This window comes from Lissotriton vulgaris, chromosome 4_1, assembly GCF_964263255.1.
Source record: "Lissotriton vulgaris chromosome 4_1, aLisVul1.2, whole genome shotgun sequence".
NCBI classification, from domain to species: Eukaryota; Metazoa; Chordata; class Amphibia; order Caudata; family Salamandridae; genus Lissotriton; species Lissotriton vulgaris.
In genome coordinates, this window is record NC_141691.1 from 1,627,328,040 (window position 1) to 1,627,400,128 (window position 72,089).

General features: G+C 43.4%; 1 protein-coding gene across 1 annotated transcript; it reads left to right on the top strand.

Annotated features, from left to right (window-relative positions):
* The first annotated feature begins 3,975 nt into the window (after positions 1-3,975).
* Positions 3,976-59,467, top strand: PI15 (peptidase inhibitor 15). Its single transcript, XM_086965900.1, has 7 exons — positions 3,976-4,110; positions 4,662-4,967; positions 32,925-33,043; positions 40,240-40,372; positions 40,495-40,610; positions 56,371-57,698; positions 57,903-59,467. Exons 2-6 carry the CDS (start codon positions 4,701-4,703, stop codon positions 56,504-56,506), a joined length of 771 nt encoding a protein of 256 aa, XP_086822026.1. The 5' UTR covers positions 3,976-4,110; positions 4,662-4,700; the 3' UTR covers positions 56,507-57,698; positions 57,903-59,467.
* The last annotated feature ends 12,622 nt before the right edge of the window (positions 59,468-72,089 follow it).

Below are 72,089 nucleotides of genomic sequence, written 5' to 3' on the forward strand. Positions count from 1 at the left end.
CAATTTATGCAAGTGCTACATGTCTTGTGCGGGTTATCATATTCTATGGGGTATTTTGGACATCATTTGGTGGAATGTTCTGAGTGAGGTAGTGATAGTGGTGATAGTTGAAGGGGGAGGATTACCTGTTCTGGCTATAGCCATCCCAAATGGGGGAGCTCTTACTGAGAAACCTATTAATAAAGGCATCTTTATTCATCCAAGAAGTACCCAAGTGCCTTTAGCCTCACTTGTTACTCTGGAGATGATCTTTTGATGAACAACAGGAGCTCTGGATCATGAGTGGTGACAGAATCACAGACTGTCAGTAACCACTCTTGCAGGCAGTAGGCAGTGAGCATGGATTTGAACACTGCTAATGTAACATCTTCTGTCTAGACTATGACGCTACCACATGCTTGATGAGTGGCCAATTTGAATTGTCTTTTATGTGTAGATTATGATTTTCACAGAATACGCCTGAAGAAGGGTTTATAAAGACCCGAAATGCATTGGGATTGAAGCAAAACTGGGTTTGAAGCAAAATGGTCATCTTTGAATGTTTGGAACTCACAGACATTGTACTTAGTGGAATGATCATTACAGATTTATGTTGGAAAGCTACACAAAGGTGTGGCAATACAAAAGTTTCATGTTCATTTTTGTGAAAAATAAGGTGAATACAAGGTTATCAAATATAACCAAAATTACATTGTGTTGGAATTTAAGTGCACACTGTGTAAAACGTTTGCCTAGGAATGGTTAAATATTAATAAGACCTGAAGGTCACTAGCTGTGCATCACGCAGGCTTGGGGGTATCCCCAAACCTCAATTGAGTCTATTTTTAAATGGCCAGAAGTAAAAAATTGTTGGTGAATTTACTTCAGAAAATATTGCAAAAGGGTTAGATGAGTTGTTCTGCAGAGATGGTATTGCAGAGGTCATTGTGTCAGACAATGGCCCACAGTACTCTGAAAGTCCCCAGAGAGAGAGCATTGTGCACCTACCTGATCCTGTGGATTCCCGCTTTCAGTTGGATCTCCATGACTCTTATCTCATTACGACCCTGAGTTTGCCACAGCACACAGGGCCTTTTAATCCCATAAAAAGAAAAGAAAAAAGGGAAAACATGCAAGGTAGTGCTATGTCGTAAGAAGCATTACCCCATGCTGTGGAAAAAGAACAATACAGCGAAAGGTTAGTGCAAGAAACAATCTTTGCAAATCTATTAACTTCTTTTGAACTACGTATTTAAGAATTAATAAGACTTTAAGATCGGGGTACAAATATAAAAAGGGTTTGCCTTGACCATAGAACAATTCTGGCTAATAGAAAATAATCTTCTAGAGCCTCCTTGTTGGTGCATTGCATGCATGATCCAAAAGGTGAGTAGAACAAGGTATTGTTACAACCCCTTAAGAAGAGAGTGTGTAGGTGTTTAATGATTGTGTTGGAAGCCCTTAAGTGTTCAACCTTATACTTGAGGCAATCTTGGTTGAGATCCGTTGGAAGCAGAAAAGGTGAACAATCTCACATAAGAGACAAAAGATATAGAAATATATTTGTGATTTTGAGAAGTCTAAAGATCTGCAATATTTTTGGAAGCATTCATAACTCTTGCATCTTATTTGAAGGCCTCACTGAGGGAATCTCGGGCAGAAACAAATCAAGGCCCAGAGTAGCGCAGAAAACTGAATACATAAGAAGACTCCTTGTCTTATTTTCGCTCACTCTTTCCCAACTCCCCTTCCTCTAAAAGCTACTTCTCTCTGCACAGTTGTCATCCAGTGAGGAGAAATTAACTTTTGGGTGAGTGGGTGACATATCTTCGCTTCATTTGAGTGGATTGGACTTCACGTGAGTGGATTGGCCTACCTGACAGTTTGGACTCAAAATAAGGATTCACTGCGCAGTGGAAATGTGTATGACCCACATATACCGCTTTGCAAGGAAGAGTTCAATGATGGTAAAACTGATGGCAAAGTGTTGTTATGTCTTTCTGCATTGGAAGTTCAATTTGAGTATTCTGCTACAGGGGGATTTTCCAATGTGAACACAGAGAACATTGTGCCTAAATTATCATGGTGACATATAAAGGGTTTGGAACTCTTTGTTGAGATGCAGAATGTAAAGAAGATTTTTAATATCCAAAAATGCCCATTCAAGTTCAATGATGAAGTTTTGAGATTTTTTTAAAATCTATTTACAATCTTAAATTCAGTATCAGATTTTTGACTCTGTTGTTTTCCTACTTTTGTAAATTGTTGTGCATTCACTAACCCTGGGCGTAGGACTACGCTAAGCTCGTGAACCGTGCGTAGTTTGTGCAACTACGCGCTATGCGAATTGCACGTAGCACAGTGCAAAAACGCATAGCGTAGCAGGCATTTTTTGCTTGCTCGCGGTCCTCAACGTCAAGTTACCGACCGCATGTGAGCAAACTAACACCCCGCGAGACTTTTTCCTCATTTGCATTCAGCATTATCAAGTTGCCGATCGCGAGCATGGAAAATAAACCTCCCGTCGAGATTTTCAACACGGGGCGGTCAGGTTTCTCATTGCGAGTGGTCCAGAATGCTCGCAACCGCTCGCGATGAGAAACTACCAGTCCGCATTGAGAAAGCAGCTGCTCCAGTACAAATCACCCCGAGCGGCAGAAAACGACAGCTTGCACTGTGCAAGATGTGGTTTGCAATGATTGCACAGTGCGGACAAGCATCCAGCACTGTGCAATCAGTGCGAACAGCATTTTCCCTACAGTACTACGCAGTTCGCGTAGCTTGCGTAGTGCGAAGTACACTTCACGCAGCTACACGTAGCACTACTACGTGAACTACGCCTAGGGTTAGCATTCATACCAGCCAGGTATCTTTGTTTCTTTTAAGGAGGTAGGTGTTTGGTCACTTATGTGGGTTGTGATATTCAATGGTATGTTAGGGACTTAAATAAGTAAATTGCTCTGAGGTGGTGACAGTGATGACAGTTGGAGTGAGGGGATCTACTGTCCTGGTCATCACCATCTCAGAGAGGGGAGATCCTGTTGTGTAACCATCTAAACTTGGATAAACGCATCTTTATTCATACAAGAATCACCAGATACCTTTATCTTCATTCGTTAAACTCCCTCCCTCCTGCAGTGACCTCAAGCTGTCCATCCCAAAAGGAGCCTCTCTAAGCACAGCGTCAGGAAATTAAAGGTGGCAGGGGCTAAACTGTGGAATATCATCCATAAAAAAAGAAACCTATACCCACTTATGGAATCTGGTCAACAAAAGAGTTGTTCTATATCTGCACCTAGTGCTGACCCTCGTAGCTCATATTATTTTGTCGTTATGATATTCACTAACAGAGGAATACCCTACCCATTGCTTATTTTTCATGCATATTGTTTCAGGTTTTCACTTTGGTGGACCGTTTCAAAAGATGTTTTTTTATTTATGTTTCTATTTTCAGTTTATTGTTATTCTTTTGTTACGCCTAGAAGTCGGACACCCTGTCATTTGTTCAGCACATTGTGAGAATAAACATAAACTTAAAGATAATCGTTGACATCTATTTACAACAATACATAAATAAATATATTCACATGCACTTTAATGTCTCTAATGTAATCTCTTTGCTCGCTTTATTGTTTTATCACTTTGGGTGCCAGCAGCCATTGTGCAACTTATTGCATGCAATATAAATAGATAGCATGTAAGGGGCGCCTAATGTGGTGTAACTCAAAGGAGCATTTGATGTGTGCAGAAAAAAATCTAAAACAGGAGAGAAGAGAGGGAAGACCGCGGGCAGTTGCGTTCTCTCCTGTAGTACAGGATTCACGGCCAATGTCCCTTTTTTCTGTGCGAGGCTGCTGGACCCGCAATGAACAGATGCCACCCAATCATCTCATGCTGTGTGACAAAGCTCCTCCCCCTTCTTTTGGCATGAGAGGGGCTCCTAGAAAGTCAGCCTAGTCTATATAAGGTGAGCGTTTACAAGCAGGGAGCACTTACGGCTGTTTGGCCAGCAGACTCGGACCTCGCCTCTTGCAGAGCCAGGATACACCCCTCCCCGGTTCATTCCGAAGTCTGCCCCTCACTTCTCAGCACACCACTCCGAGAACAGTGACTTCCCTCAGTCCAGACAAGGTAAGGCCGTTCTCTGAGATGCCGGTCTCGGTCTAGTATTTATAAGCGCCAGCATGCTTGGGACTCGGCTGGGAACAGCATCATGTGCAGCACGCGCTAGATTGAGCCAGCGCGTGTGTGTGTACAACAGAAGGGCACAGGCGCTCTGCAGCCAGTCTACGCACAGTCTGGGCTCTCTTCAAGTTGTGATTTCTGCTGTGCGCACTACATTTTCACTGGCAATAGAACAACTGAAAGTTCACATTATGCCTTATGGCAAAACGTCTCTGGTAGGAAGATGATGGGTTTTTATAGGTTCATTTGTGACGTTTGCTTGTATTTTATCTGTGCAAAGTTTGGCCAAACCTACATAAGGACTTGTGCGTGCACCTGCACTTGTCTAAATTCTTTTTTGTATTTTTTAAACATTTAAATCATTTATCTGCCCACACGTAGAAATGTGTGCACTGATGTATAATGCTCGCAGTTTCCCAGACTTTAGAAGTACAATGTTACAGCTGCGACCTGTTCCTTCCCGCTAATCCGATCATTTTATGTCTTGGCTGCTGAAGGCACATCGAGTTGGCGGCTGGCCTCCCCAAAACATTCAAATGATGTCCACTGTCCGCTGCGCGCTGCTGCTCGCCTTCTTCTGGGAAACAAGTGCCATGGCGCTGCTCAACTCCACGGGCCCCTTCCCGCCAGACAGTAACGTGACATTAATGAACTCAGCTGAGAGGGCTCGTCTGGACTCCGCAAACATCCCGAGGGCCAGGAGGAGGCGCTACATCTCCCAGACGGACATGATCGCCATTCTCGACTATCACAACCAGGTCCGAGGCAAGGTCTTCCCACCTGCTGCAAACATGGAGTACATGGTGAGAGGCTTCTGGGTTCGAGGCGTTCGTTATTTAGGAATAGGAATGTGGGCAGTGTTGCTGATTGGCCAGCCTGTGCTCTGTTTCTGACATCAAGGCTGCCAGTGAGATGCGTTGTCTTGTCACTGAATACGAAGTAATGTTTTCAGTTAAGCACGTGCTGACCCTGGAAGTGTGAACCCGTGACGTTAGCAGTGCTGGCGAAGGTACTAAGGGGCATGCCATACTTTGAGGCATTCTGCGGCTGCAACTGTTCTTTTGTTTATTTCCGTTGTATCACACGAACACACCTTTCCCCTAGACTAAAGAGTTGGACGTCGCATCATCAATACGTTTGCTTTAAGTGCCACACTCACTCTGACCTCGATACAGTTACACTTACTTGAACACTCAATACAGTTGCAGCTCCAGTGTTGCTTGTGCTTATCACCACCACCTGATGATATGTCGCTCCACTTCCCCTGTCTCTTTTCCTACCCTTCCACTTTCCTCCCAATTTCACTTTCCTTTCCTTTCCTTTCCTTTCCTTTCCTTTCCTTTCCTTTCCTTTCCTTTCCTTTCCTTTCCTTTCCTTTCCTTTCCTTTCCTTTGCTTTGCTTTGCTTTGCTTTGCTTTGCTTTGCTTTCCTTTCCTTTCCTTTCCTTTCCTTTGCTTTCCTTTGTTTTCTCCCTTCCAATTAACCCTTCCCCTTAACCCTTCCTCTTAACCTTTCCCCGTAACCCTTCCCTTCACCCTTCCCTTAACGCTTCCCTTCACCCTGCCCTTAACCATTCCCTTCACCCTTCCCTTAACCCTTCCCTTTCCTCTTTCCCTTCACCCTTCCCTTCACCTTTCCCTTAACCCTTCACTTAACCCTTCCCTTTCCTCTTTCCCTACACCCTTGCCGTAACCCTTCCCTTTCCTCTTTCCCTTCCCCTTAACCCTTTCCTCTTTCCCTTCACCCTTCCCTTTCCTCTTTCCCTTCCCTTAACCCTTCCGTTAGCCCTTCCCTTAACCCTTCCCTTAACCCTCTCTTAACCCTTCCCTTTCCTCTTTCATTTCCCTTAACCCTTCCCTTCCCTTCCCTTCCTCTTTCCCTTTCCCATTCCACTACTTCTTCCCTCCCTTTGCCTTCCCATCTCTGCTCCACTCTACTCCTCGCCACCCTTCCCACACTTACTGTTCACACTTCCACTTCTCTTGGTCTATTATTGTGAGCTTTGCCATGCCAGTGTCCATCTCCGCTCTCTTCCCACCCCCTCCTTCTCAGCTCAGCTCTACCCCCCCCTCCCCTTTCACCCTCCTCCCCTCTCCTCTCCTCTCGAAGGTGTAGGCTGTGAGAAAGTCTTGTTTTGCATACGGCACCGTATCCATGCCTGTGTATATGATGGACGCATACATTATGGTTTCCAAGCATAGTGATGACACCCACGGCAACTGTCTATACATTACTCAGGGAAATGCAGTACAATCCAGGTGTCCACCCACAAAACAGTAACATTAAAGATATTCAGCAAATGCTGGAAAGCACTAATGAAACCTATTTTCAAAATTAACTTGCACCACTAACTTTCAGGCATAAGTTGTGTGCAATGTGCCTGACGTTCACTACTCTCATAGGCTAGCAGAAGTTATGAATGGGGTTGTTTTAATTTAGAAATGTTTAACTTTGTGAATGAGCCAGTTCAATACTACTATAGGATCATATTGCTACTGTTTCATCACAGCAGAGCTTTGTGCTAAAGAACATTGTATTATCTCAGAAACATTAATACGCTAGAAATACATTTGTTTTTATAAGCAGGACGTTTCCTAAAGAGCCATTTTCATACCTACTCTTCTGAAATGCATTAGTAGTGTTGTACCTTATTTTTGGCAAGTTTATTCAATACAATAATATTCTGAGAACCATACAGTACTCCATGAAACTCCAGCTCTATGCTATTCCCCAGGGAACAGTTTACTTCATAGTTTCTGACTACGGTGGGCCTGCCTCTCTTTTTCTAGGTACAGAATCATGCTATAAGCTTCAGCTTTCAAATGTTGCAACAATATTGAATGGGTTTTGCTTAGATTGAGCCGCACATCTTAGATTGTTACGCCAGATATAATCGTGATAGTAGGTCATTAAACAATTGCAACTGCGGCGAGGGTGCTGGAGATATATGACACCTACCCACCAAGGTGTCGTTTGCTCCCAAGATCAAAAAGAACTTGGGTCATACATACAAAGAAAAGGAATATCTCAGCACACCCTTCTCAATATTTCTGAAAGCGGTAGTGTCCGTGTTATTTGACACAGTCTTGGTAATCTCAATGCCCTATGTGATTCAGTCCAATACAAGAAAAATATAGTCTCAGGAGGTAATGATAGAATAGTCCAAACAGGTCTCCTTGAATCGAAGTTTGTTTATTCTCATATACCACAGGAAGAAAACAGCCGACGCGCGTTTCGCCCACAGGGCTTTTTCAAGGCTTGTAGTAATTTTTCTTCTAGTGACTAAAGTCCACAGATTATCTTGTTGCATCCAATTGAAACGGGAAGAAAGGATATTCCCAATATGTATACTAATGAATCCAGTCAATCACAAGATACGAATTCGGTCTGCTTTTGTCATTCACTCCATGTTGGAGTGAGAGTATGTCCAATTTGAGGGGATGTATTAGTTTCCTTTTCAAATGATAATCCACAACCCAAAATCAGTGACTTCCAAACCCAAGGAGTGGGTTTATTCCATGAATCTTGATAAATCCAAGGATAGATCTATTCCAAAGTAGCGAGGGCAGTGTATCACGCCCAAGTGAATCCAGTACAAACACTTTCAAATGTTGTTCAATGACTCTTTGTATTGGTTAGTTACCTATTTCTAAGGTGCACCTTTTGAGTGGTCGATTGCTTGGGATGATATTTATTTGTCCAACACAATACAACACACTGAATTTATTGGGTACGGTAAATAACTAAACAGCCATAAGCAAGCGTGACCAGTCTTATAAAATAAATAAAGAACTTATTGGGAGTTACCTATTGTTAGGAGTCCTTTGTTGTTTAGTATTGCATCTCCTAATATGTGTTGGATCATGGAGTTCCCAAAAAGTGAAATGTGTGGCCTCACAAATCTCCCTGGGTGTCATGCTTCATCACTGGCAGCACCTCATTCACCAGAGAAAATTCTAGTCATGAATGAACTTCTCATTATTGTAAGAAGTAATTTTAAGGGGGTGAGTAAATGTGAAATCAGGATCTAGAGAATCTAATAGTACTTGTTCCCTAACCCAAAGACTTCTTTTTAATGAGGGTAGGCCTAAGGGATGATAACAACTTGGGCGGGTGCATGGGACTATCTATTATCTCAACATCTGAATTGGTCATCATGTTTCAGCCTGTGTAATGGCCATCAAAGGATATTAGGCTTTCTTCAGGACATTGATCCTTTTTTTCTACCTCCTCTGCTAAAACCAGTAGATCCAGTAATCAACAGGCACTCTATGCTATGAATACAGTTCTGTGGAACCGTGTTTGCCGGAATTGCGATGTTTATGTTTCCTTCCTAACTTAAACTATTGAGGACCTCATGAAGAAGTTTGAGGGCAGAACCCTTGTAGTCACACATTCATCCAGGGTATTTTCCCTATGGATTACCTAAATATTCGGATCAAACCCTCCAAATTATTTTTGTCAATTCAATTTTATGTTAATTCCTTGGTCCGATACATATCAGAAGGCTCAAAACGGAACAACAAAGGACTCCTAACAAATAGGTAATTCCCAAGAAGCAAGTTTTTATTTCTTAATGACTGGTCACGTTTGCTGATGGTAGCTATTTTTTTATAGATAGAGAAGGTGCAAAAAAGTGACCGCCCTCTTCCTCTCATTCCTTAGGACCCTCTTCCACAAGAGGAAAATTAGGTCCTCCTGTCTATAGATGTGGCAATTAACTCCCAATTAGAAATTTGTCCCACAAAAAAGGCAAATAACACACAGATGTTGGTGCTTATTACACCAAAATTCACACTTCTTGATAATTATTAGTAATTTTTTGCCTGATAACTTTAAACAGAATCTACTTTCCGAAATGTATCCTGGCACAACTGTGGTAGAGCTGTGTTAGCCACCAAACACCTAATTGTGCTATGTGTGGTAACAGGAGATACTGCATATGTCGCAATTAACAAAGCCACTCGTAATTAAGGCCAACGTATGTGGGTAACCCAGCATTAAAAATCATGTCTCTTACACCCACAGATGAACAATGAGGGACTTGAAGGCCATGTGTGCTAAGAAGGTGAGCCTAAGTGCAGCATTAAGCATATACAAAGTTGTGCTTTTGCTCTCATTCCATTTTCCTTAGTTCTGGATTAAGACATTGAGTGTTGAGCAACCAGGGCCATTACAAATAATCACATCTACTCCACCTCATTATTGCTCATGAGGCAGACATATGATGTGTAACTCTATAAGCATGGCTGCTCTGGTGGACTTAGCCCTTCATTCATTCTGTAATGCAATAACGTTATGACCTTTGTCTTTTAAAGTGAGAGGCTGAAAATGGCTTTGGAGGGTTTATTTGTAGGTTGAACATCTGGTACAGGGGCAGTTGCTGTTTTCTCTCCTGCTGCTAAGCATCTGTTTTAGTGAACACACTCGATATGATTCTGCATGGATGATTTACCTTTTGTCCTGTACACTCGACAAACATATGGTACAATCCAATGTGGCCCTTTGGCATGTGTAAAACACTCTTATTTTGCAACAATTCAGAATTCAACATGAATTGCAATTTTCAAGGTAATTACTGAATCAGTCGCTTTTGTGTTGGGATGGGGTACGGTGACTCTCTACCCAGCATTTCTTTTCCCGGTCCTGCCAGGTTCTGTCAACAAATGCCCCCACAGAATAACTGAACAGGTACTTACAATGGAAAAGAAAGAAATAAAGACACACTGATAATGCTGAAAGTAATATTTGCCTCAAGTAGCATTAAAACATTTGAATGGTCTTTCTGAATGTAGAAGTGTGTCTATAGCTAAAACACTTAGGCCCTAATTAGGATGCCTGTCAGTACAGCTCGTCGGATGCTTACCGAACCATATTCTTTGTTTGGATTCCAACCACCGTATAACGATTACTCCTGTCGGAATCCAAACCTGCCGGTTAATCGGCTGGTTTTCGTTGAGCTCAAGGAACCCATTGGTTAGTCGGAAACCAAACATAATCCCTTAGGGATGTCGTTTCCGCCGCCGGGATTATGATGTTGGTTTCCGACAGACGTTCCATGTCGGGCTTTCCAACATGGAAAGCCTGTTGGAAAGTGACTTTGGGGGCCCCTATCTGGGCCCTCTTCTCTCCGCGGCTTATGGTTGTGGGCCGTGGCGGCATCTATGGTGCCTCCCTGAATATCCCTGCACCATGTGGCAGGTACCTTGAGGTGGCCATCACGTGGTGTAGGGATTTACAGTAACTCCCATTTCTCTATGGAAGCCCTTGTGCTGCGGCCAGTTCCAAACCACCTCACAAGCTTTCATAGGGAAATGGGAGTTTGCCATTGCACCACGTGCAGTCTCATCGTAATTGTGGTTCCGGACCGCCAACAGGACGTGGGTCGGTTTCCAAACTGCAGGGATTTCGATCGGAGGCAATTCTGACCAACATCCTAATTAGGGCCTTAGTTATGGGCTCCTTACTATGGTAAGGGATCCTTGTGAAAATGTCATCTAGCAGTATGACCAAATCGGACATTCTGTACACCTTTATTAGCACCCAGGTTCCATTAGGCACCTTCGTTTTCCTCTGTGGCATGTGGTAATATTATTCCACTGTCAGATGTCTATTTAAAATGCACACCCAAGGAGTTGGAGGGCAAGTTTGCATCCTCTTCTGAAGCTAATCCCACACAAAAGGGGACTGCAGGATTTGTGCTGATACTTACTTCAATGGGCAGGTGCAATCTGACATGACACCTTGTGTTGCCCTACTGAAGTTGACAAGCATTAATTTGGATTGTGCTAGGTTACTTGTAAAGGGAAAGTGTTTCTCCACTACAACCACAGGCCACACCTATTTTCATAACCCTCCCCAATGATAGAGAGAGAGAGAGGGGTAGAGTTTAAAACCTTGCTTGAAAACTCACTAATTCAGGAAACTTTGCAGGCAAAGTTTCTTAATTTTTTTTTTTACCCAAGTTCTGTTTATTGATTTTTCAAAAACATTACCATATGATTTCAATTGATTAAAAACCATTACTATACAATTGTCCAAGACTCCTGGAAGAGAGGGATTTTAAGGTATACGTATTTACTCCAATTGAGAAGCCTAAGGGAGCCTGGAAGATGTCCTGCAAAAGTCTGCTCTCACCCGTAACTCAATCTGGGAAGGATTCCCGTGGGAGAGCAGGAGAGAAGTCGGGGTTACGTGCAATTGGAGTGTTTGGGAATATGAATGCGGTCAGCCACTTTCTGATAGCCAGTCTATCTCATATCTCCACCACTGTGCATGTCAGGGTGGCAAAGTAGGCACTGTGAGGGCAGGGTTGCTTAAGCAGTCAAGTGAGGTCCCAGAGCTTCCAACAAGCGACTGCTCTGTCCATGAGTTACCAGTTTTTCTCACTCTCTTGCACCACCCACTCACAAATGCAGTGTAGCTGAGCAGCCCAGTAATAATCCTGGTTTTTGGGAGAGGCGAGTCCTCTCGGCTTCTTGGGAGCATAAGAAGCGTGGCACAGATGCAGGGGCACTCCCCTTTCCATAAGAAGGAGCTATGGTCTACCTGTAATTGTTTAATGTCTTCAGAGGGGCATGAGTGAAATAGGTATAGAAGCCCGGGAAGGACATTAATTTTTACCACATAGATGCGGCCCAACCAGGAGATGTGATGCTGTCTCCACTGCTGGAAGTTCTCTAGCATTATCTTCCGGTAGCGTGACAAATTAGCTCACGTCCAGGTGGTTACGGAGTTTGTGATTGTGAGGCCTAGGTACTGTATGGAGTCGGCGGTCCACTGAAAGTGGTAGAGTGTCTGTAAGTGATGGAGGCGCTGTGGTGGGAAAGTGAGGTTGAGTGCTTGCAATTTGACTAGGTTGATCTTGTACCCTGATATCTGCTCATAATCCTGCAGGGCTTGGACTACCACAGGGAGGGAGGTGTCTGGCTCTGTTAGGGAAATAGAAGTGCGTCTGCATATAATAAAACTTTATGGTCCTGTCCCCCAAAGTGAATGCCCTTAATGTCTGCCGACTGTCATAGGTGGATGGCAAGCGGCTCCACTACAAGGATGAATAGATGGGGGGTTAGGAGGCAGCCCTGTTGGGTGCCCGAGACAGGGGAAAAGAGTTAGTAGTCTGGGCATTGATGCAGATGGAGGTGGTGGGTGCCAAGTATGAGGCCATGATCTTGCTAACCATGACAGGGCCAAATCCTATTTTCTGAAGAAACGCTTTGAAGAAGGCCCGCTCACCTGGTCAGAAGCCTTTTTGGCATTGACGTAAAGGAGGAGAGTGGGGATGGAGTGCTGTTGGACCTTTTTGACTAGGTGTGCAAGGCATCGAAAATTGTCAGATCGCTGTCGATATTGTATAAAGCCCAACTGATCTGTGTCTATTAGACCAGGGAGAATGTTTTCCAGACGGTTGTCCAACATCTTCGAGTAAAGTTTCACATCAGCTTTCAAAAGAGTGATTGGTCTGTGAGATAAGGAGAGCATTGGGTCTTTTTCCTGGTTTTGGGACCACCGTGATTTCGGAATTAGGCATGGTCGGTGTAAGGACTGTGGCATGGGTGAATGAAATATAGAGTGCAAGCCAGTGGTCTTGCAGGTGAGGCAGGAAAAACATGTCAAAGGCAGGAGTAAGGCCATCTGGGCGAGGGGATTTACCCTTGGGGAGTTCTTGAAGAGCACTGCAAAGCTCCGCAATCGAGAAGGTTTCTTCCAGGACCAAGGACAGCTATGGAGGTGCAGAGTTATCTCAGTTGGATCCTCATCCCTGGAGGTGTAGCGGTTCTAATAGTAGGCTTCAGAAGCTTCTTGTTTGTCTGGTTCCCTGACAGCCTAACCAGAGTTGCTCATCTGAGTCTTAGAGTTATGAGACCTAGCATGTTGGTGTCACAGTCTACATGTAAGGAGAGAACCTATCGTATCCTCTACCCCTTAATATTTTAGTTTGAGAGTGAGAAGGGAGCGCTCGGCTTTGTTGAACCAATATGCTCAGACTTGGCCACGTAGGATAGCCAGTTGTTGCTTGACCCGTAGCGTAGGATACTGTCCTGGCTGTAGAAATGGAGGTTATCATCCCGTGTATGGTGGCTTTAAACCCATCCCAGAGGGCATGGGGAGGGGTATCAGGTAGATAGTTAATTGCAAAGTATTCGGTGGTGGCATCTTGTATAGCTGTCTTGTCAACAGGGTCTCTCAAGAGTTGAGGGTGGAGGTGCCAGTGAAGGGGCATGTGCAATAAGTCAGCACGTGGTGCTCATGTGAGCTCAACATACACATGATCTGAGATTGAAATATTTTAAATCGGCACAGAGGTGAGGGTGTTCAGTAAGGAGGAAGTGACAAACAAGTAGTCAATGCAGGAGTAAGTGCATGTGTGAATAAAAAGAATAATCTTTTGTGTCTGGATGAAAATACTGCCAGGCGTCAACTAGGCCTGCATCTCAGAGTTCTTCTTAAGTATCCCTGGCATTGCTCCTGTGTCCTGTGTGCGTGTTGTATTCCTATCGAGATTGGGGTCCCAAAAGAAGTTATATTCCCCCTCCACTATAATATCACCCTTAACAGGCCTAAGTTGTTCGGAGAAGGTTTGACATATGAATGCATATTGTTCCAGGTTCGAAGTGTAAAGGTTGAGGAGCATTGGGGTATCTCTACCTCTCTAAACAGTCAGAGTGAGGAATTTCCCACCTGGATCCCTGGTCAATTTAATATATTTTGTGTAGAAGCTCCTCTTGACCGAGTCAGTGGATGCCCAGTGTTGGTGTGGATACTAAAGTTGATCCATGTCGTGGCAATCTGTGTAAAGCAAATGGGTCTACTGCAAGAAGAGAATGTTGGTGTCATGCTGCATGAGGTAATGCCAGACCTGACGCCAATTCCTAGGGGAGTTAAGCCCACGGATGTTAAGGGAGAACAGCTTCCATGTCATGTGGTGGTCATGTAAGAGTTTAAACACTTGGCACGCCTACCAGTAATTGGAGAGCTATCCCCAGAATAGGGGTTGGTCGAGAAAAGCTCCTCTGTACTGTCAAAATATATTAATTGCCACAGCAGTAATGTAGAGACCTAGTGGGAAGAGTGTAAAGACATATGGGGGGAAACTAGAGGAGCCAACAGGGATAACCTTGTGAACCACTCCATGGTAGATATGGGGAGAATTGCCAGATTCTATTGAGGTGTCACCCTCAACAGAGGAGAGCTCATGGTGGGTTCGGGAGGCAAGAAGTAACCCCAGTAAGCGATGTGCTTGGTAAGCTGATATTATGATAGGAAAGACAAAAAATGTAACAGACAGCCAATAAACAACCGGAGTCCGAACTCCGCGCCCTGAGCCCTGCTTGGTGAGCTGTTGTTCTGTGGAACGGAGTGTAGCAGAAACAGTTCCAGAAGAGGGTTTAGATATGTTTGGCGTAGGTTAATTTTCTTCAGCTGAGTAATGAGCATGTACCGTCTTCATCTTTTGGAGGTGTGCAATAATGTCCACTTTTGTTGAGTCCGAGTCTTGTGCTGCCTTTTTGTTGCACCCAAATCCACTTCACTGGACTGTGTGCCGCTTGGGTCACCAGGCGTTTGGGCGCATAGAAGGGAGCAGCAATATGTTTCTACTAGAAGAGTTGCTTGGAAGGCTGAGGATTGATTTGGCCTCCGCAAGAGAGTGGTCCAATAACTGTTTCCCGTTACAGGCAAATAAGGCCAAAGGGGTGGACCCATGGATATTTAATTCTCTGAGCATGTAAGTGTTCTGTTCACAGGTTTAAACTCTCATCGCTTCTTCAGGGTCAGTGGGGAGAGGTCCTGATAAATCTGAACAGTGTGGCCTCAGAATACTATGTCTGCTTTACCACTCACTGATCGGAGCACTGTTTCTTTGTCTTGAAAGAAGTGGAACTTAATGAGGATGTTTGAGGTATATTTGGTTGACCTGGAACAGCTCAAACTCAATGTGCCCTGTCAAGATCCAGGGGAGCCCTTCCAGCTCTCCCCAGAAGAACATCAGAAGGTCTCTGGTGAAAGACATAATGTCCTCCCCCTCTGCCCCGTGGTGGATGCCTCTGATGCGCCGATTGTTGTGTCACCCTCGATTTTTCAGGTCTTCTTGTCTGGCCTGTAGCTTGATCTGTTGTGTTTCCAATGCATTGACCCTCCTCCAAAGGGCCTGCTAGTCCTCTGCACAGGAGTTGACGGTACGTTCCATGTTGTCCACCCGTTCTCCCATCGTGGTGATATCCTTACGTAAGTCATTGAGGCAGCTTTTAAAGTTTGTCTTAAAGGAGCCTTTCTCTTGGTTAATATTCACTAAAAATTTCTCCAGATAGTCCTGCATGATGGAGAGAGCTGGGGAGGCCACAGAAGACTGCAGGGATAGACATCTCCTGTTGCTCATGTCATATGAAGTTGTTTTAGCCCAAAGGGAAACAACCGAACTGTCCCTGGCTGACTTGCCTCTGGGCATAGTAGGATAGGCTGCAGTGTGGCGCACTGGAGTATTCCCCACTTGAAGTGAGCACAGGCAGGTAGAGGAGGAAGCTAGGGACCACGCAGCTTAGGGATCAGTGTCACTGAGAGAGCACCATGATGCTGGAGCAGAGCAAGATAAGGAGGCCAACAGCGGGTGCAGGCGGGGCAAGCACTTTGAATGTAATAATACAAAAGGCAAGTAGTCCCGGCCTAGACTTTGATTTAAAGGGACTCAAGTCATGCAGTCAGTGTCCCCTGCGCACGGCGTGGCCTCAGGAGATGTTTCAACAGTGTGACAGGGCTGCAAGAGCTACTTCGTAGAGCTCACATCTCCCAGGAACATACTGGTGGTGGGGGCCCTTGCAGGTCTTCCAAGGGACAAAGGTTCTCAATGGGCAGCAGATCCCAACCACAAGACCTACGAGAGTACGCTGGTTCTCCTTGAGGGAAGAGAGAGCTGGGAAGAGTGCTTACCAGATGCTCCAGTGAGACAAGCACCAGTCCCTCAGGGACATCGCACATCTGATTGAAGGGGCCTGGGGCTCCGCATGATGTGGATGGTCCGCCAAGGTCAGTACCATGGGGGCGTTCACCTGTCTCGCGTCAGCCAAGAAAGTGTTGTGTGCCGCAGATCACTGGACTGTGCTGTTGCTCAACCCCATGCAGGATCTATGAAGGCCTGGCATGCATGGCAAGGGCTGCGCTGATATGAAGCGGGAGAACTGCCTGGTGCATGGGGGTGCTGTTTAAGGTACCATACCTAACCAACACACCTATCAGCCATACCTGCCATACCTATCATATCTCAAGTATCTCCAGCTCTGCAGTGAGTATCCCGAATACATGCCCAAGGTCATGGCTTTGAGAAAAAGGGGTAAGTTATACCTATGGAATAGCCACTAAAGATTTATGGAATGGCATCATACTACAGAAAGCACTTATGCTAAAATTGGGAGCCATCAAGTAGTTGCCTAAGATACTGCAGCTTGCTTGATTAAAGTGTCAATTGCAGCTCTTGAAGGGTATGAAAAATTGAATATTATTATTCCTTTAAAAATAACCTGACCTGTTTGCTTAGCTAATGCTTCTTAAAGTGAAACGCAAGTGCTGCTCTTCATGAAGTTTGTGAAGTTAAAAAATAAACTAAAGTTCTGAATTGGGCATCCTTAAAAATTCACATTTCCCTAGCATAGGCACACCATGCACTCGGGGAGTGGGACATTTTCCCAGAGATTTATTTGAAAGGCTGCAAAATTGATGCCTTCTCTGCGTTGCTACAACTCAACCCCTTAGTAGTTCGGATCTCCTCGAAATATTCATATCTGTTGGTCTACAGCATTAGCTATCACAGTTTCAATATTATTTCCTTGAGGGAAACTCTACATCTGGCCCATACAAAAGGACAATGAGCAGAACTGTGCTTGCAAGAAGCATGTCTTTCTTTAACCAGGCCTGGGTGGAGTTTGCGGAGTTTTGCTATACGGAACTCCGCAAAGTGACAAAACACTCCACTGCGCTACGCGTTCAGCGAGCGGCTTAGTGACTTAGGGTGATGCTGTTTGCAGTGATTTTGAGGGCCGGGTATTTGTCCCGCTCTGTAAAATCATTGCAAACAGCACCATGCACAGCGCAAGAAGGAGCAGTTTCCTTTCTGCTGCTCGAGTAGATTTTCTACTTGAGCTGCAGCTTTCTCAACGCAAACTGAAGTTTTCTTAACATGAGTGGTCGCGACCTGCAGAGGCCACTCGCATTGAGACATCCGACCACCCGCGTTGAGAAATCTCACCAAGACTTGATTTCCCTTGCTTGCCAATTAGACCTTGGCAAGAGCGAGCAAGTAAAAATCTCGCCAGGAAGTGGATTTTCCTCACTCGAGCTTGTCAAAATGAGCAAAGAAAACATCTGCAAAATCCACGAATCGAGACGAGATCACCGCCCAGGGTTATCTTTAACATTTCTCAGTTAGAGTGTACTACACAAAATATATTATTGTAAGGCAAGCGTAGAAATTACATCTCTACACATACAAAACCATCTTGTTTTCTCTGACAAATTTCATTATTAGTCAGTACTTGATGACTTTCTTGTCAGTCTCATTTCCATGCTCTTTGTTTGGGTGGCTTTCTTCACTATTCTGTGTTTGTCATCACCCTGAAGCATAGCTTGTCTACCTTAATTTTGATTAAGCAAGGTGTATCCTTCTTCTGCTGACTTCATGGAACTGCTTTTTTAGGTTTTGTCTGCACAGCGCTGTGCTTGCGAAATCTCTTGTAAATAAAAACAAAAGTCTTAAAAGGGACTACAGCCCACACATGACTTACCATTACTTGGCTTTGACATCACTTTTATTATCTTGCTTTTAATTGGTCAGCAGCATCATGTTTCACTTCCTATTCCTGGAGTTTGTCTGTTTTCTAAAAGCATGGACCATCCTCTTCCTGGTATTAGTATGTTCAATGGATCATGGACCTACAATAGTTTATGTACGGCGTCCAGTGTCCTGTCACTAGCTGCATTCTCCTGGAGGTACTTGATTCTAGTTAATTTCTGGCACTCCATAGGAGTACATGTTTTTTCATACTGTTTCCCCTTCTCCCCCGCACCCCTCCAGCATCGTTGCTTGTAGCCAGAGTCCCCTTCCCCACATCATTGCTTGCACCTTCTGCCGGTCCCTGTTGTTGCTAGTTACACTTTTTAATGTCTATTTGCTCTATGCGCGCTATGCTACCCTGGTGCCCTAGCTGCTGTGTCTGCAAATACATCCCAAATACAGCAGCCAAAACCGAACCAGGGCACCTGGAATAAAAAAACAAACATGCAGAGTGCTTACCACAATTCTAATGTGGTATTAAAGCTTGAAAAAACATCAACTCTTCATGATGTGGCCACACTTTTTTGCTTCTACTTTGCACATACCAAGCTAGAAACACAATCATTAAAAGGATTTCTAATTGCAGGGTGCATATTGTTCCATGAAAACATCCATCCAGCTCACGATTGCCCATCCCAACCAATTCAAGCCTAAAACCTGCTAAGAGACCTCAGACATGTTTTTACAAGTACTATAGAACTAAACCACTGCCAATACTGTTACATCAGTTACTTTTATATTAACACCATCACATTGGAATTCAACACAACTTGGGTCTAAGGCTTATAGTTCAGTCTTAATAACTCTTTTTGTTTTATTTATATTTCTCAACACATTACTTTGATTTAATTTCACCAAATTTTCATTTTAGGCATCTACTTCACAATACAAAAAATTCTTACATTTAATAAAAACAATCAGCATAATCAATCCATTCACACTGTCACTCACCCTGATCAAACATTCAAACCCATCATTCTCACAATCACAGCACCCAATATTTATTTACAAGTCTTTTCTAGTTTCACTTTTTACAATCTTTACAAAAACCATAGCAAACAATTTAGACAATTGTATTCTCTGTTTCAATAATTTGGAGCAATATTTTTTGGGATTTCACGTTTCTATGGTTCAACACAGAATAGTCTACACGTTTCGAACTCCTACTTGCTGTGGAGTTCTCATCAGGACCCAAAAGCTCTTACAATGAGAGCCTGACGTTATATGCCTGACATTGAGCATTCAAACACACCCATACACGCTCTCCAGAATTTTCAAATGATGCAGGTGACTTGTTTTATTTCAGAAGTCTCCTTTCAATAATCAGTAGACGCGAACGCTCGGGGACTGATTAGAACGGCGGGTCTCTTTCGGAGAGGTGCTGGGCATAGTGGGGGACTGGCGGAGGGATTATCTTGACATCTCTTGTAGCAAAACCTTGCTCATAGTTTGCTCTCACTTGAAGCCTATTTACCAACAAAGAAGCCATGGCGAGGAACACTGGTCTGCTAGTGTCCATCAGGCTCTGCCTTGGGTCTGCACAGGTAAAAACACAGGCCTCAGCTCTTTCAAGGGCGCAAGAGAAGGGAGGATGTATTTCACACAGAATTGGGGTATCGGTATTTATGTGTGTGGCAATATTTGGTATGTATACACCTTTGGATGTATTTGGGTATCAGCGTACAAGTTTATGGAGCATGTGTATATTATTTATATCTGTATACATGTGTAAGGGGTGGGTGAGATCCGTATACTGTCTGTATACATATGTGCATATTTGGAAGCATATGCATGATGCACATATACCTGGGCCACTGAAATAATACAAAAGGAGAGGACCAAATTATGCAGCAGGGTTGACTTAATTACAGGGGCCCACAATATGGTAGACCACAATCTTTAGCCGCCTGTTCTCAAGAGGTTGTACATCAGCAGTCATCTCCACATAAAGTTCTAAATCTGTCTCACTCAGGTTTCACCCTGTCGTCTGTTCTTTCAGTGCTGGTGATTTCTTCTAGTGCCTGCTTGAGAACAGTCTCCATTCAGGTCTCCTTTAGATGTGGTATTTTTGTGCCTGTGGTTTGAGTCTCATTAGTCCATGTTCATAGGCGGAGTTTTGATTCACACTTTGGACTACTTCCTGTGTTGTCTTGGTCAGCGCTGTGATACCCTCAGTAGTCTCTTCTCTCTGCTAGTATATGGTCAAGGTCTGTCTATCTTCACTGACCTCTCTCATCTCCTCCCGCTTGCCTTTTCTGAGGCAGATTAGTGTTTTTGAGAAGATGACCAGTGAGGGTGTGTAAGCAACTGTAAGGATCTGTAAGGATCTGAATCTTAGGATTGCGTATTTGAGTCTTTGTACAGTCAAGAGGTTTACGCAGGCAGAGTGCAGGGAGCATAGTGAGAGGTGCCATGCTTGGGAGCGGGGTTTCCATTATTCCTCCTGTGCTGTGGTGTCACCGGGTTCCTTGCCTCTGGCACATGGGTTAGATTTACCAAGCGTATACATTTGGTGAGCACGGGCCCAAGGGCTCCATAAACTGGTCCTAAGGTGTCATGTATAGATAGGGAAGAGCTGAGCCATGACAGCTTTGCACTCAATCCAGCATCTTGTACTGTGCCCACATATAATTAGCCTTTAAGCTTTAACCTTTCTTTTTAGGTTTCGCCTATGGCGTGCATGTGTTGTCAGCAAGAGCTATTGTTGACAAAAAAAGCTTTAAAATGGGTGAGAGCCTTACTAATACCTACCAATAATTACCATTGGTTGGCTTCCACGTCATTCTTGTTTCCTTTATGTTCCCCTTTTTTTAGTGTTGCCCTCCCCTGTTGGCATTTGCCCAATCCAATCCAAGGTGGTGGCTGCTATTGGCGTTGCCAGAGCAGGTTGCTTTTTAAATGCACTGACATTGAAAACGCCCTTAGTTTTGATCGGCCACGGTCAAAATTTTCAAAGCGTTGTAGCGGTATAGAAAAGAGTGTTTTCTGTACTTTCCAGAAGGCCACTGAGCGGCCTCACACAATGATAAAGTGATAGTAAAAAAAGAAATATTATTTTCTGGACTTTCAAAATGGCTGCCACGTTACATGACAGAGCGTAAAGATGCTACACGCGTTTATCACACAACGTGTGATCATCTTCAAAGTAGAGAAAATTATATTTTCTATTCTTTTAACTCGGCCAGTCACCGGAATTGGATTTGGCAGTGCGGGCTACATTACCAAAGCTATACCGACTTGCTTGGACAATGAGTGTTATGTGCCCAGTCTCCTCCACAGTGGTATTCCCCCCTCTCTTTTTCTCTCTCTTCCTTCTCTTTCTTCCCCACCTAAAACCAAACAGCCAAGTAAATGTTTCAAACTGTATTGTATTGTATATGCAAAAATTGTATTTTCAATAAAATACTTTGAAATGTAAAGGTGCCCTATAGGTTTCAGAAGCCCACCAATAGCACACTACCTACGAAAAAGGCTCACACGTCAGCTCCCGAATGAAGCACTCACTCTGTGGATACGATTCTGTCACTTTGCATTTGTTTTTTGAGGACGTCTCGCTGTGAAGTTGATGAAAAAGTGAAGGCGCAGGAGCTGAAGAAAAATACACAGGTCAAGGGTCAAATCGTAGGCCTGCTGTAATTACTAAATGCGTTGCCTGACACCTACTTGTGTTCTAGTCCAAATAAACAGCGACATCTGCGTGGAAGGCCCGGGCCTGGCTTTACGGCATCTTCAGCAGCTGACATCTGGAAATCTGCCGCTCGGTGGGGTTTTAATGCATAGCTGAGGACTTTAAGGAAGCCGTGCGTTGTTTCTGCGCTGAACAGGAATGTCTGGTTTCAAACGGCTTCTGTTCAAGTGGAATTTACTGCAAATTGCCATCACAATTGACTGGTGAACAAGTGTTTGTGAGGGGCCTTGAGGTTTCAGAAACACAGACATATATTTTATAGCAGTTGTTGTACCTTAATTGGAATGTATCCTATTTTAAAAGTGTATAATAACTGAATCGATTACTCTCTCAAAGCTGCATGCTTACCGTTATGACTGGTTTATTTAGTTTATAAAATGACGTGTAAAGCAAATTGAACCCCAAATAGTACTAGCATTTTTTTCTGGAATACAGCAGGACAGCATGTGGATTCCGATCGAACCTCTTTGCTGGCACATACTTTATGAAGGCCCGCCAAACCACCCATCACCAAGCTTTGGCAGCACTTGTCAAGAATCACAAAAACAAAGCGCTATTCAGTTACATTAAATAGAAAGGGATTGGATATCGTTTTAGAGAAAGTCAGACAGAGAGTGATGGTGAAAGAGAGCAAGAACGAGGGAGAGGACGAGAGAGCTAGACAGAGGTTAATTGAGAAGAGACAAAAATATACACAGGCAAAGCAACAGAAACATACAGACAGACAAAAAAGAGTACACAGAGAGAGAAAAGAGAGATAGAGGTGCAATAGATAGACAAACAGATAAACAGATGGATGTGAGGATGATTGAATTGTGGCAGGCCGACAAACTGAAAGACTAAATGGCAGATTAAGTAATAGCGAGATGGAGGAATAATTAGCCAGATTCAAATATATAGACGAGAAACAGAGAGAGAGAGCAGGAGAGACAAAAAGAGAAAGACTGAAAGAAACAGAGTGATTGGGAGAGAGAGAGAGAGAAAGAGAAACAGAGAGAGAGAGCTGGAGTGAGAGGTGGGAAAAACAAGTTATGGATGTGTATTAAAATAAATACAAGCAACTTGGCTCCCTTTTGGAAGCTAGAACTAAGCTTCCAGCCAAAATACAAAAATATACTGAATACATGAAAAGATTCTTGTGATAGTTTCTATTCAAACAAACTTTTTCTTCTTTGGTGCTTTCTTGTTGGGGACCCCTTCAAATTGTGTCCCAGGGGTCGAACAATCATGATTTCCGTAAAAGTCAAACTAATTGTGTGGCGGCTTAGACTTTTGCTGAACTCTGCATAATGCAAATCCCTACATATGAAGTAAATTGTTTTTGTAACATGTATCTATGTACGAATGATATACAGTTATACATATGTCGGCTGTGGTCATGAATAGACCAAATAGTTGAATTGGCTGAACGCTGTGTGCCTTTTTATTGTGTGTACAATGTGCTCCAAGCTATGAAACCAAATGCCCGTTCCTCCAAGAAACAATATGAACATCTGTGTCTTCCTCTCAGAAAAAAGAAAAAAAACATTTTGGATGCGAATAATTCCAAGCATCCCTTTTGAGTTAATGTGATTTTCAGTAATACTGTTATTTGTCATTTATTTTACTGCACGTTACATTCTATTAATGAGCTGTTTGAACGCTACAGATTTTTTTGTGAGCATCCTGTCTGCAATTCACAAAGTATTTGCAGAGCACACTTTACTGTCCTCATAAACAAACCTACATCAAAATTCCTTCAGCGTGAGAAACAGAGCTGTTCATTGCAAGCCTTGTGAATACATAGCTGTTTATTTGATAGTTTTTAGGTCTCGCCTGTCGATGCGCATGCGCATCGAGCAAGCGAGACTATAGGGGCTCATCAACTCTTTATCTAACTGCAAGGAATCGTGGCGATTCCTTGCAGTGCCCGTGACTTTTAAGGTCAATGCGCATGCGCATTAAGCTTATGCGCATGCGCATTGACCTTAAAAGTCACGGGCGCGTGCACGTCCGTGTTTGTTTACCCGCTCCGCCCCCTCCCGCCGTGTCGCCTTGCCTACTCTCTCTCTCCCCTCTCCGCCCCCTCCCCTTCGTGTCGCATTTCTCCTCCCCCCTCCCCTCTCTTCCCTCCGGCTTCTTTTTTTTTGTTTATTTTACTATCTACTACCACGTAAGAGTGTGAAACGTATTTTAAAAATGGTGAAAAAATTCCGTTTGCCTTAATTGGATGGAGGTTTCAGTGAGCTCATTGGCTATCGGGCTATGAATGCTTACGATTGGTTGGATAACCGCTTCTTCTTTTAAAGACTAAAGTTTAAACATCAAACCCAGTTGTTCATTGGTTGTGATGCTCGGAGAGTTCACGTGACCGGAACAAAATTAGCCTTTTGCAACAGACTCTCCTCCCCTTCTGTCAATGAACCATGAGATAGTGAACTGGGACACAACTACCTTAAAGACCCCTTTGATCGTCGTAAACGGGAAGGTCGCTGATGACTGGACATTTCGCCAGGCAGCCAACCTAGCTCTGATACGACTGTGACATCAACTTGTAAGACAACAGACCTTTGCCGGGAGCCACCCGGGCTCTAATATCGTCACAGGTCGTGCGCCTCCTCCATACTAACCCAGCACCCTACCTCGTTTACGCCACACCTGCCCGCCGTCATTAGAAAGTCTAACTTTAGGAGGTCTGCTGTCCTGCTTTTGCCACTCGGCAGGTGAGTGTGCAACGTTCTGATTGCGCCCTTTGCGAGAGTACACTATGTAGTGGCAGATTGAAGCCGAAGCCGGTGTTCAGTCGTTTGGCAGGGCTCTCCGAACTCTCTTCTACCATGTGTAGGTGCCTTCCCAAACACGTATTTAATACTCGTTGATTTAAAATATTGCAGGTCGTTTTACTGTGATAGCGATACTGAAAGTTATCTTCTGTAATCTAATTTGTGCATAGTTTCAAAGTTCCAGCAAAATAAAACTTGCCGCAGCAAGATTAGCATTTTGATCAATACGTTTAATTTAAGTTTTTGTTATAGCGTGTCAAGGCCCAGGACCGCTAAGGGCTTTTCCGAGACACATCAAATAATAATAGGCAAAGAGCATGTACGCAGACATGAAATCTGTGTCTTCTGATATCCTGCTAAACATAAAGTTCCAAAAACGAATAGTGATTTGGTACAATAGGTACTCCAGTTTCCTAAGAGCCTCTATTGGACTTCTCTTCGTAGTCTGTTCTTCGTCTCTCTCCCCTCTCCGCCCCCGTTCCGCCCCCTCCCCTTCGTGTCGCATTTCTCCTCCCCCCTCCCCTCTCTTCCCTCCGGCTTCTTTTTTTTGGTTTATTTTACTCGCACCTCTCCCCTCTCCGCCCCCTCCCCCGTTCCGCCCCCTCCCGCCGTGTCGCCTTGCCTACTCTCTCTCCCTTCTCCGCCCCCGTTCCGCCCCCTCCCCTTCCCGCCGTGTCGCATTTCTCCTCCCCCCTCCCCTCTCTTCCCTCCGGCTTCTTTTTTTTTGTTTATTTTACTCGCACCTCTCCCCTCTCCGCCCCCTCCCCTTCCCGCCGTGTTACTTCTATGGGGTCTCAAACGTGTGCCTCAGACGTTCAGCTAAAACAATATGCAAATAAGTGTGCACATCACTGTTCCAGTGCGCTGCATTAAATACTGCAAACTTTTGCTTTCAAAATGGCTGTGCGCTTTGACGTCATGCATGCACCCCGTCCGGAACACAGCGCTCCTTTGGCACTCCGACACACTGGCATGCTGCTTGGAATCTCCTGATTGTTATGCACGCAAAAAGAAACTCCCACGCGGCAGCGCTGACAGAGATGCGTGTTAGCCGATGAGGTACTATACAGTTTGCGTGGATTTACCCATGTAAACCCGGGGTCTGGGGTATAGATTGAGCAGACGTCCGATAATTTGAGTACTGCTGATGTCTGCCTCGTATCGCTGTTCCCCTTTTGTTTTCCTGTTGTTGAAGGCTTCGCCTCCCCTACTCCTCCTACTCTCCTCCCACTCTCCTCCCGTCTGTTCCCGCACTCCTCCCCGGCTCCCCGGCCGCCTCACACGCCTGCTGGCTTCACTCCCCGCTGCAGGCGGCCCTGCGCACTCTAACCGCCGGCAAATCTACACAACCGCACTAAATAGGCTCACCAATGAGCAATGTACAATATGCAAATTTCATCTTGACATGTACACCCCACTGGCAATGACAGACGTTGTACACCTACTCAGTACATTTGTAAACGCTGCAAATACCTCAAAAACTGTTTAGTGTCGAAATGGTCCTCAATTTTGAATCCTATGCAGTTGCAATGTACACCATAATTACAGCGTGCGTATGGCTCTAGAAACCGGTCTGAAATTTTGAATCAATCAAGGAGAATTCGCAGGCTCAGGAGCGTGCAGTCAAAGTAAAGAAGAAGTAAATAAAAAATAAAACTTGCAGAAAGATGATTTTGATTTGTGTCCTAAAGTAAAACATGAACAACGTTGGGCAGAAGGTGCTTAACTGCTCTACAGATTTGGGTGACTATTTTTCATTTTGAATACTGCATTTTCAGAATGTGTTGCATTTTATCCTGTCTGCACACGCAGTTACACTTCTAAGAATACAGGCTACAGCCGTTATTAGAGCAGTTTTCTCCGAATCGAAAGCAAAGATAACATCTCGTAAGATGCCTGCAGAAAACGTCTATTCAAGAAATATTCCTTTGTGCCCTTTAAAAATAGGAGAGTTTAAAATTGGAACGCAGTGAGACAGCCTGCGTGAACTCCATTCAGTCCAGTGTCTTTTTTACACGTGATAAAGCCTGGTTTACTCATGCAAATCTTGTGTTAGTCAAAGTATCGCTTAAACATTGGCGTGAAAAGAGAAGCATTTTCTGGCAGTCAATTTCCCTAAACTCACCAGTCCATTTGCATGCATGAGAGGAAAGACAAACAATGCGCGTGTGTGGATTGCGCGTGCACTTGTGTTCTGGCACTCTGCCTAGCAATAGAGGAGAATATAGCGCACCGGTCCGTTATTGTTTAGGTGCTACCCTTGTTTAACTACCAGAGAGTCGAAATACTGTGTCCGAGAGGAAGGTTCTGGCTTTTTGGAAATCTCCATCTTTTCACACAAAATACGCATAACTCCTAAATCTTTAACATTGTAAAAAACCCTTAACCTATTCAGTGAATTGCAAAGACTACATACTATTTTTCGCGAACATTGCCATAATCCTGATCAGTAATAAGCATAGCTCACTATCGCATACATTAATACCAAGCCCATTCAGTGCTTGTGAAAACATTGCAACTACTTAAACTCTTTGGAAATGAGCAGCTGTGAACAAATATCTCCAATTAAGTGAAATAAAGTGTTGTCATGGTATTCTAGTGGATATGCATATATAACTAACGTACAAATACACCAATGTCCGATTTACAAGATTAAATCCAATGCTGGACAATAAGCTGTATAGTTACCTTTTTAAGTATACAGGGATGCTATATAAAAAAAAAGAATAAGCAAAAGGTAGGTCTTGCACCAGTCCATGGGACAAATATTTGATTGCACCAAGGAAACGGATGTTTTCAATAGACGTTATTAAAAAAATATCATCTCATCACCTGCTGCCTTGGTTCTTTTTTTTAAATTTTATTATTTTTTGCAGAAATGAAGCTTTGATTATTGTTCAATTCCTAGGATCTTTTTTTTTTTTAAATCATTGCCTAGTAGATGACAGTTTTGATGGACACGGTTTCCTGCAGATTCTTCATCTTATAAATATTCACCAGGCCTCAAACAGATCTGGAAAAGGTATCCCCAGCATTAATACTCCAGGGTCATCAGGTCGACCCTTGCGGCTGTAGGCATGATCCCACCCGCTGGAAATCACATCACCGGCATATAATAACTAGCAACGAGTGTGCTGGCATGAGCTCATGTTTTTCCTGAGCTCTCTATGTATGCTTCACGAGCTCCAACCGCATCTTGGTCAAATGCCTCCTCTGAAGGTTTCAGGGTTCAAACCTTACTGTCAGTGCCAAAGATAGTTGCCGTTATCAGTTCCTCATGACATCTGCAAGTGGTGTATTTGCTCTGACTATAACACTGCAGCTTGTTCACTATGTTCCCTAATGCCCCGATGGTCCGTCAGGGAGCAGGAGATCAAGTTGATCTTGGCCAAGGACCGGAGGAACACGCCAAAGCCATACTTCTTCTCCCACATGTAAGTCTGCTGTGAAAAAAATCTCTACCAAAATAAAGCCAATAAAGCCATTGGAAGTACTGTAGGAACAAGAAATCCACAACCTTACGGAAACTGGACAGTTCTCAAGACCATTTCGCTGTTCACTGATTTCAGTCCTCTGAGACGCATAAATACAATTTCACTTACCCTCAGTCAGCCTGAACATCACTCACCCTCAAATCCTCACTCACCCTCAACACCTCACTCACCCTCAACACATGACTCACCATCACTCACACTCATCCTCACTCACACTCAACACCTCACTGACACTCACTCACACTCAATCACTCTCACCCTCACTCACCCTCAAATCCTCACTCACCCTCACTCTCACTCATCCTCACTCACCCTCAACACCACACACTCACTCACCCTCACTCACCCTCAACACCTCACCCTCTCACACTCAATCACCCGCTACACCTCACCCTCAACACCTCACCCTCAACACCTCACCCTCAACACCTCACCCTCAACACCTCACCCTCAACACCTCACCCTCAACACCTCACCCTCAACACCTCACCCTCAACCCCTCACCCTCAACACCTCACCCTCAACCCCTCACCCTCAACACCTCACCCTCAACCCCTCACCCTCAACACCTCACCCTCACCCTCACTCACTCACCCTCACTCACCCTCACTCACCCTCACTCACCCTCACTCACACTCACACTCACTCACACTCACTCACACTCAGTCACCCTCAGTCACCCTCACTCACCCTCACTCACCCTCACTCACCCTCAACCCCTCACTCACCCTCACTCATCCTCACTCACCCTCAACACCTCACCCTCACCCTCACCCACCCTCAACCCCTCACCCTAACTCACAATAACCCTCCCTCACCCTCACTCACTCTCACTCTCACTCACCCTCAACACCTCACTCACCCTCAACACCTCACTCACCCTCAACTCCTCACTCACCCCCACCCTCACTCACCCTCAACACCTCACCCTCACACAGTGCAATAGGTCTCACAGGATTTTTAGTTAAAGCTTTTACAATTGTTTATTGCTTTTTTGATTTGTAATTCTTTAGCATTGGCTACAAAAAATAAAAATGCAAAAAATTTACAACAAAAAAACCCATAAACAATTCTAAAAGCACTAACTCTAATGCTGCGAGACCTATTGCATTTCTAATGCTTGTTTTTTTGTGGGGCAATTCGATCTCAGAATACCCCAGGTTCTAGCAAAGGGAGAGTTCAGGATTTCTATACGATCGGGACACAACCACAAGAATGCAAGTGTTCAGTCTGCACTGTTAAATAAATCAACTGAGCATGTTACAGCTCGAGGCCTTTTCTTCGGTCTCTTTAGCTCCCAAAGGTTCCTTCGCAGTATTTGTGGTGAGGAATGTTATTTAGAAGGCCAGGGGCGCTGTCAGGAACTTAAGTGGGATGAAAAAACGGGTTTCCCCCCAAAAGGTGTGGCCAATGTAATTAAGGGCATGGCTTAAAAAACACATCAATTAAAAATGTGTGCTTAGCATAGTGTGCCACCGGACTTGTAGTTTGCTGTTTCTGTCATTGCATCCAGCTATATGATACAACAAGTAACATCATACGTACAAAAAGTAACCACTATTGGTTTTGTCAATGGTTGTTAGTTGCATAAGATGAATAGGCAGCAACTATGCCTTGTATATAATTTTGAAAAAACTTCCACTTAAAGCCCGTTGACACCACGACAATGTTGCTGCTCCTGAGTTTCAAAAAGAGAAGGGAAATCCAGAGAGAAAATGACTCTCTTTACAGGATTTCCCTTCCCCTACAATGCTCTCCTGGCACGACATGATGTCACAACTTCTCCACTAGTGAGAAGAGAGCAGTGTGAGCACGCGCACATCGATGTGCCTGCTGTCACTGCAGTCTGGAAAAAAAGGCACAAAACAGAGCCTGATAGAGACCCGTTTCGAGGCCCACTTTAAAAAACTGCCAGTGCTCAGCACCGGTGAGTTCCAGCCCACTTAAATCCCTGGGCACTGTTTTATTCCAACTAAACTCATCAACTACTCCTTTAGTACTACTGACTCTCAAAACATAGGTATGACACAGCAATCACACGAAATACAACCGAGGTGCACTCAAAGCTAAAGCTTTTGAAAGAAATGCGGATGAATTCACAGTGGAAGTGGGTACAGTTAAATGCAGACTCGTAAAATAAACCAGAATGTCCTTGCATCATCTGGGCCTGAGATAAGAACCCCAATAGTATAGTTTATTCATCATTAGAACCACTGGGCAAGGCTCTCTTCTGGAAGGAGATAACAAGGACTCTTCAATCCTCAGATCTCCTACTGTGCTTTTGTTTGCAACAAATTTGTCAATGGACCAACATGTACGAGAGAGGTTTACAGTGCACCCCACAGGGCATGAAATCTCAGCTGTTTAATCTGGATTTTCTTGCAATCCAGGGTGCATGGAGGATAAATGTCGGGTACATCGGTAGGCCTCAGTTAGTAGTGGAATGTTTTGACTAAGCTGCCACCCGAAACAGAACTGTGGATTAAAACCAGTGTGATCGTTGGTATTGGTTGGCAATGAGAAATAGGAGGACATGTCTAGCCAATGACCGTTATATTGGAGCAGCCAGGCAATGGTGGAGGTCATGGAAGCTTTAATGACGTGCAGATAATTTTCTAATTTTAACTTGTCACAGTAAACTAGATCAAGAACCACATTATTCTTAGAACAGAAACCTTAATTGTTTTTTCTCCCATAGTCCCTGGGCAAATTTAATACATGTTGTGGCATGGGCGGACACAGTGATGTTTCCCAACAGGGTTTTTTTGATTACTACACTCAGATTACACTAAGAACATCAACCATAATCATCTTTTCTCCCATAGTCCCTAGGAAAATTGAATATATGTTGGGGCATGGGCTGACAATGATGGTTCCCAACATGAAGTTGTGTTCTCGCATGAAAGAGCAGCCAACAAATGCATAACCAGTTCTTGTATAGGTTCTGCGCACATGTGAATATTATGAGCATCCGCCATGTTACTGGTAGCGTCTGCTCTCAGGAACAAATGCCCTCACCCACCCGAGTGTGGCATGCTTCATCATCGGGCTTTGCTCCATGTCGGGCTGATACTGCAATGCCTGATGGGCCCCGTAAGGGACACTTTTTCAGAGATCTTTATGTAAATCGCCAAATGAATGAGAATCCAGTCAGTGGGTGAGAAGATTAAAATGTGCGGATCAAGAAAAAGGTGTTATAAAGAAAAACTATTGACCAGCATAGCAGTGGGTCTATAGGTGATTGACACTTCGCTACATCAGAGACAGGGACCATTATATTCCAGTGTCCCTGCCATATGTTCAATCTCGACATTAACCATTCCGACCACATTAAATACATTGGCATATATGGTCTATAGTTGATTTTAATATCACCTTCTTCTTTTTCTGATTCACCCATTCCAAGCTTCTTTAGAGTTACAAACAGAGCAGTAAACTTTGTTACATTGATTTTATATTTGGAGAGTTTATACCTGACCATAATGTCCTTGTCCTCTGTGTATTTGACACACACGTGAATACTGTCAAGTCTGTCTTCCTAATGGAAAAGAGTCCAAGCATCTACAGAGCTACATAAACATTAGTGTGAGAGATCAGCACATGACATGAAGTCACAGATATATGGACAGTACTGGGCAATAAGAAGGCTAAAACATGCTGACGTACAATTTCTTCAGATCCACATATTGGTTTACAGGCCCTAGAATTTTAACTTTACCCAAAGGAGATGTGAAATTCGAAATTACCAGTCATCCTAAAGTTAATTTAACCGTTTTATCTCTTTTTTGGCCCACCAGTTTCGTTTGTCTCAAAGTCTGAGACAACAAGGTAGAAACACCCTGGTTGAGATCATTAAATCATTTAAAAGAATGCGACTTTTGTGCTTGGGGAAACTAACTTTTACTGTCTATATATTGCACAAAAGCTCCCATACCAACGAGGAGTTGTCCAAAATAAGTTTATTGTGGTGGAAAGTAGGCAAAGGGATGAATTATGGCAATTAGGTTGGTGAAGGTTAAATGCCCCCTCAAGTCCGAAATTGACATTTCTCTTTATAGTCACTAATCATATAGTAACAGCTCCAATACCAATAAGTAGTCAACATTAAAGGTGAAAATAGCGGACCACTACTCTTGTTTTCTACATAGGATTAGAATTGTGCTGTTACAAAAGCAAATCATGTATGTTACCTGACTTGTGGTTCACTGGGCATTGTTTTGAAATGTTCTCAGTTTCTTGAAGATTGTCTTAAAAAAGTATGGTCCTGATTCACTTAGATATGTTTTCTGTGCTCCAAGTTTTCAGCCAAAAGTGCCAGGCTGGGTATTCTATTTGCAACCGAATACAGGTAGTTGTAAATCTATGTACACCTATGTAATTGTACGTCATAAAAGCGAACATGTGTGATTCCCTTGCAGGAGGTGCGAAGTGGGTGATTAAAAGGCATGTTTAGTCGTCTCAGTACACCATTCAACATATTAGTTTGTCAAAAATATTTTCCCTGCAGAGATTAAACATGAGCAGTCCGAATCTGTACTTGCCTATCTCACACCAGAGTTGTATTATGCATGCAAATCTACACCAGGGACTGATTCTTTTGTGAAAAACGCACATTATTTTTCACAGCAGTATGCATAGAAATCTGCACCTGGCAGAGTTTTTCAGTCTTACTCTTGCAAGGATTTATAAATTAGAAAGGCGTGTAAAAGTACGTTCAAACAGAGGTTCAAATCTCAGGACAGTCTTAAGCATTTCTAAAATGAGGATATCTAATGTTGCTTTCCACCTTCTAAAGAATCCATCAGTTACATATGTAACCTTTACATGTACACACATAACAAATCCTCTGGCTGCATGAAAGTAATCATACTCACTGTGATAATAGTAGAGACACATGAATCACATAAAGGTGCACTTTGGCTGCAAACACTCTTACATTCTTCAGTGTCTCTTGTTTCTGATGTACAGATTTAACACATTTTATGTCCTTATAGGTGTGGGATGAAACCCTTGCCAAGACTGCAGAAGCATGGGCTGCAACTTGCATTTGGGACCACGGACCTTCCTACTTACTGAGATTTCTGGGCCAGAATCTCTCTGTGCGCACTGGAAGGTATGTACAGCACTTTATGGGCATTTATTAGTTGTTCTTCATCTACTAGCAATCTGCTATTTGGAGATTTCCAGTTTAGAACTAGCTATAGATGGCACATGTTATTTCAATAAATTCTCTTCTCAAGTTAGCGGCTATGTCTTCTATATTTTGTGCATCTGGCATCTAGCAGAAATGCCATAACACTCTGAAACAGCCAGTGGTGTAACACAGTTCTGCCGTTTAAGTTCTTAGTGTGGCTCACTGGTTAGAGGCGGCAGACCCGAGAGCAGAGGACGGCCCGGGACCAGGGTTCGATTCCCGGCGCGGCAGGTTTCTGGACCAGGGTCAGCGGACTCGATAATTCTCTCGCCTCGGTGCCCACTCTGATCAGCGATCACACTCAGCAACTCTGGGCATTAGCTTGCCTCATCTTCACTAACGGCCCCACCAGACCGCCGGGGATGCCTGGTCTCACCCTGGAGATACCCATTAAGGGACCATCTCTCAGGGAAGCCAGGAAGGGTTTCGCAGCGGTCGAAGCGCCTTGGGACCCTCTGGGTAAGTAGTGCGCTATATAAATGCCTATACATTTACATTTACATTTACATCCGTACTAGATCAATCACACTTCTGTTATAGGCACTTTGCTTTGCTCCACTCTTGTTTTTATGTCATCCCAGAAATCCATCACATTACAACTCAAAGACTAACAATAGTTCACAGTTTCGGAATAAATATTACCAGATTCGATGAGCAATAGAATGTTCTAGAACATGTGGCCCAGAATAACAAGAAAGAACATGCTCCAGGCAATTGTTCTGCCCCTTCTATGCCTTCATCCTGAGGAAGCAGTGGAGGCTCTACTCCGCAACTAAAAAGCCAATTCCGATGCGGTTGGAAATGGCTCTGAACGTCCGTTGGAGACGTTCGGACCGCATCGTAATCGGCTGTTCGGATTCCTTTCTGACCGACCCATTTTGATGGGGTCAGTAGGTAAGGAATCTGAACCTGATTTCCAAATGGCACAGAGAGCCCAGTTGTCATTCCGGAAATCTTTCCTGCCGAGGGATTCCGATGGAAGATTCCCACAGCCTTTCTGTGCCAGCCTCTCCAACACAGAAAGGCTGCGGAATCCTACTTTGGAGACCCCCAGCAGGGCCCCCATTGGTACAAGGCCTCTGAATGGCAGCCTAGGGGGTGCCTGTGGTGCCTCCCTGTTGATCCCAGCACCCGGTGGCAGGCACTTTGAGGTGCAGGGATGAACTGCACCTCTGCTCTTTGCAATGCATGCTCCCATTGTAATAAATAGGATTGCAAGCAAACAGGGTTCGGTCGCATCCTACTTGCGGGGCTGGAACTAACGACAGGAGGTCGTTCTGTTCCAGTTCCCAACTGATGTCGGGCAGACTCCGGCCTGTCTGACATCGGAATCGGCCCGCAAATAGTGAGCCATGCAATCTAATGTGTATGCCTTACTTCAATTGCTGTTTTGTAGAAGTCTGTGAAGTTTTGAGAGATATGCAACTTTTCAACATTTTTGCAAAAGTTTTTAAAACTTCTCCAACGTCGCAAAGTATGAAATGATTATGTTAAAACAGGGAGTGTAAATCGTGAAACTTGAAAAAGGGAGTGAAAGGGGCATTGTGTGACAGCAGGGAAATTATCCTTTGGGTCTTGGGAGGAATGATGTTGTAGAGTGCCGACTATTGGTTTCCAGTCTGCCACAGAAGATTAAAGACAGGCCTGAGTGAGAACAAGAAAAAGTCTGCTCACAGGCCAGTTTCCTGCAGCTTTAACTTCGATCCATTTTGGTGGGATATGTGTATGCAAGAAATAGGGCCCATTTTTAATTTCACTCACCCATAGTCCCTTGCCCATTTGATGATAGCCTTCAGTAATGTGGGTCCTACTCTGAAGGTGGGATAAGCGATGTGGCCATGCAGAAAAGAACCAACAAATTGTAAAAAGTGTATATTTTTGAGGAAAGGGTTGCAGGCTGTGCTATGATGCAAATTATGAATAACAGCTGAACACTTTCTAAGTGGTAAAACTGCTAGCAACGTTTCTAAAAAGAGCACGTAACCATTACCAAAACGTATGGCTTGATATTTTTTTACCTTTACATTTTTAGGGCCAAAAACATAGGGCTAGCAGCAGGGCTGGGTAAGGCTTACCCCCGCCCACCCTTATTTGAGTGAAGGAGGGCACGGTGTACTTTGTTTATCAGTTTCTTAACTATACAAGACATACGAAAACTGCATAATCAAACAGAGTATTAGATTTGAAATACTCAGTGCTTCATTAGTTCAAGAGACCTGTATCATACACATCAGACCATGCCCCTGCCATAACCTAAACCAGAGTCTACCTCCAACTTCAGGGATACTTTTGAGTTTATACATTTTCTGGTAAAATTTCATTGGCACAGAAAATGTCAAATTTTGACCAAGAATGTAAATTTGCTATATATCTAAATATCTGTTCTATGATAAATGTAAGATTTAAATGCATCTTCAGTTTGCACCGTAAGGTGAATTAAATACGCTATCTGAGCTACAGTTAAAGTGCAAAGTATTCATTCACCAATACTGCACATATGAATGAAAGGGGACAGAAATATGAATATATGCATCTTGTTCATTAAATAGTATTCCTGTAATGCACTTGCCTCTCCCACCTGCCCTTATTCATTAGGCACCTGCACCTTATTCATAGGGCATGTGAGTGTTGTTTATTGGAAGCTACAAAATCCTGTCCCACTCAAATCATCCTGTCCCACTCAAATCATCCTCCCAAAACGAACAATGTGAGAAGATACGTGAGTTTCCGGTAAATGTGACATATGCAGTGCTTCTACTAAAGTCCATTTATACTAACATTAGTCTTCCCTTGTTCATAACAATTAAGATTACACATATAATGCACACTTAGTGCCAAAAATAGGAGTTGCGGAATGTTAAGTTCCTCAAATTTGAGCCATTTAAAGACGAAAAACTTAAATAACAGCAACCTTAGGCATTGCCTTTCAAGATTATTTTGCTATTTTGGAAATATAGGTTCTTAAATTTGTTTATGAGGATATGTTTGTGAAGATTTCATTAAACACATTCGGCCACATGCATCAAAGTCCGTTTTTGCGATTCCTAATTTGCGATTTTTAGGGAATCGCAAATAAGGAATCGTAAAACGGGATGCATGATTGAAAGTGCATAAAATGTGCGATTCGGTAAAAATCGCAATTTTTACGGAATCGCAAATATTATGTGAATTCCAATTTACGATTTTGCAATTCCCATTGATTCCTAAGGGCCAAAAGGCCCATAGGAATCAATGGGAATTGCGAATTCGCAAATTAAAATTCGCAAAATGTTGATGCATTCCATGGGTGCAGGGGTGGGTCCAAAGGACCCCCCCCTGCACCCCTGAAATGTATTTTAAAATGGATGTTTCACACACACATGTCCTAAGGATATGTGTGTATGTAACATGACAGTATTTCAAATGCTAATTTGAGCATTTTAAACCTTTTTCGCAAATTACCACGAGGTTCACCCTCGTGGTAATTTGCCCCCCCTAATTGCGAATTTGCAATTTTAAAAACAATCATGCATTGCTTTTACGGAATCGCAAATTTGCGATTCCTTAGAAGCAATCGCATTTTTGGAAATCGCTAAAAATAGCGATTTTTCCAAAAATGATTGATGCATACTAAAAAGGTATTTAGGAATCGCAAACGGCCGATTTTACCGAATCGCACCGTTTGCGATTCCTAAATACCTTGATGCATGTGGCCATTTGATCCTCTAAATGGCAGCATGGCACTTTGCCTGTGTTGCATGGATTGCAGAATGGTGAATTACTCGTGACTTACTGATCCACATAGTAGTTTAAATCACATAGCACCTGCTTTCCGCAACATGAATAGCTAGCAGTGAAATGCCTGCTGTGAATTTGCTGCTCATTTGAAAGATTCCAGTGTCTATAAAATTCACTGCAGCAAGTAGCCTGGAAAGGCAAGTATGGCGTGTTTCTGATGCAATCTCAAGCTGCTGTTGCTTTACCAAGTGTAGGGTACGTTTTGGTGGAAAGTGATACCCCTGCACAAATCTTCATCTGCCATTTCTCGCAGTGGGACCATTTCCCTGCATGCCCTTCTTCTCCCTCTCTGCCTGATAAACAGAAGCATTGTGATGATGCCTGATCCTGAAACTGAAAAGTTGAAAATGGTGCTTGCATACCTTTTTCCTGAGCTTGAGTAGCATGAGGCATAATTAGCAAGTTAGTTAAGTGGCTTATCTGTTAACTTGGAAATGTTATTTATATTTTTTAATTGTTTTTATATTTGTAATTGTTTTCATAGTCATCAATCTGTTGCAATTTAGGTTAGTTATTGCATTATGCACCATTTGCACATATTCACTGGGCAAGGCGTTCCATATCCTAGGAGCCATACCAGTAAAGGACCGGTTATAAGTTTTTTTCTTGGCAAATCGTTGAGGTTGTAGAAGAAGAGTCTTTGCACTCCTGGAAGATCTGCTGCCCGCTAAGAGCACCAGTTTCTGAACTAGGTATTGTGGGGCTTTGTGGTGGAGGGCCTTGTGTGTCATACATGCGATTTTTAAATGAATTCTCGCTTCAAATGGAAGCCAGTTGAGGGCTCTCAAGTCTGGGGATATATGAGTGTTTCTCTTAGAGCCAGTGATGAGTCTTGCCGCTGAGTTGATCGTGGCTCTTAACGGGGCTGTCGAAGATATTGGGAGGCTGCATAAGGTTACTGCTCCATATTCCACACGGGGGATAACTAGAGCTTGCACAGCCTGTTTGAAATTGTGGGCGGGCAGATAGGGTTTCAGTTTTCGCTGGGTCTTTAGGTGGAAATTGGCTCCTTTTGTAGAGGCGCTGATGTGTTTCTGCATCATGAATTGATTGTCCAGCGTTACCCCAAGAGATTTTGCTGAGTCGACTATGAGTGGTGACCATTGACAGCTGTTAGGTGCTTCATCCAGTCCAGGATGGAGTGAGTTTTGTTAGGAGGGGCGATTAAAAAGAATTCCGTTTTGAGGGTGTTAAGTTTCAAATGGTTTTCGGACAGCCAAGTTTGGGGTTTTTGAAGTGCGGTGTTGAGTGATTTGATGTCCTCCAGGGAGTGGATCTTGATGTATATTTGGGTGTTGTCCACATACATGTGGAAGTGTATGTTGGAGAGGCTGAGAAGATCTGTAAGAGGTTCCATGAAGAGGTTGAACAGAGTTGGAGAGAGGGTAGAGCCTTGTGGAACTCCCAGTGTGACTTGTGCGGGGAGAGACAGGGATTGGTTGACCTTGAATCTTTGGGATCTATTTTGGCGGAAAGAGGTGAACCAGTTGAAAACATTTCTAGACAAACCCATTCTGTGTTTCAGGAGATCCAGCAAGTTTTCGTGTTTGACGGTGTCAAAAGCAGATGACAGGTCGAGTAGGATTAGAAGACAGGCTTCATTTTGGTCTAAGATTTTTAGAGCGTCGTCTAATACATGTGTCATGGCTGATTCTGTGCTGTGACCAGCTCTGAAGCCGGATTGAAATTAGTTCAGCAGGTTGAATCGATCAATGTGACTGTTCAGTTGTATGTTGACGCATTATTCCAGGAGTTTGGCTAACATAGGGATGTTAGCGATCGGGTGTTAGTTATTAGGGTCCGTGGGGTCCGCTGTGGTTTTCTTTAGGATAGGCGAGACCTGTCCAGTTTTCAGGATGTCTGGAATGGATCCTTGAAGAAGGGATCTGTTAATGATCTTGGTCCAGAGGGGTAGTAAGAGAGGAATGAAGTATGTTATGTAGTTCGCGGAGAGCGGGTCTGAGAAGTGATTGGAGGGTTTCAGTGCATTTAGCGTCTTTAGTATGGTATCTTCACTGTAAGTCTTGAAGTGGGCCCAGGATGCATTGCTTTTTAGTTTAAATAACGGAAGGGCATAAGCTGGGGAGACAGCTAGGGGAAATGATGAGCTATCTTTTGAGTCTGAGATGGATATTAGGTCCATGAGTAAATGTGATTTAATGGATTCTGTCTTAGCGGAAAATTAGGAGGCAAATTCATCACAGTACGGAATAGAAGGAGGGTTGTCAATGTGGACATTGGGTAGGCTTTTGGTTTGGGCTTTGATCAGATCGAATAGTTTCTTGGGGCGGTTCCTGGCTGGGTCTAGTTGAGACCTGAAGAAATCGCTTTTGGATTTTCTGATTTTTCAAAAGTATGCGTTTCTAGATTTTCTTAGAAGTTTAAGGAGGTCAGTAGAGGGTGTAGCTCTCCAGCGACGTTCAATTACTCTAAGAGAGCGTTTGTCATCATTTAGCCTTCCATCGTACCATGGTTTAGAGTCTTTTGAGGAGGTTCTTTTCAGTTGCAATGGGGCAATTTTGTCTAGGAGGTTTCTTGACGTTCCTATTTTGCAAAAGTAACTTCACAAATTTTCATTGCACACTTAAAATGCTTCCATTCTAAAACCCTGGAAAAGATGCCCATAGAGGTAGTCCATACTCCAAGCTTTCTTAAGTATTGCCTATTGGCTTTAGTTACACATGCCTGCCCCGCCTCTCTGGCGGGGAATCCCTGTCTTCCTTTTCGTCACAGAGCGTCACTTTGCAATTAAGGGTGGGCCAGCAGTTTGAAATAAAAAGTGCCGCTTTCAGTGCTGCACTGTCCGAAGCACATGCACTGCTTTTCACATGTATTGAGAATAGCACATTTTTTCATAACCAGGCACATAATCTAGGTCTGTGCCTGGAGCACCCAATAAGTGCTCTGTGGCAGATGGTGGGACAGGGTACACTGTGTTTAGATCAGTTCAGTTTAAACAAAACCATACGTGCACCCCATCTGTTTCCGGACAGCAAAATCACTGTGTGTCACCAAGAAGTATTATTTTACTTTACAATTTGTGCAGAATTAATGGTGAAACCACTTTCAAGCACCCCAACCTTTTCTTTAATACCTCATGAAAGAGAACTTTGAATGGCTGGTGACATGTAGAGTACGTTATGCTACCTGAGTAATTGACTTTCTAATTAGAGACTTGATCCAACTTCGGCAGTGGATTAACTCATTAAATATATTATCTAACAGTTATGTACATACTAATCTTTCATGTAGTGGATACGTTTTTGGCTTTTTCTTTCTTAAAGGTGCAACCTATTGAACACTTCTTAAAAAATACATTCATATATGTTTTCTCATAGATATCGATCAATTCTACAACTGATAAAACCATGGTATGATGAGGTCAAAGATTATGCATTTCCATACCCTCAAGACTGCAATCCCAGGTGCCCCTTGAGATGTTTTGGACCCATGTGCACACATTACACACAGGTACAATTATGTATATTCTTATCTCCTTTACTGTCAACAAAATGTTTCGTTTTTTAACTGTTTGCATGTACATGATTTAATGTTATGCTTTCTGGTAATATAATTTTTTTTTGACCTTTCAGATGGTGTGGGCAACATCGAATCGCATAGGTTGCGCTATAAACACATGTGAGAATATGAATGTATGGGGCTCTATATGGCGAAGAGCAGTTTACCTGGTTTGCAACTATGGACCAAAGTGAGTATTTTTGTTGCCACCATTTTGTGCATGTTCTTTACTCTAAAAACAGCAACATGTATGGAGTTCTTTTTTTGTTTGTTAAATGATTTTTATTAGAGAATAAAACACAGAAAATACAAGAAACTAACATGTTCAAGAAGTAAAGTTAGATATCTTACAATAAATGCATATGAAAAAGTTGCAATTAAACCAGATATGAACAAAGAGTACATGACCTTGTGTAAAAAAAAGGTTATAATATAACAACTAATAACAAGGAATAAAATTGAATATTAAGAAATTGAATAGAACTTATCTGTATAGAAACTAGAATATAGGAAAGTACAGTAAGACATTTTTATTATAAAAAGGGGAAAAGAAAGAGAAAGAAATGGGGAAAAGTAAGAAAAGATAGGAGAAGAAAAGAGAGAAAGAGAAAAAGAGAAAAAGACAATTATGGAAGCGGTAAGTTAGAAGATAAATAAGTCGTGAACGGTAACCATAATAAATCAGATTTGATTTTTAGTTGGGTTGAAACATAAGAAACTGAAGCAATTCTGTGTTCATCGCAAATTAAATTCCACCACTGTAATAAGGATAACTTAGAATTGTCTTTCCAGCAAATTAATGTAACCTTAAATGCAACAGCAATAAACAAGTCAAATAAAATAGATTTGGAGGGAACCTGATCAAAATTAGGAGACATAGTACCTAAATATATATTATGGAGACTAAAAGGAAGATTATAGCAAAAAATCAATAAACATTTTGACCAGATATTTTTCCAGAAAGTATTGACCAGAGGTCAATAGAAAAGTAAATGTAATAATGAACCTTCAGAAATTAAGACAAGACCAACAAGAAGATGAAACTGAGTGGTTGATTTTGTGAAGTGAAGTCGGAGTAATAACAACTCTATTAAAAATAAAATATAAAGATTGTGCAATGTTTGTAGCCTTGGAGGTTTTAAAGAGTTTCAGCCATACTTCGTTCCATTGATGAACAGTCAGTATTTGGAATAAGTCATGTTCCCATTCAGGTTCAACCTTAGCCTTAGTACGAGGGTAAGTTACATTAGATATGGCTTTATGTATGAACGAGGCACTAGGTATAATATTAGAGGGAACATCATGTAAAGGAGTGTCAGGTGAAAATGAAAGTGGGGAAGGTTTATTTATTTATTTATTTATTTATTCAAAGTTTTATATAGCGCGAACAAGATCTTAACAGATATCAGAGCGCTTCACAGTAGGGTGAGTAGACATAGTAATTGGGTACAGTATAGTGCACGGTAGCATAATAGGATAACAATCATGTGCAATAAGATACAGGTAAACATTCAACTAGACAGTAAAATAAGGCGGTGTAGAGTCTTTGATCTAACTAAAATAGAGATCATGAGGTAGCAGAGAACACTCAAGTAGACAAAAATATAAGACGGTACTGAGTCTGAGCTAGCTACAATACAGGTCTAGCGATAATAATAAACATTCAAATAGACATTAGGATAGGGTGGTGCAGAGAGACTCTGATCCAGCTGCCATAGAGATCAGTGGATACCAGTAAACCCTCAAAAGACAATACTATGGTACGGTACATGAACAGAAAGTTAATGGATCGCTAATTATCCAACGGTACAAGATCGGTGCATAGTCTCTGAGCAGCAACAGTGAGGATCATGTAAACTTGGCCATAAGGATGGCCTTCACTTCTTTCTTGAAGAGTACAGTGGAGGAGATAATCCTCGTTTCAGGAGGGAGTGCATTCCAGATCCTCGGTGCCATTCCTGAGAAGGAGCGCTTGTAGGTTTTTTCCTTACGGAATCTGCGAGGTTTCAGGAGCAGACTTTTAGTACTTCTATTGGATCTCGAACCTCCTGATATAGTCAGCTTTTGAGTGAGGTAGGTGGGAGCCTTGTGGTGTATGGCTGAGTGTGTCATAACCACAATTTTCAGTTGTATTCTGGCTTCGAGGGGAAGCCATTTCAGCGATTTCAGGTCAGGGGTTATATGAGAGTGTTTCCTTGAGCCCGAAATGAGTCTCGCGGCCTCATTTAGGGAGGCTCTTAGGGGTGCTGTTGTTGCTTGAGGGAGACCGCTGAGGGCCACAATTCCATAGTCTATGCGGGGGATGACTAGTGCTTGTACAGCAGTTTGGAAGTCCTTGGCTGGGAGGAAGGGTTTGAGTTTCCTTAGAGTGTTGATTTGAAAGTTAGCTCCTTTCGTTGCTTTGCTAATGTGCTGTTGCATATTGAGCTTTGCGTCAAGTGTGATGCCTAAGGACTTCGCAGAGTCCACGATGGTGGGTTGGACATTGAATGCTGTTAGGTGATTGAGCCATATTTGGGTGGTGGCAGTTTTCGCAGGGGGTGATATCAGGAAGAACTCAGTTTTCAACGCATTTAGTTTGAGGTGATTGTCGGCCAACCAAGATTGGGTGTTCCTAAGTGTGCAGTTCAGAAGTTTGATATCTTCCGGGGATTGTACCTTTAGGTATAGTTGAGTGTCATCGGCATACATGTGGAAGTGTACATTGGATGCCTGGAGCAGGGTAGCGAGTGGTTCCATGATGAGGTTGAACAGCGTGGGTGAGAGGGAAGATCCTTGTGGGACGCCTAAGTCTACTGGCACTGGAGAGGACAGCACGTTGTTAATCTTGAACTTCTGGGATCGGTTGTGTAGGAAGGAAGTGAACCATTTTAGTACAGTCCCGGATAAGCCCATTCTGGTATTTAGGAGCTCTAATAGGTTCTCATGTTTGACCGTGTCGAATGCTGAGGAGAGGTCCAGGAGAATGAGGAGGCAGGAGTCGTTGCGATCCAGGATTTGGAGGGCGTCATCAATTATGTGTGTCATGGCCGTTTCCGTGCTGTGTTTCGCTCGGAAGCCTGATTGGTGAGGGTCGAGGAGTTCGAACTGGTCAATGTGTTTTGTTAGTTGGAGTTTCACACATTTTTCCAACAGCTTGGCCAGAGTGGGTATATTGGTGATAGGGCGGTAGTTGTTTAAGTCAGCCGGATCAGCTGTCGGTTTCTTGAGTATGGGCGTGACTTGCCCCACTTTGAGGGAGTCGGGAATGAGACCTTGCTGAAGGGAGCTGTTAATGATTTTTGTCCAGAGTGGGAGAAGAACGGGGATGAAGTCTCTAACAGCATTGGCAGGTAAGGGGTCTGTGAGGTGATTAGAAGGCTTCAAGGTGCCGAGCAGTTTCTGTATTGCTTCTTCAGAGTAGGTTTCGAAAGACGACCAGGAAGCGTTATTTTTAGGTTGGGTGTCGGGCATTTTGGTGATGCTCGGGTATCGTCTTACATCATTAAGGAGGTCACTCCTTATGTTGTCGGTCTTTAGCTTAAAGAAGGCAGAAAAGTCTTCACAGTGTGGGATGATGTTTGTTGAGTCGTTTGAGAGTAGGGGTTGCGTCTTGGTTTGAGTTTTGACTAGTTCGAACAGCTTTCTTGGTCTGTTTTTTGCTTGGTCCAGCTGGAGGCTGAAGAAATCAGATTTTGCGCGCTTTATTTTCCTAAAGTAGGCATTTCTCTTGCTCTTAAGTATTTTGCGATGCCGCGATGAGGGGACTGATCTCCATGTGCGTTCTGCCATTCGCATAGCACGCCTGTCTTCGTTGAGTCTGCCATCATACCAGGGGTTCGAGATCTTGGTGGAGACTCTCTTTAGTTGCAGTGGGGCGGCTTCATTGATTATTGAATTCATAGAGTCGAGGTAGTGGTCAGTCAGTGATTGAACATCAGAGGTGCCAGGAGGGGGAAGGAGGCTATTGGTGAGGTGGGGAGGCAGGGAGTTGGGGTTAAGGTTCTTCATGTCCCTTTTCCAGATCTTAGATTTGGTGGGTTGAGCCAAGACAGGTTTAACCTTTTCATTGATAAAGAAGGAGATAATGTGGTGGTCTGACCAATCACAAGGTTGGATTACCCCTAATTGGGTGGAGTCTTAGTTGGCGATGATGAGATCAAGTATGGAGCCTTTGTCGTGTGTTGGGCTGTTGCATATTTGAGTGAGGTTAGACGCTTCAAGGAAGGATTTGAGACTATTCACCACTGCGTCTTTCTGATCGTTCCAGTGGAGATTGAAGTCACCCAGGTAGATTTGCGGGATCCGCCGACCAGCGTTGGATGAGATCGTGTCCATGAGTTGTTGGGTGAAGATGAGGTTGTCCCTAGGCGGGTGATAGATGAGATGTAGAGCACATACTGATTTGCCCTAGCTGGAGATATCAAGACAGATGCGTTCGCAAGACGTGATGGAGGGGGAGGTTAATTTAGCAACCGAGAGGTTGCTCCTGAAAATGCATGCGATTCCACCGCCCGTCTTGCCGGTTCTGTCAAGTCTAATTATGTGGTAATTTGGGGGGACTAATATGTCCATGATAGGTGTGGAGGCTTCAGTTAACCATGTTTCCGTCAAAATGGCTAGGTCAAGATCCATTGATGTGACGAGATCTGCAATGTTGGCGGAATGCCTCTGGGCCGATCTGCAGTTGAGTAGGATGCATTTGAGTCTGGGGGTGAGAGGGGTGGTCGAGTGTTCTAGCGCAAGAGGTATTTTTCTGAGATTGCTGGGGGTGGCGCATCGGCTGCTTAGAGTTGGGTGCCTAATGGGATTCGAGAGAATTGTGGGTATGGGGAGTTGTGAGGGCGTTGTGCGCTTTACCGGGCCAGGGCCAAATGAGCGGAGGAGGGTGTCTATGTCATGAGCCGACAGGGAGTTATGAGCGCGACGGGGGCGGTGTATGTTGTTGCGGTCGGGGATATTGGGCCAGCGCGGAGAGTGTGAGCCCACCCGTTTCACCCCTGGAGCGAGATGAAAGCGAGGGCCTGTGCGGAGGGTGTGACCTTTGTTGGATACAGCGGTGTTGGTTGTAGGTCGGTGTTGTCTGGGGTGTGTGTGGAGAAGTTCTTTGATGGTGTGGACCTCGTCTTTGACTTGTAGGAGCGTTGTTAAAATCAGGTCGAGCTGTGAGTAGGGGCTAGCGTTGGAGGTGAGGGCCGTAGGCAGGTTGTTGAGTAGGGAGCTGGACTGCGAGCTGGGGTCGGGGGGGTGGGGTGTGCCATTGTCAGTGGAGTGTTCTGCGGTAATAGGGAGAGGGGTGGTATTCGATGGGTGAGAGAGAGTGTGGGCGAGGGGTGTGGGTGAGGGATGGGTCGGCTGGGACGTAAGGGCGGGGACGTCGTTGGGGGGCGACGCCGGAGAGTTATGGGAAGAGTGAAGACTGAAGACAATAGGGGTGTCAATAAGGTAGTGGGGGCTGAGTATGGGGGGGTGGAGCGGGGGGGATGTTGAGGAGTGGGGGGTGGTGAGCTCTGCGTGTCTTGTTGGGGGGGTGGGGAAGTGAGGGGTGAGAATGGGGGGGAGATAGGGTGAGAGAGATAACTGCTGCGGAGGAGGGGAGATATGCTCCGGTCCGTTGTGGGTACCGCAAGACTCGTAGGAGGTGTGGAGTGGGTGGAAGGTAGGGTGATGTGGGAAGGTTGAGAGGTGAACTTCTGTAGGTAATTTTGAAGAGATGGAACTAAAACAGTATATTGTTGAAGACATGAATCAGGTAGATTAAAAATCACTTGCAATTGACGGAAAGGCTGAATCAAATCTTTAGCAAACATTTGATAAACATAAAAAAAGCCCTTTTCTTTCCATTGTTTGTAATAAAACGATTTGTGACGAAATGTAATATGTCTTTTAAACCATAATGAAGAAGGTAGGAAAGATTGATAATCGTCAAAAGGTTTAAAGAAAAGTGTATCTAATAGGTGATGAGAGTATTTCAAAATTGGATATTGAGAAATAAAAGTACAATTGGTCATAAATATCACATCCTGAAAAGAAAAATCATTTAACAAGGAACTTTCAACAGAAACCCAGGAAGGTTGAGATACATCTTGATAATCTTTAGACAAAGCATATAATTGGCGAATCAAAATTGCATTGCGATACAATCTAAAATCAGGAAATCGAACAACCCCTTCAGATTTGGGACGGGATAATTTGGATAATTCAATACGAGCATGTTTATTGTTCCAAAGGAATTTAGTACAAATAGAGTTAATCTGGGAAAAATATTAATTAGGAATTTTAAAAGGCAACATTGACAAAATAAAGAATATCTGGGGGACAATCATCATTTTATTTGTATCAAGTCTACCCCACCAAGGCCAAAATAAGGGAGACCAAGAAGATAACAAATTGGTGACTTTGAGTTTCAGGGCAGTAAAATTATGGGATAATGTACCACGGATATTTGAAAAAAACCAAATTCCTAAATATTTGTGGTTATATCCCCACAATCTCGATCTATATCTTAATGCGCTATCGTCTATCCACGAGCTCGCCACCGCCGCAGCTGATTACAGAGCGAGCTCGTGGATAGACGATAGCGCATTAAAATATAGATCGAGATTGTGGGGATATAACCACATTGAATTATATATGAGGACTCCTATCCAGACTGTATTTTGAGAGTGGGGGTCGATTGATTTCATACTGGAAAGTACAAAAGTGAATGAATAGATCACAAGTGAATTCGCCGATACATGTGGATTACGCCCTGATGAAGTCGATGTGTAATAATTAACACGACGAAACACGTGTTGGCTGTTTAATCCGATGACTACTGTATGTGGAATTTTGAAGAATATGAATCACGAGAAGAGAAAATAAAATTATCCTTGACTGGAAGGACTTGAGTTGATGACCAATATTTGGAATGTTAACCTGTGACTGTGTCAACTTACGAACTTTATTGAACTTGAAGTTGGATTCTGAATCTATACGTTTTGTGTGCTCGGGGAAAATCATTTAGTGCAAAGGAAAGCACTTCTTGTGAGGAACTGAGATAAAGTGATTCAATAATTACCACAAAAACAGTTCACTTAGCCAACAAAACTGAAGTTATTCAAAAATACCAGCAAAAATATTCTGGAACTGAAAACAGACCCACACTGTCACCATAGAAAAAGCCAAAAAGATGATGGAAAAGTGATCAAAACTGAAATAGTTAATGGCCATAGCATGAATTAGGCAGACGAAAATTGCATAGGAATATTCAAGCCCACACTGCCACATAGGTGAGGGAAGCGACCTTCTGAAAGTGCACAGAAAGCCAAAAAGAGTCCATGCTAATAACAGTAATGCTTTGATGGCACAAGTTTCATGAGGGAGAAAAACCAGCACTGAGGCGCAAATGCGAAGAAACTGCAGCATAGTTCATAGATGGTCAAAAAGATGATGGAAAAGAGGCAAAATGCTGAAACAATTAATGGCCATAGCCAGAATTAGGCAGAGGAAAAAATTCATAGCAATATTGAAGCCCACACTGTCACGTAGGTGGGGGAAGCGCCCTTCTGAAAGGGCACAGAAAGCCAAAAAGAGTCCATGCTAATACGAGTAATGCAGAGATGGCACAATTATCATGAGGAAGAAAATCCAGCACTGAGGCACAAATGCGAGGAAACTGCAGCAAAAGTCAAAGCAGGTCAGAAAAGACGGGAAAATCGGCAAAGATAAACATACGCGAGCGCCGCAGTAGAAAATAGCGGCCGCTCATGTTATCCTGAGGAGAAGTCGCTGAGATTAATTATTCAGCGTAGGAATGAAGATGCGTCCCTTAAAACAGTGCCGCAGACTCACCCGACTTCATATAGCTGCAAACACCACAATAAGGAGGAAATGCGGTCGGAAGAGGCTCCATATTCAGCAACGAGTTCCGCGATGCGACGGAGCTCACTCATGATCCGCCATGTTCTGACGGTGGTCAAGCCACGCCCCCCCATGGATGGAGTTCAGATAGGAATATTTTATTTTTGGGTACAGATAGTTTTAGCATAACTGTAACGTCTGCCTTAGCAAAACCCGTCTAACAAGGAAGTAAACCATTTTACACGCTTAATTTATAGCAGGGTTCTCCAAAATCTGTCCTAGAGGGCAGGATCCATGCCATATATTTAGCATATCCACATTTAGATAAATGTGGTTATCTTAAAAATCTGGCCAGGACCGACTTTGGGGAACCCAGATTTATAGAAATAGAAGGAAACCTCATGACCTGATTCACCAAGCTCCAGGCTTAGGGGTAACTCTCCTATGAATAAGAATTACATGCTCATAAAGAAAAACTTTATGAATCACAAAACATTTATTTTCATGAAATAGAATGCTTAACTTCTAGAAATTCATGAGCAAGACACAAATTGCAGAGATTGCTTTGTGAATCAGGCCAAGATATTTAGGTTTAACTATCAGCCTGACAGGAGTAAGACTCCACAGCGCAGTAAAAAAGGGTTATGAATTGGGTCCTCAGCCAAAGCTGTGACCGATTTGCAAACAATCGTCTATGCCAAGGCACAGATTCAGATCACAGAAGGAGTCTGTATGAAATTGGGTTGTTGGTTAACTGGGGTGTGAGCTCCGGTCGACCAGTAACAACAATTCTTGTCAGGATGAGGCACAAGCAAATCCTAAATTAACTTTTGCTCAAACCTTGGGCAGCTTGGCACAGAGCACTCAGACTTAACTCAGAGCCAATGTGTAAAGTATTTTTTACAGCACTTCAAACAGTTACAAAGTGAAAACACAATACAAAAGGACCCCACAACAGTTTTAGGAAAATAGAATAAAGTTTTAATAAATAAATAAGACCAAAATGACAAAAATCCAATCAGTAGAATCAGAGTTATGAAGTTTTAAAGATTTTAGTGACAATGGAACCAGAAAGTGCCAACTATGGATATCTGGTCGCACTGGACATGGTCAAAATCATAAGTGCAAGCTGACCGCAATGGAGCACAGACCAGCTGCAGTCACCAGATTAGGCCTGCTGAAGTTTACCTTCTCAAGTTAGCACAAAAAGTCCAGTTCACAGGGAAGTGGGCAGTGAGGAGAAAGGAGAGAGTCGTGGGAGGCTGTCGGAGTAGCGCAAAGAGCAGGCCAGGTGTTTCAGACACGCAATGCTGTAGCATGAACACGTGATTTCCGGAGCTTTGCTCTGAATCACAGCGAGGTCTTGGTGTGAACTGACCCGTCTGTGGCCGTAATGAGCCCAGAACTTCAATACAGCTCTCTGAGCCACTCTAAGGCTCTAGGACCAGAGGGGTACTACTTGGGGGTCAGAACCTCACTCTCTTCATTTGGCCCCCAGTGTTGGTGCAGGATGTTGGGGAGCCTTTTATGTCCCAGAGGATCAGATCAGGAAGCCAGCAGAGTATCCCTTGGAGTCACTCTGGTGGTGCTCAGTGCAAGATGAAGATGCAGGCCCAGTTCTCCTTTCCCAGACACGAGGGCATCAGTCTAGCAGGCCAACAGTCCAGCAGAGTAGCCATACTTTGAGCACCACAGCAGTCCTTTTTGCTGGTGGAGTAACAACAGGTCCAGAAGTGTAGTGAAGATTTGGTGTCTGAAGGCCAATATTTATACCTGGTGCCTGTCCTCTAGAAGGGGAGAGAAGCATCTAGAATTCCATTTGAAGTCTCCAGGCATCCTACCTTCCCAGTCCTTGCTCTAGACTAACTACAGGGGGCATGCAACTATTTATGTTGAGGCAGCACACTGTCTATTCAAGTGAAAAGGGGGCTGTGATCAGCTCCTTCCTCCCATCCGGCAAGTGATGGTTCTTCTAAGCAAACCTGAGCTCCTGTTTGGGGTGGCTGTCTAAGAGGAAAACACAAAACCCACTGCCAGCTACACCCAGTCATGTGAACAGAGACAAGCTGCAGGCGCTAAATGGCTAAAGCAGGAAATGCCAAATTTCTAAAAGTGCAAAAAGAACAATTGATGTACAGAATGCAGAACAATGTTATACATCCATACCAGTACAGAGATCTGGACTAAAATCCATTGTTTTTTTTGCTCACCCACCATTCCAGTTTCGACCCAGCCATACGCAAATCAGTCTTGACCATCTGCCTAATGGGAAAAGTCCAGCTTGAACTGCCACGCCAGGTCCTCCCTGGACTGTAAACAAGCATCGTAGGACTGCTTCCGGGCTTTTACGCTCATCAATCAGGATAGCTTAACTCCAGTGGCATGGAGAGCATGGGACCCACGTCTGGGCATACCTGTCCAACTCGGGGTGACAAATGCAAAAAGAACAACTGATGGACAGAATGCAGACCAAAGTCAAATATTCACCCCAGTAAAGAGATCTGGGCCTAAAGCCATCGTTTTTTGCTCATCATGCCATTCCAGTTTGGACTTAGCCATATGCAAATCAGTCTTGACCCTGCGCCCAATGGGAACAGTTCAGCCCGAACTGCCAAGCCAGGTCCTGCCTAGATTGGGACAAGCATCCTAGGACCGGTTTCTGGCTTTCCCCCCTCATCAGCCAAACTAACTTGACTCCAGTGGCATGGAGAGCAAGGGACCCACATATGGTCATACCCGTCCCACTGGGGGGGGGGGGGGGGGGGACAAATGCAAAAAGAACAATTCTGGCTGATGTGGTGTCCCTTCAACAGTACCAAATTCCAGAGGTTCTGAGGTTGCTTTTGAGTGTTTTTGGAGGAGTATAGGCCTGGATTATTTGTCTTCCTATACTGAGATCCTTCTTAAGTGTTTTTTTCTTATTTAACCAAAAGAGATTGCCGAGGAGTGAACCATGCTCTTTTCATCGAATTGTTTTAGCATCTTCCTAGGAGAGCAGTGTTCCTTCGATTTATCCTATGCGTTTTGTGCATGACTACCTGCTCGCCTATCTGCCCTAGGGGCCTCACCGGTTGGCCTGACTTTGTGGTAGCTCCCGCTACGTTCTCCTCTGTAGCAGCAAATCCTTTTGAGAAGCTTCTTGCAGAAGGGGTATCCTGCCTCGTGGAGCCCTCATCCGCTACAGCCTGCAGCTTTTCCCCACTGGAATTTTTCAACTTCCAAAAAAGAGACTTAGTCTGAATGTAAAAATCATTGCAGCAATGTCCAACGCCTCTCTGGTGATGACCCTGCCTCCTCAGACAACGCTGGCAGCCTTGCCCACTAAACTTTATTTTTCTTAGACATTTTGCTCCAACATTTTTTCCAAGTCCGAAGGTAGGCAGAGGCAGGGCCCAATCCACTTTGTGCATCCAAACTGTACTCCATTGAGGTCGGCCATAACTTTGACTTTGCCCCAGTCTTGCATGAATAAATGTCCACAGGTGGCGCTTTGACCTAGAACTCCGGTTCTACTGGAGTTTTGCCATTTTCGTGTCAATTAATCCATTAAACACTACTCTAATTGTCTAAATTGGTGCGTAAGTGTTCTTGCATTGTACAAAAGGTAGGTGGGCAGTGGACCTCAGCAAAATGCTGCACCCACACTGTTATACCCCTAAATTAAGTCAATTTGGGAAATAAATGCTGATCAATTCGAAGAGTAACATTCCAAACATTTATGGGTCAGGTAAACAAAAGTGTGTTTATTTTGTATCTGTATTTGGGGGAAGGCATATAATAATAATAATAATAATAATAATAATAATAATAATAATAATAATAATAATAATAATAATAATAATAAAGGGGTTTATAAAGTGCATGGTTACACCATACCGGCGTGTCCCTGTGCTGGGGTGAGAGAAGTGGCAGCGCCTCAAACCACGTCCAGAACTGCCCACCTAATCAACATGAGAACAAATGGGTTTTAAGAGCCTTCCTAAACTTTAATTCAGAAGTCTCCATCCGGAGGCTCAGAGGGAGTTTGTTCCAGCTTTGAGCCGCCAGGAGCTGGAAGGACATGTCTCCCATTCTGGCCTTCTTCACCTTCGGCACTATCAACATGCCAGTCCCACTTGATCTAAGGGACCTTACGGGCACATAGCCGGTGACAAGATCCCTCAAATAAGAAGGACCCATGTCCTGGGTGATGCGATGGCATTTGCACAGTGCCTTAAACATCACTCCTTTCCTTACTGGTAGCCAGTGCAGGGTATCCAAAGCTCTTTTGGAGGCAGCCCTCCTAGGCTACATAAGTACCAGCCGTGCTGCGGCATTCTGCACAACCTGCAATCTTCCCAGGCATTTAGCAGTGGCGCCAAGATAAAGTATGTTGCCGCAGTCTAGGCGAGATGTAATGAGGGCATGCACCAGCGTCTTCCTAGCCTCTATAGGAAGGGGATCCATCGCTTTCCGCTAGCTTTTAAGGACTCCAAAACACTTCCCCACTACACATCTGGTGTGAACTTCATATGAAAGATTGGAGTCCAACCATACACCAAGGTTTTTCATCTGGGTGCATGGTATAGGAGTGGGGCCTAGACTCGGAAGCCACCAAGCCAACGTCCAGCTTGATGGAGTACCCCCTACCACCAGCACCTCTGTCTTGTTACCATTAAGATTCAGGCAGTTCTTGGCCATCCAGGAGGCAAGCTCTTGCATGCATGCCCTAAAATTAGAGGCTGCCAAGGCCGGTGCTTGTGATAGGGAGATCACCAGCTGGGTATTGTCGGCATATGAGACGACCCTAATTCCAAAACCTTCCGCTATCTCCGCCAGAGGTGTTATGTATAGGTTAAACAGGGTAGGACTCAGGGCCATGCCCTGAGGCACACCCTGTTCCAGTTTTATGTCCTTGAAGTAGTGTGCACCCTGTCTAACCTAAAAGCTACGCTCTGCCAGGAAGGATTTCAACCATTTTAGGGCCGGGCCTGAGACACAACCCTTGTTCAGACACTGCAGTAAGGTGTATTGAGCCACAGTGTCAAAGGCAGCACTCAGGTCCAGCAGAATCAGGGCCTTAGCGTGCCCCGCATCTGCCCCCTGTCTGACGACTTCTGTGGCAAGGAGTAGTGCAGTCTCTGTAGAATGTAACGGCCGGAAGCCTGATTGAGACGGGTGCAGGAGGCTTGATTCCTCAACATGAGTCATAAGCGGCTGGTTTACTACCTTCTCTGCCACCTTAGCCAGGTAAGGCAGAAGCAAGATAGGTCGCAGATTTTCAAGTTTGTCCGGGCTGATGTTCGGCTTCTTCTGGAGTGGGAGAACAATGGCTTTTTTCCATCTCCCTGGCACCGTGTGTGATCTGAATGACACCTCCAGAACATGCCTAATATAGGGCTCAAGAATATCCATACTCTCGCTGAACAACTTGGGTGAGGCGGGGTCTCTGGGTGAGCCAGACTTAATGCTTAGACAGATTTTACTGAGAAGCTCAGGGAAGGGAATAATGAAGTTGGTCAGTCTCCGACCCACCTCAGCTCCTCCGATCTGTTCCACCAATTCCATACCCATCCTTACGGTCCCAGGGAAGGAGGAATACATTTTCTCCACTTTCTCCGAGAAATAGTTCGCAATCCGGTTGCATGACTCAGCCGAGCCCGCTATTGGCACAGCGGTAGCTACAAGGGAAGAGATCTCCTGGTAGATTTTAAAAAGTTCTTTAGTAGAATTTTCCACAGCCCTAATTCTAGCCTGGTAATGAGTGGCCCGTCTAATGAGTCCATAATTATTTTTTAGTTTTTCAATTTATTTCAGTCTATCCTGGCTCAAAAATCCCTTTCTCCATTGCCTCTCCAGGCCTATGATCTTCCTCCATACCCGATCCTATCCTCCTGCAGAGTTGGGTGAAGTTCTAGGTGCTCCAGCGCTAGAAGAAGCAGGCATCCTTTAAGTGTGGTGTTGAAGGATAGGATCAGGTCTGGATGTAAATCAAGGCCATAGTGTAGCAAAATCAACAGCATGCAGGCTGATGCCACTTACAACGTGAACCAACCTTCTATGGACACAGGTGCCTTTCATAGGTCCGATATGCCCTCCCCCTAACACGGATACGAAATAAATACACCTTTGTTTACCTGACCCATAATTGATCAGCATGTTCTTATGTTGTGATTTCAATCTTTACTGTTTAAGTGCTGCATAAATACTTCATGTATTACTTCCATGGCTGGACTGGCCGTAGTGGGCACAAGAATTTTAATTGGTGGGCCGGAAGTGTGGGGGCTGGTTTTGGACCCTTGGGGGCCAGTTTTGTTTCAGGTGGCCAGTTTTTCAGCAGTGCTGCAATTTCGGCCTCCTGTGACAAAAGCGGCAGAGGAGTGGTACTTCTCACTCGCACCCCCTGCCCCTTTGGAGGCCAGTCAAGCTGATTGCCATTGCTGGTTTCAGTTCCCAGTCCGGCCGTGATAGCTTCTAAGTTGTCTGACTGTTTTTGTGCCAAGCTACCAGAGAGTTAAGCCCATATTCATTTAGTGACTTTTGTGACTCCCCCTGACAAGGTTTGTGGCTGTAGCTTGAGAAGGGCCCATCCCTCTTAACCAACAACCCAATTTCTCACACGCCTCATGTTCTGTCTCCCGTAGTACAAAACTTTTACTAGAGGTTAGAGGGAAGGCTTGGGAACATTATAGGAAAATCGATTTGCCTTAGTTGAAATCTTGTAAGTCGTAAACCAAGCCAATAGACCACCTAATTTCTAAATGATCGAGAGAAATATAAAGAAATCCACAAAAGCAAAGGAAGCACTTTCTGATCAATGTAGTCAACTTAGGGGCATATTACCAACAACTAGCAATAATTATCGCTATGTTGGTTTAGCGGCGATATTTTTATCGCCGAGCTGTGGCGATTTTTATCGCTTAGGAACTGTGCTATTATCAAGGTTTATCTCCTAAGCGATAAAAATCGGCCGAAATGCATGAATATCGCTGAAAAGTCAGCGATATTCATGCATTACCGAGCTAATGCTCTTAGCCATGTTATCCACCTACCATTGGATAACATGGCTAAGAACTGCTCAGTTGCAGGTGTTAGCTTTTGGAGATATTCGCGCTTAGCGCGAATATCTCCAAAAGTTTGTAATAGGAGATAGCGATGTTAGCGACTGTTTCCAGTCGCTAACATCTTGGCACGCCCACTTTGCATGTCATTAGTGATAAATATCACTGACATGCAAAGCGGGGCCCAAGATGGTCGCTATCTCCTACTAGCTGTCGCTAACTGGAGTTAGCGACAGCTAGGTAATAGGGTGATAATTTTATCTCCGCTTTCTTGGCTTTTAAAGCCAAAAAAGCGGAGATAAACCCCCTTGATAATATGCTCCTTAGTGTTTTCTGGAATACGTTGGAACTCAAATAGGGTGCAATGGGTCTAATAGTTATGACCCCCTTGTGCATGTGCAGTCTATCCCATCATCTTAGGCTTTTTGGAAGTTTCTGTTGTGCAAATGATTGCACGGCCAACACTTCTTATTTTCCAAAATAAGTTCCTGACTCATTAACATTGAGCTTGACCTGCCCCATGTTTGAAGAAATCGGCCCCAATCCATCTACAATCCGGTAGATGGCATTTTCATTTGGTATCTGTGAGAAGCCCCATTTGCTCATAGTTATCCTGATTGCTCTTGCAGGCAGGTCTCTGCTTCTCACTTAGAGCGCCTATGCAACAGTGAGTCTTGTTTGCATTGGCAAGCAAGGAATGCATTCTGCGTGAGTATGTATCCTATACCAGCTCCAGAATCTTTCCAAACTGCAAGTGTGACCTGAACGTGTGAGCACGGGAAGAAAACACTCACACTCTTTGTTAGAGGAATTATTCGGATTGCTAGTGTCAGCATCTCTGTGTATTATCTTGTAAACTCAAAAAGGATGTAGTTGACTTTGGAACACTCTTTCTGTTCTTTGCGTTCTACATTTTACTTTATTTCTTCAAAGTATTTAAACCTGTTTATATATTCAAGCTCAGGAACGCCATTAGCCTGTGATAATGGGTGACTGGTGAATAGTAGCTAAGCCTGTTTTATTTGTAAAGACTTATGTATATGCAGTTTTTAAAATGCGATATTTAGTGTATTCTTCTATTTTTTTCAGGGGAAACTGGATCGGGGACGCACCATACAAAGTGGGAGTGCCTTGCTCAGCCTGCCCGCCCAGCTATGGAGGTTCTTGTACAGACAATCTCTGCTTTCCAGGAGTGACCTCAAACTACCTCTATTGGTTTCAGTAGCCTTTGAATAGTTTACCATATTCAGCACGGTCGCTAAATGAATTATTTTAATTCTGTTTGTAAAACAGAGTAAATTACAGTCTGGAGCCCAAGGGAGTTCGGCGTCGGCGCTTTGTCAGCGCGTTTTGGTGCTCTTGACTTTGGACATTAAAGAGGTTCTAGTTTGCTGCAAAGTACTGTGTGCACCGAGTTCCATGCTGCACTATACAAAATGTTGTACACATAGACTGCAAATGTAAGAACAAAGCACTTCCCCTTTGTGCATTCAAAATCATGTATGTACACATTTACAAGCCATGTATTGTACTTTAATTGCATCTCAAGTCTCATGTTGTCAAAGATGTTTCTCATTGTGTGGCACCTGAAATACTGTGCATGCTTGCAAGTACTAAATGGCGCCACTTTGCTGACGCAGTCAGATAAAGCTGAGGGGAAGGAGTGACTCCGAGTGTAAATGACTTGGTTTACTGCCCTGCTCACCACAGCTCACTCCACAAACAAAGCGGTGGAAACCTTATATGTCTTGTACTGGGAGAGATTTACTAGGCCCAACAGCCTCTATCCCTTTCAGGAATTATGAATATTTGGTGCTATGTAGGGCTTTGCTGCTCATTGGTCCATTGCATTCTCACCGGCGATTTGCCACTTGCTGTTCACGTTAGTTTTTGTCGTCCAAAGCCACTGCAGCATGGAGGTTGTCACCCATGTAAATTCTACATCTCCTGTATTTACTAAGGTGTGCCAGCTAATTGCGGTTCTGAATTCAATTGTAGAGGCATCTTGGTTACTAACTTTCACCTATTGTGGGTAACCAGGTGCCGAAATGTGTGTAAATTACATTTGTTATTGGAGTTGAGTAGGGAAAAAACGTCCAGAAGATAACAATTCAGTTATCAGTATATAACACAGTCTAAAACATTTGAACCTTAGAAAAGATATCTGAGATGCTCAATATTGCTCAGAATAAGGTAAAGCGCTCACAGCGCTCTAAAGCAACCATAAAGGGACATGCAGGCCTATACAAAACTCCTAAATATATAATAAACAACGTGATCACATGGTGCTAGTTAGTAACATACGACATTATAATAGTGTTCTATTTTGTTGTGTTGTTTTGCGCCACAACATTTTATGTTGGTGCTCTAAAGCAGGTATGTGCAGACACAAAGGAAATGACACAAAATAGCTCGAAGTTGATTTCCCTCTCCAATGCTCCACCCAATGAATTTGTGTGTATTAACCTGTACAACTTTTTAAAGTCTTTTTTAAAATTATAGTAATGTGATAATCTCTTTTAGCAAAAATTGAATTTGTATCGCGTATAAATTTGTTGTTCTCGTAAGAGAACTAAATCAAATCAAATAAAATGTCAAAAATGACACAAAATAGCTCAAAGTTATAGAAAGGCGTCTAACAGCAACTCGGTGTGCGTTAGCATTATCCTGGCAATTAATGTAATCCAGCTATCAGAAGGTTAACATTCTTGCCAACTGAACAAAAGTTAAATACATTTTATGGAATTTAGAATAATGTGTACATAACCCCAATCCACATAAACAGTATTATATGTTAACTAATAGCTACTCTAGTACTTTAATACACGCCATACTCCTTTTTGAATAGCATATGGTGAAATCATTCCAGATAGGGATGTAAGTTTAAACTCATTTCACCGACCATTTCTGCGAAGGCCCGCTGAGGCCGTCTAATCTCGAGTTTCAACGCTTTCATGGTATGATGATTTTGCACATATTCCTATTTTTCAAAAATATCAATTCGCTTTGTTTGCTTTGCTTTGTTAATGTTCTTTGAGATTTAATGAAAGTGTATTTATCTTTTCGAAATGTATTTCTTTCAAAGATGTTCCTTGCCTTTTGTCAAAATATGTTATATAAAAAGTTACCTTTTTTTTGTACAAAGATCGATCACAATGCATGTTGAAGAATTGTTTGGATGTACAAGATCAAGCAAGTGAAGCATAGTTGCAGAGCAAAACATTCTAATAAGTCAGCCACGAGCTATTAATGGCCACAACTTTAGTTGCACTGAGTGCAATGAACAAATGTTATTCTGCATGAAAAATCCTTAAAAAAATTAGGTCACCTTCACAAAGTTTTTCCAGTAACAAATTGTGCCCAACTCCGGAAAAGGCTGTGCCTAATTTAGGAATTCATATAAGTGTGAAATACTTACCCAGCCGATTCAAAAAGCAGGAGTAAGACACAATTAGAGTTTTTTTGTGAATTGACCCCAATAATCTCTATATTCGTTGACAGTCACTTGAGCAGGCGAATGCATCTGGACGCCTCAACTAGTTATGTTGCTAAACTATATACACATTTGATATTTCTTGAATGAAACCTCAGAGAGATTGTTATATCTCAGACTTTCATTCTTCGATGTTAAGACGAGGAGTACTACCTTTTTCAATACAATTCTTAACTAGTTTCCAAACTTTCTAGAGTAGTCTGAGTAAAAATGGGCTTGGCTACTTCCAAATGGTTCTATGTCATATAAGATACTCTTATAGCATTTCCAGCTTTTTATCCATGAAAACGCTGTCTTCTGTGACTTGTAGTTTGGTGTTCAGATTTATAAGCAAAGGCTTAAATGTCCCTGGTGCTTTTGAATGGCTTAAGGTGTCTCACGTGGCATGTGAATGCGTGGCAGCCAAGCATAGAAATAAAGTTGGTAATCATGTTTAATACCAGTCATTCGGCATAAAGCAAGTGATGTTTTCTGACATACAATGCCACCAATGCCACATATTGTGTTGTTATTTAAATCAAGCCACAGTTTCCGTGAATTTATAATATGCTTACTTTGCTCTTGTAATCCGTCTTCCAATTCTAGGAAATGTATGGCGAAAGTCTTCTTTAAGGATGATCCACAAGCACTTTTGAAAAAAATAGTATGACTTTAGCATTTTTGTAATAAAATTATTTTGAACTTTTTGTAGTAGCTGTGTCTTCAAATGTGTCTTTTCTTCAAAGGGTGTTCTGTTTTTTTAATCAATTTTTTATTTATTTTGATTTTTAAAATATACAAATTATCAAGAGTTCAATACATTTTAAAGAGTGTACAGTAATTGCTGCAGTATGATATTAAGAGCAAGGACCCACATAAACAAGCACGAGCAAATGTAACCGGAGTATTGGGCATAGCTATTTTATTTGGGAGTCAGTATCGCAGTTCTGTGTGCTTTATTTCTAAGTACAGTGTGTAAGTAATCCCAGAGAATAGATGGTCACTGATTGTGTTGTACTAATCAGATACAACACCTCTCTATACCCACACATCTGAAAATCGTGCAAGGTAGGGGATGCAGCCAGCACTTCCAAATCTTTCTAGTTGACAGTGTGCCACTTATAAGATTTGTCAGTGGGCTCCTCGTGGCAATGGGATTTCTGTACATACTTTGTTGTATTTTCTAAGTCAAATGGCTGAAATGACATGGTCTGTGTGTATCATTCCAGCGTATCAACATTATTTCCAGTGTACAATGACTTTAAGGCATGTAATCCTGCCCCAGGCATGCTCTTTCCGAACTCCTAATAAGCTAGTCCCATTAGGCCTAGTTGACTGCTCTTAATACGTCCAATGAGACCACTAGTGCTTTTTGTGGACTATCTTGTGTCTTTCACAGTACATGAGAGAGTGTCCCCGTGTGGCTGTGAGATTAACTGACAAGTACTAACCCCACGAGTAATTAATTTATAAGAAATTAAATCACCTTGCAGTCATTGAGTCTCAAGTGTCTTCACCAAGATTTTGATGTCAGTATTTATTAGTGATATTGGGAAGTAGCTGTCGAATTTCTGACCCTCTTTCTGTATTAGTGTTATTATGTCTTTGGTGGACATATGGCCCAGGTTGCTGGTCGTTTTGACCTCTTTAAGTGTTTAATTGTCTGCAGAACTTTGTCAATGAAGTACAGAATCTCAGGATTTTTGGGAGAGTGTTGCAGAACTAAGGGCAAGGAACGCAAAAGGGTTCCCCCCATGCAAGCCAGTTTGATTTTGAGAACAGTGCTCATGGAGAGATTACTGGAAAGTAGATAGCAAACAGGCTGATACAATTTTATCAGGCCAGTGATATGGTAGGTGCTACCTTTACCCTTGCTTTGAAAACATAGCACAGATATGCTTCTCCACCTGCAGCCAATGAAGCTCACAGCAGAATAAATCAGTACTGCTCAACATGATCTTCTACAGTAAGTTTCTAGCACCCACCCATGACAGCTGATAATCGAAAAACCTCCTTCAGTGTTCTATTACATCTCCCAATCATGCCATTCATTTGAGGGTGATGAAGAGCAAATTTTTTCTCAGCAATACCTCTGGCCAACAAAAATTCAGACACCGCTTTAGATGTCAGTTAAAATACATTCGGGATTCCTTACTCTGGCAAACATGTCTGACATTGGTCCATTGCATTCTCACCGGCGATTTGCCACTTGCTGTTCACGTTAGTTTTTGTCGTCCAAAGCCACTGCAGCATGGAGGTTGTCACCCATGTAAATTCTACATCTCCTGTATTTACTAAGGTGTGCCAGCTAATTGCGGTTCTGAATTCAATTGTAGAGGCATCTTGGTTACTAACTTTCACCTATTGTGGGTAACCAGGTGCCGAAATGTGTGTAAATTACATTTGTTATTGGAGTTGAGTAGGGAAAAAACGTTCAGAAGATAACAATTCAGTTATCAGTATATAACACAGTCTAAAACATTTGAACTTTAGAAAAGATATCTGAGATGCTCAATATTGCTCAGAGTAAGGTAAAGCGCTCACAGCGCTCTAAAGCAACCATAAAGGGACATGCAGGCCTATACAAAACTCCTAAATATATAATAAACAACGTGATCACATGGTGCTAGTTAGCAACATACAACATTATAATAGTGTTCTATTTTGTTGTGTTGTTTTGCGCCACAACATTTTATGTTGGTGCTCTAAAGCAGGTATGTGCAGACACAAAGGAAATGACACAAAATAGCTCGAAGTTGATTTCCCTCTCCAATGCTCCACCCAATGAATTTGTGTGTATTAACCTGTACAACTTTTTAAAGTCTTTTTTAAAATTATAGTAATGTGATAATCTCTTTTAGCAAAAATTGAATTTGTATCGCGTATAAATTTGTTGTTCTCGTAAGAGAACTAAATCAAATCAAATAAAATGTCAAAAATGACACAAAATAGCTCGAAGTTATAGAAAGGCGTCTAACAGCAACTCGGTGTGCGTTAGCATTATCCTGGCAATTAATGTAATCCAGCTATCAGAAGGTTAACATTCTTGCCAACTGAACAAAAGTTAAATACATTTTATGGAATTTAGAATAATGTGTACATAACCCCAATCCACATAAACAGTATTATATGTTAACTAATAGCTACTCTAGTACTTTAATACACGCCATACTCCTTTTTGAATAGCATATGGTGAAATCATTCCAGATAGGGATGTAAGTTTAAACTCATTTCACCGACCATTTCTGCGAAGGCCCGCTGAGGCCGTCTAATCTCGAATTTCAACGCTTTCATGGTATGATGATTTTGCACATATTCCTATTTTTCTAAAATATCAATTCGCTTTGTTTGCTTTGCTTTGTTAATGTTCTTTGAGATTTAATGAAAGTGTATTTATCTTTTCGAAATGTATTTCTTTCAAAGATGTTCCTTGCCTTTTGTCAAAATATGTTATATGAAAAGTTATCTTTTTTTTGTACAAAGATCGATCACAATGCATGTTGAAGAATTGTTTGGATGTACAAGATCAAGCAAGTGAAGCATAGTTGCAGAGCAAAACATTCTAATAAGTCAGCCACGAGCTATAAAGGGCCACAACTTTAGTTGCACTGAGTGCAATGAACAAATGTTGTTCTGCATGAAAAATCCTTAAAAAAATTAGGTCACCTTCACAAAGTTTTTGCAGTAACAAGTTGTGCCCAACTCCGGAAAAGGCTGTGACTAATTTAGGAATTCATATAAGTGTGAAATAATTACCCAGCCGATTAAAAAAGCAGGAGTAAGACACAATTAGAGTTTTTTTTGTGAATTGACCCCAATAATCTCTATTCGTTGACAGTCACTTGAGCAGGCGAATACATCTGGACGTCTCTACTAGTTATGTTGCTAAACTAGATACACATTTGATATTTCTTGAATGAAACCTCAGAGAAATTGTTATATCTCAGACTTTCAATCTTCGATGTTAAGACGGGGAGTACTACCTTTTTTTCAATACAAGTCTTAACTAGTTTCCAAACTTTCTAGAGTAGTCTGAGTAAAAATGGGCTTGGCTGCTTCCAAATGGTTCTATGTCATATAAGATACTGTTATAGCATTTCCATCTTTTTATCCATGAAAACGCTGTCTTCTGTGACGTGTAGTTTGGTGTTCAGATTTATAAGCAAAGGCTTAAATGTCCCTGGTGCTTTTGAATGGCTTAAGGTGTCTCACGTGGCATGTGACTGCGTGGCAGCCAAGCATAGAAATAAAGTTGGTAATCATGTTTAATACCAGTTATACGGCATAAAGCAAGTTATGTTTTCTGAGATACAATGCCACCGATGCCACATATTGTGTTGTTATTTAAATCAAGCCCCAGTTTCCGTGAATTTATAATATGCTTACTTTGCTCTTGTAATCCTTCTTCCAATTGTAGGAAATGTATGGCGAAAGTCTTCTTTAAGGATGATCCACAAGCACTTTTGAAAAAAATAGTATGACTTTAGCATTTTTGTAATACATTTATTTTGAACTTTTTGTAGTAGCTGTGTCCTCAAATGTGTTTTTTCTTCAAAGGGTGTTCTGTTTTTTTTTAAACATTTTTTTCTTTATTTTGATTTTTAAAATATACAAAGTATCAAGAGTTCAATACATTTTAAAGAGTGTACAGTAATTGCTGCAGTATGATATTGAGAGCAAGGACCCACATAAACAAGCACGAGCAAATGTAACCGGAGTATTGGGCATAGCTATTTTATTTGGGAATCAGTATCTCAGTTCTGTGTGCTTTATTTCTAAGCACAGTGTGTAAGTAATCCCAGAGAATAGATGGTCACTGATTGTGTTGTACTAATCAGATATAACACCTCTCTATACCCACACATCTGAAAATTGTGCAAGGTAGGGGATGCAGCCAGTACTTCCAAATCTTTCTAGTTGACAGTGTGCCACTTATAAGATTTGTCAGTGGGCTCCTCGTGGCAATGGGATTTCTGTACATACTTTGTTGTATTTTCTAAGTCAAATGGCTGAAATGACATGGTCTGTGTGTATCATTCCAGCGTATCAACATCATTTCCAGTGTACAATGACTTTAAGGCATGTAATCCTGCCCCAGGCATGCTCTTTCCGAACTCCTAATAAGCTAGTCCGATTAGTCCTAGTTGACTGCTCTTAATACGTCCAATGAGACCACTAGGGCTTTTTGTGGACTATCTTGTGTCTTTCACAGTACATGAGAGAGTGTCCACGTGTGGCTGTGAGATTAACTGACAGCTACAAACCCCACGAGGAATTAATTAAAGTAATTAAATCACCTTGCAGTCATTGAGTCTCAAGTGTCTTCACCAAGATTTTGATGTCAGTATTTATTAGTGATATTGGGAAGTAGCTGTCAAATTTCCGACCCTCTTTCTGTATTAGTGTTATTATGTCTTTGTTGGACATATGGCTCAGGTTGCTGATCGTTTTGATCTCTTTAAGTGTTTAATTACCTGCAGAACTTTGTCAATGAAGTACAGAATCTCAGGTGTTCTGGTAGAGTGTTGCAGAACTAAGGGCAAGGAACGCAAAAGGGTGCCCTCCCATGCAAGCCAGATTGATCTTGGGAACAGTGTTCATGGAGAGGTTACTGGAAAGTAGATAGCAAAGTGGCTGATACAATTTTATCAGGCCAGTGATATGGTAGGTGCTACCTTTACCCTTGCTTTGAAAACATAGCACAGATATGCTTCTCCACCTGCAGCCAATGAAGCTCACAGCAGAATAAATCAGTACTGCTCAACATGATCTTCTACAGTAAGTTTCCAGCACCCACCCATGACAGCTGATAATCGAATAACCTCCTTCAGTGTTCTATTACATCTTCCAATCATGGCATTCATTTGAGGGTGATGAAGAGCAAATTTTTTCTCAGCAATACCTCTGGCCTGCAAAAATTCAGACGCCGCTTTAGATGTCAACTGCACCACATTATCAGTTAAAATACATTTGGGATTCCTTACTCTGGCAAAAATGTCTGACAAAAATGTGATGACAGAAGACGCAGAAGCAGCAAGCCGCAGAAGAAGCAAACCGGGCCGAAGACGGCTGTAATGCCAGAAACCGGTCCCCGGGAGCTTGTTTCCTTCCCAGTGTAAGAATTGGCTTTTGTAGTTTGGTTTGCCCTGTTCCCATCATGCACTGGGACAGGAACAGACTAATTTGCATACAGCCAGGTTCTGAAACTGGGATGGTGCAGTGAGCTAAAAAACAGTGTTGGATCTAGCCCTGATCTCTTGACTGGGTGAGAGCTTTCTGCTTAATTCAGAGACTCTGTCCCTCACCACCCCTTGTTGTAAATATTTTTGTCCACCCTAAGCGTGGAAGGGTATTCTCAGATGTGAGACCCTTGCTCATTGCACCATCAGGATTCAAGCAAACCGGGCCGAAGACGGCTGTAATGCCAGAAACCGGTCCCCGGGAGCTTGTTTCCTTCCCAGTGTAAGAATTGGCTTTTGTAGTTTGGTTTGCCCTGTTCCCATCATGCACTGGGACAGGAACAGACTAATTTGCATACAGCCAGGTTCTGAAACTGGGATGGTGCAGTGAGCTAAAAAACGGTGTTGGATCTAGCCCTGATCTCTTGACTGGGTGAGAGCTTTCTGCTTAATTCAGAGACTCTGTCCCTCACCACCCCTTGTTGTAAATATTTTGTCCACCCTAAGCGTGGAAGGGTATTCTCAGATGTGAGACCCTTGCTCATTGCACCATCAGGATTCAAGCAAACCGGGCCGAAGACGGCTGTAATGCCAGAAACCGGTCCCCGGGAGCTTGTTTCCTTCCCAGTGTAAGAATTGGCTTTTGTAGTTTGGTTTGCCCTGTTCCCATCATGCACTGGGACAGGAACAGACTAATTTGCATACAGCCAGGTTCTGAAACTGGGATGGTGCCGTGAGCTAAAAACGGTGTTGGATCTAGCCCTGATCTCTTGACTGGGTGAGAGCTTTCTGCTTAATTCAGAGACTCTGTCCCTCACCACCCCTTGTTGTAAATATTTTTGTCCACCCTAAGCGTGGAAGGGTATTCTCAGATGTGAGACCCTTGCTCATTGCACCATCAGGATTCAAGCAAACCGGGCCGAAGACGGCTGTAATGCCAGAAACCGGTCCCCGGGAGCTTGTTTCCTTCCCAGTGTAAGAATTGGCTTTTGTAGTTTGGTTTGCCCTGTTCCCATCATGCACTGGGACAGGAACAGACTAATTTGCATACAGCCAGGTTCTGAAACTGGGATGGTGCAGTGAGCTAAAAAACGGTGTTGGATCTAGCCCTGATCTCTTGACTGGGTGAGAGCTTTCTGCTTAATTCAGAGACTCTGTCCCTCACCACCCCTTGTTGTAAATATTTTTGTCCACCCTAAGCGTGGAAGGGTATTCTCAGATGTGAGACCCTTGCTCATTGCACCATCAGGATTCAAGCAAACCTGGCCGAAGACGGCTGTAATGCCAGAAACCGGTCCCCGGGAGCTTGTTTCCTTCCCAGTGTAAGAATTGGCTTTTGTAGTTTGGTTTGCCCTGTTCCCATCATGCACTGGGACAGGAACAGACTAATTTGCATACAGCCAGGTTCTGAAACTGGGATGGTGCAGTGAGCTAAAAAACGGTGTTGGATCTAGCCCTGATCTCTTGACTGGGTGAGAGCTTTCTGCTTAATTCAGAGACTCTGTCCCTCACCACCCCTTGTTGTAAATATTTTTGTCCACCCTAAGCGTGGAAGGGTATTCTCAGATGTGAGACCCTTGCTCATTGCACCATCAGGATTCAAGCAAACCGGGCCGAAGACGGCTGTAATGCCAGAAACCGGTCCCCGGGAGCTTGTTTCCTTCCCAGTGTAAGAATTGGCTTTTGTAGTTTGGTTTGCCCTGTTCCCATCATGCACTGGGACAGGAACAGACTAATTTGCATACAGCCAGGTTCTGAAACTGGGATGGTGCAGTGAGCTAAAAAACGGTGTTGGATCTAGCCCTGATCTCTTGACTGGGTGAGAGCTTTCTGCTTAATTCAGAGACTCTGTCCCTCACCACCCCTTGTTGTAAATATTTTGTCCACCCTAAGCGTGGAAGGGTATTCTCAGATGTGAGACCCTTGCTCATTGCACCATCAGGATTCAAGCAAACCGGGCCGAAGACGGCTGTAATGCCAGAAACCGGTCCCCGGGAGCTTGTTTCCTTCCCAGTGTAAGAATTGGCTTTTGTAGTTTGGTTTGCCCTGTTCCCATCATGCACTGGGACAGGAACAGACTAATTTGCATACAGCCAGGTTCTGAAACTGGGATGGTGCAGTGAGCTAAAAAACGGTGTTGGATCTAGCCCTGATCTCTTGACTGGGTGAGAGCTTTCTGCTTAATTCAGAGACTCTGTCCCTCACCACCCCTTGTTGTAAATATTTTTGTCCACCCTAAGCGTGGAAGGGTATTCTCAGATGTGAGACCCTTGCTCATTGCACCATCAGGATTCAAGCAAACCGGGCCGAAGACAGCTGTAATGCCAGAAACCGGTCCCCGGGTGCTTGTTTCCTTCCCAGTGTAAGAATTGGCTTTTGTAGTTTGGTTTGCCCTGTTCCCATCATGCACTGGGACAGGAACAGACTAATTTGCATACAGCCAGGTTCTGAAACTGGGATGGTGCAGTGAGCTAAAAAACGGTGTTGGATCTAGCCCTGATCTCTTGACTGGGTGAGAGCTTTCTGCTTAATTCAGAGACTCTGTCCCTCACCACCCCTTGTTGTAAAGAAGACGAAGAAATGGCATGTAAAATTCTCATTTGTGGCCACCTCGAGTACATGTCTGTGAGGATAAACGATCTCCCTAGAAAAACAGGACTCTCAATGTCAAAAGCTACCTCATTCAAGCACTTTCACGAAGCTTTCTGTAAACCATCGGTGCAGATCTCAACTTTTTTAGACTTTTCACAGTGCCTGCACTCAATTATTTATTTATGTGTTTATATAGCGCTTGAATCGACTCCCGAAGGAGTATCTCTGCGCTTAAACGGACCCTTGAGGAGGCTGATGATTCTGGAAACTTAGTAAGCAAGGAACAGGAAGGTTTTTAACAGTTTCCTGAACTTGGAGTGTTCTGGACATAACCTGAGGGAAACAGGAAGTTTGTTCCAGAGGCGAGGGCCAAGGTAGGATAGGGCCTTCCCTCCCAGTCTTGCCTTCCTGATGGTCAGAACTTCAAGAAGAAATTTACTGCTAGAGCGGAGGGCACGTACAGGGGTATAGGGAATGAATTTCTCCGCAAGATAGGAGGGGCCCATATTCTGGAGGGCTTCGTGGATAACACAGCATGTTTTAAACTTAATCCGTTGGCGGATAGGCAGCCAATGGAGCTTCTCCAACAGAGGGCGCGATGGTGACCTGGGTGGTGCATTCTGGACTAGCCTTGCCGCTGTGTTTTGGACCACCTGAAGTCTGCTAAGTAGGGTGTCATTGGCTGAAATCAGCAGCCCATTACAGTAGTCCAGGCGGCTGAGCACTAAAGCCGGTACCAGGGTTCTTCGGGTAGAGTCCGGGAGTAACGGAAAGGCTCTTCGGAGCAATCCCATTACGTGAAAGCATGAGCCAGCTGTCTGGTTTACTTGGCCTTGATCTAACCGAATACCTAGGTTTTTCACCACATGCTTGGGGGCAGGGTTAGCGCCCAGGTCTGATGGCTACCACTCCAGAGTCCACAGGAGTGGGGCCTCGCCAAAAATCATCACTTCAGTTTTTCCCACATTACATTGTAGGAAGTTATTAGCCATCCACTGTGATACAGCCCGCATACCATCACAGAAGGCCTGTTGGACAGCGGTGGTAAGTGTGCCGAATGGAAAGAGGAGCTGCGTGTCGTCAGCATACGAAACGGGTATGAACTCGTATGACCTCAGGAGACCGGCCAGGTGGGCAACATAAATGGTAAAAAGTGTAGGGCTCAGTCAAGAGCCCTGTGGGACTCCCTTGGTCAGTTCCAGAGGTGCTGAACGAAACGAGCCGATGTTCACAATCTGCGAGCGGCCTGACAGAAAACTACTCATCCATGACAGGGCTGATCCCCCTAGCCCCACCTCTCCAATCGTCTGAGCATGACATCATGGGAGATTGTGTCGAACACCGCAGACAGTTCCAACAATACCAGAATCATAGAATGTCCCTTATCAAGGGACATTCTGATGTTATCAGTCACAGAAAGCAGTGCAGATTCGGCGCTATAATTGGGCCTGAACCCGGACTGGGATTGATCTAAACATCCAGTTTGTTCGATAAATTTAGACAGGTGAGTGTTGATATGCTTCTCCGTTAGCTTACTCAGATATGGAAGAAGTGAGATGGGGCGGAGATTCGATAACTCTGTCCACTGAGCATTGGAGTTCTTACGAATGGGTCTCACCTGGGCCACCTTCCAATCCTGCGGCACCCGACCTCCTGTGAGGGAGAGGTTGACAAGGAACAGTACCATAGGACCGAGTTGCTTGGCCAGAGATGGATTTTCTTTTGCAGGGATGCAATCGGAAGGAGAGCCAGACTTAACCTGGCGTACTAATGTTTCAACCTCAGTCATAGTGATGGTTGGAAATTCAGTGAATAGTACAGGTTTGGGCAGCTTAGATGTCTGTAAAGGCACAGTATTACTCACTAGGCTTCCTGTCCTCATGATTTTGTCATATATCACCTCTATTTTATGAGAGAATTATGAAGAGATATCGTCACACAGCTGTTGTGAGGGCAGATCAAGGCTTTCACATGCCTTAGGTTTTGTAAAACCTCAACACACTCACACCAATCTTTCAGTTTGTAAATCCATCGCTGTCCACCAATATGAGGAACATAACCTTTCTTTGGATCTATTCATACCCTGATATCCTTGATTTGCAAGTGCAAGCAATTTCTCTCATACTGCCACAGTACCCACTGGCCTGGTACCCCTAAAGAGCAACTCACCTTCCATAGATAGTTCATGAAAGATTTTCTTTCACCATTTCGCATCCTCTCCAAGAACCCTGTCATATTTCCCAGTTAACACCTTCTGACAAATCCTTTTCGGAGGAGAATATCTATCTATTTCTCATTCCCATTCTTTGTGTGAAACACAACCTATGGTAACAATACCAACTTTGTACTCCTCATCCTTCCACCAAGTATTACTGATTTTCTTCTCGTCAGAGGATTTACTCATCAATTTAGTTAAACAATCAAATGCCTTATTGGTTATCACAGGTATGTATTGAACATCAAAATAAAAATCTTGTAAAACAACAATCAATCTGCACATACGGGACGAAACATAATCTAGCCCCTTGTTCACAAAAAAGGTACATAACAGTTGATGGCCAGCTTGTCCCTAAAATCTTTTTCCCCAAAAAACAGTGTGAAATTTTTTATTGTCCAAAAAACTATCAAAGTTTCCTTCGCTATTGTTGAGTACCTGCTTCCTGTCCCTTTCAAACCCCGAGAGGCAAAGGCAATAGTTACATAAGTTCCAGATAGGGTACCAATGGACTTGTTGAAATCCATGCCCGAAATGTGGGGTCCTCTCATCAAGAATACATTTAACACTTCTCGATCTACTACTATCCCCCCCCCCTTCATGGTCAACCGCAACGATAGTACCTATATTCAAAAAGGGTGACCCTATGTCGCCCAAGAGCTATCGACCTATCTCACTCATCAACAGCTCTATTAAAAACATCGGAAGAGTCACCTATGATCACTTGGCTGAATGGGCAGCTAACAAGGACATACTTACCCCCTTCCAATTTGGATTCCAGCTAAAACTAGGAACCAACGATCAATGTCTGAATCTGGCTTTGACTATTTGTAAATATATTAAGGCCAAGTGCGCCCCAATTTACTTAGCTTCCATGGATCCTTTCACCGCCTTTCACTCAGTGAACAGAATCAAATTCTGGTTAATGTTGCTGGATCAAGGCATGGAATTCCCCCACCCCCCCTCCGGTGAATTTCTTGTACTGCCTGCACTCAGACCTTTCATCTCGTGTTTTTTTAAATTCCCATAGGGAGCTTCTTTCAAATTCCCTCTGTAGAGTGGCTGAAGGCAGGGATATATTTTGGCACCTTTATTATTTATTTTATACATCAATGGTTTAACAGTCTACTTATCTACTTCCCACCCAGACATACCCAGAATTGTAGGCTCCATAATCCTTGCTTTACTGTATGCTGATGATGCGGTATTGAAAGCCCTGACTTCAAAAGTACAGAGACTTCAGGTGGACTCTTTTGTTTCTTTTATGCACAGTCTGAACCTAAATACCAATAATTCTAAGTCACACATCATGTCCTGTGGCCCTGGCAAACTAAGGCAAACAAAAGTAGTATTAATAGGCATGTTTTGATGACGGTTGACAACTTTTGTTATTTAAGGTTACATTTTAGTTCATCAGGGTCGTGAAATCCCCATCTTGCTCATGCCAGTGTTACATTCACAAAACTGCCCCTTCATACTGCCTCGGACCTTTACCCACGAAAATGGCAGCACCTGGTAATGGATATAGAAAGAGGACAGAACTATAAAAACAAACAAGGGTCCACAGCTGTACCCCAGCCATGCTTGATCAGACAATGGCAACAGAAAGAGGACTGCACAATCACAACAAACATGGGCCCACAGCTGCACCCTGAGCCATGCTTGCTCAGGTGAAGGCCATTTTAAAGTGGCACTGACCTGCTAAAGCAATCAATAAAAGACCTGTCGATCCTTGAAAATCTCTGGGAATTTCTTCTCACGTACGACCCGGCCAATTTCTTATCTCCTAAAAAGTTACTATCCCAATGACCACGGATGTAAGGAAATCTGCTGCTTACTAACCCAGGTCTCTCCTATAGTGCCCAACCCTAGCCAACATGGTTGGTCCTACCCTGACCGCTACTAGGGTAAACTCATACACCCTTGTTTACCCCCCTAACCTCCCCAAAACCACTACAAAAACTTTCAAGCACCTCACCCTGAACAATCACCCGAGACACTGATCTCTGACCTGTGTTTCAGTGCAGACAATGGCACAGTCATCAACGACCTCGTTTTCCACTCCAGAAGAACCCCCCTCTTGGTGCAATACCTTTGCGCACCTCCTCAATGTACGCACAACCAGGAACATTCCTTACGGCACTAAGCTCACAATAACGCCCTCCGCAACCCTGCGAGCTGACCTCACCATCACCCTCTACAAAGTGGCATTGTATTGATCCAAGCCTTAACCAAAAACCTTAATAAATTTGCGGACCTTTTTACCCTTCTCAGAAACCATGTGCATGACACTGGCAGGGCGACCAACACCCGCCTTGACGACCTTCCGACCTGCATGCCTAGCATGAGT

What these genes read in the sequence shown, in the direction of transcription:
- PI15 (XM_086965900.1), top strand. Translation starts at nt 4,701, where the DNA reads ATGATGTCCACTGTCCGCTGCGCGCTGCTGCTCGCCTTCTTCTGGGAA. An exon ending in CTCTCTGTGCGCACTGGAAG is followed by an intron (nt 33,044 to 40,239) that starts GTATGTACAGCA and finishes GTTTTCTCATAG; the next exon opens with ATATCGATCAATTCTACAAC. An exon ending in TGTGCACACATTACACACAG is followed by an intron (nt 40,373 to 40,494) that starts GTACAATTATGT and finishes TTGACCTTTCAG; the next exon opens with ATGGTGTGGGCAACATCGAA.